The 69,750-nt window shown below is 43.7% G+C and overlaps 3 protein-coding genes and 1 long non-coding RNA gene across 8 annotated transcripts in view; 2 read left to right on the top strand and 2 right to left on the bottom strand.

Moving 5' to 3' along the window:
* The window catches only part of jag2b (jagged canonical Notch ligand 2b), a 34,901-nt gene extending 31,835 nt beyond the window's left edge, over positions 1–3,066 (bottom strand). For both annotated transcript variants that reach the window (XM_062467367.1, XM_062467368.1), the window contains exons 1-2: positions 2,758–3,066; positions 1,868–2,185 (exon numbers count right to left, since the gene is read on the bottom strand). In XM_062467367.1, the coding sequence (XP_062323351.1) occupies positions 1,868–2,185; positions 2,758–2,826 (387 nt within the window). In that variant the 5' untranslated portion in view covers positions 2,827–3,066. The remainder of the gene's footprint in view (positions 1–1,867; positions 2,186–2,757) is intronic.
* Positions 3,067–10,548: 7,482 nt separating this feature from the next.
* Positions 10,549–35,672, bottom strand: nudt14 (nudix (nucleoside diphosphate linked moiety X)-type motif 14). The gene is made up of 5 exons (XM_062467544.1): positions 35,524–35,672; positions 24,053–24,096; positions 20,069–20,133; positions 18,528–18,819; positions 10,549–15,477 (listed from the first exon to the last, which is right to left on the bottom strand). The coding sequence occupies exons 1-5, from the start codon at positions 35,602–35,604 to the stop codon at positions 15,228–15,230; spliced, it is 732 nt and encodes a 243-aa protein (XP_062323528.1). The 5' UTR covers positions 35,605–35,672; the 3' UTR covers positions 10,549–15,227.
* An 11,170-nt stretch (positions 35,673–46,842) lies between these two features.
* On the top strand, positions 46,843–48,954 carry LOC134024957 (uncharacterized). Its single transcript, XR_009930953.1, has 3 exons — positions 46,843–47,633; positions 47,725–47,888; positions 47,928–48,954. It is a non-coding gene; the product is annotated as an uncharacterized LOC134024957 (long non-coding RNA).
* Positions 48,955–56,604: 7,650 nt separating this feature from the next.
* esr2a (estrogen receptor 2a) overlaps positions 56,605–69,750 on the top strand; it is a 14,041-nt gene continuing 895 nt past the window's right edge. The window contains exons 1-11 of one of the 4 annotated variants that reach the window (XM_062467352.1): positions 56,605–56,839; positions 60,398–60,550; positions 61,275–61,689; positions 61,985–62,151; positions 62,959–63,075; positions 64,244–64,546; positions 66,135–66,273; positions 66,505–66,638; positions 66,962–67,145; positions 67,458–67,718; positions 68,409–69,750. The exon at positions 68,409–69,750 is cut by the window's right edge and continues 895 nt beyond it. In XM_062467352.1, coding sequence (XP_062323336.1) covers positions 61,280–61,689; positions 61,985–62,151; positions 62,959–63,075; positions 64,244–64,546; positions 66,135–66,273; positions 66,505–66,638; positions 66,962–67,145; positions 67,458–67,718; positions 68,409–68,448 — 1,755 coding nt within the window. In that variant the 5' untranslated portion in view covers positions 56,605–56,839; positions 60,398–60,550; positions 61,275–61,279 and the 3' untranslated portion in view covers positions 68,449–69,750. Of the gene's footprint in view, positions 56,840–58,242; positions 60,551–61,067; positions 61,690–61,984; positions 62,152–62,958; positions 63,076–64,243; positions 64,547–66,134; positions 66,274–66,504; positions 66,639–66,961; positions 67,146–67,457; positions 67,719–68,408 lie in introns of those variants that run through there. The other 3 variants (XM_062467351.1, XM_062467354.1, XM_062467353.1) reach the window with 3 other exon arrangements.

The following is a 69,750-nucleotide window of genomic DNA, read 5'->3' as shown; positions in this document are numbered from 1 at the left end:
TGGCACCGCGATATTCTTTGATGACTTTTGAACTTGTCTAACCATTGGTCTGTAGCACTGCTCGTTCTGTACCGTCCTCACAAGGACACAAACTCAAATATACAGACAAAAGCACACACACACACGCAGACACACAAAACGATCTAGGGAAGAAGGTGCTAGATATCCATTTCAAATACATTACAGATGCGGTTACAACCAGGGCTCACTTCCAACTGTTGTCCGGAAGAAGCAGCCCGGGGGTGAAGAAAGGCAGAGAGAGACACTTGCAATTTCATTAGTGTCCTAAGGAAGGGGAGACTTCTCTCTTCCGGAACTGTAGCAGGGGCCAGTGAGCAAGTGAACCAGGGAGCCTTCCGTAAGACAGAGTGATGCGTGTGGGTGTACGAGTGGATTTGAATATTTTTTTGGGGGGTTCCTTTAACAACATAGTATGGTCCTTCCCTCTGTTTGCTACTCATTCTGGGGTCCTGGTGTGGTTGTGAATGTGTTCCAAAATGTTAAAAAAATAAAAAGGGTTTGAGTCAGCCAAGACACATTTCTGTCAGAGCACTTCGGCAGATTAGAACAAACAAGGTGGAATTTGTTATCTTGCTTGTATGTGTACGTGTATATATAAAGACCGACCTGGCTGTGTACTGAAAGAGGAGCAGGGTTTGGGTGATATGAACCAGCTGCAGTCTGACAAGAAACGACAGACAAGTGGAATTCAGCCCTCGCCAGCCTAGAAGGGATTGGATTAGGAATCTGGCCAGAGCTGACAGTCAATACTACACTGAATCATTGTTGCTAGCAGGCAACCTACAACACCAGTTAGCTTGCCATGCCATCTGGCACTGGTGCAGCACAGTGCTATCAGCTAAGGCACTTAGAAGAATGACAGCGTGCATGGCCACAAAGACAAGGTTGTCTCACCTCTGTCGCGAGGTGCGAAAGACCATACATGTTGAATAAGGAACTGGTAACATATCACTTTCTGTTGCCTATGGGCTTACTTGAGCTTTTGAGACAAGTTGCCTTTGATGACATGGTCTTCCGCAACATAGTCAAAAATGGACATCACAATATCTTAAAAGGCTTAAGGGGACTAGATTTCCAGAAAGCTCTGCACTCAAGTAACTATTCTGTGCCATATCAAGTAAGAACTTTTGCCTACTCACTCATTTTAAAATGTGATTTTAATAGAAGATCATGCATTGTTTGAGCATCCAATTGCAACTACTGCTGATTTCACAGCATATTGTCTGTAGCTCATGTTTCATCAAATATTCAAATGTTAATTGAGCAACCCTTGAATAAAAACGTAATGTGTCCCTGCAATGAAAGATGTGCTGATAGTTTTCACTTGACTTGACTTACACACCCCACGCTAGCGGCAATGCACGCGCAATTGCGCTGGAGGGCCACCTGGCACCCACGCAGCAGGGGAAGCTGTTCGAGCGCTAAGCAGAGAGGGGAGGGGGGGTGTAGTCACCTAATATGCACTATCTTACTAGCCCAAAGGCAGCAATTATTTATCATCATTTGAAGATAAGCTTACCGACTGCTTTAAACCTCCCAAATAACAAATGATACAAAACCGTGAGCAATAAATCGATGAACATTAAAGAAATATAATTAGCAATCTTCTAGTAGACATTGTAAGGTCTCTTCAGTATCATACAGAACTGCACACAAACATCTACCTGTGGCGCACGTGCAATGTGTCGTTTGAGGGGAATATAACTTATTTCAATTGCAACTACAGATATACTTACTTACTGATGGCACCCGAATCACTATCCCACTATCACATAGGCTACCTGCCAGGGTTAAACACTGATAAACATGTACATTAATTCATGGTTATGGGAAGTAAGACACTCACCGGCCAAGCGAACTGGAAAGGGATAAGAATCTTGCCAGCATCGTTGATTTTGTTCTTATTTTTGGGATTCTTAAAAGAAAATATATTTCCACCAAGAACGCCAGTAGACCGATCTCCGTAGATGCATGGGCCAGAAGTGGTGACCTCGGTTTGGTACTCCTTCAGGCAGATTTTAAAATAAGTGTCGCACTCGTCCCGATTACAGCGCAGATCCTGCGAGTTCCTTGTGCCATCACAGCATTCCCCGTCCGATAACTCACCGTTTACATTCTGAACGGTTATCAACTGCAGCTCGAAATAGCCAGTGGACTGGGCCACCTAAAAATAACATTAAAATGCAAAGAAATATTTCACAAAACAAAACAATTGTTTGGACAACATACATGCCTAAACCGAAAGGTGTGGTTCTATGATGGGGAATTATTTATAAGAAATTAAATAGGTGTGGCTAATTTACCCAAAATAGCAACCCCATTGGCATGCTTTTGTTTCATCGTGTATAGCCTACCTTTGGCATAGTCATGTCTCATATCGGTAAGTGGATTTATCTTAACCAGGCATTTCCTACTGTGTACCCAGTGTGTATAAGCTCAAGACCACATATAGGCTAAATGAAGACAATGAAACTTAACTTATGTATATCGCAAAACGTGTCGCATTGGACAGCAAAATGGTGTAAAAATGTAGCACTCTTCACTCTTGTCATGGTAAAATTGCATGGTCACATGCTTCAACTGACGGCTGCGTAATTTAATAATCGATTAATATGATCTGAATACGCAATATCGAAGGGCAAATTAATCAGCCCACGCCCACCAACTTTTGAAAATGATTTGTCGACATTCAATCAATTCATTTGGCAAAATATTGGAAAACCAGAGCCCTCTTACCTCCGACCATACCGTCAACAGCAGGCACACTATTGAGAGGCAATTCGTAATCCTAGTACAATTCCACATGCCTCCGATTAATTAAAATGTCATCAGAAAAAAGCGATGAAAAACGGAAAACAGCCGTTGACCGGCGACTCGATCCTCCGCTGCTGACATGCAAAATTCACTTGCGTCTTTTTTTCCCCTCCGTATATTTCCAAAATTCACCGAAACATCACATGCGTGTAGCAGGCAGCCTAAACAGCGCGGTGATGGTCCATCCACAAGAGTCTCCCTCCGTCAAATCACTCTACAGCAACTGATTTCCAGCTACAGCACGCCTGAGGATGTCTTTTTGATTGGCAGTTCTACAAACCACTCACAAATCCGGGTACTTGCGTTTAGCAAGAGCTGTTTCTGAGCCAACCGAAAGGGTCCGGGGGCGGAGTATTCCCCCCAAAACTTACAGTGCATGGCACAGAGTTCTCGTCGCATAGAACGATGCAGGTATTATTATATTAGTCGTCGTATCTATTTGCCAGTGTTATCCCTTTAAATTCTTTGAATGCCCAACACTTTGACAGAAAAAGGACATTCGTTATTACAACCAATTGTAATAGGTATCCTATGCTACCTAATTCATCAGAACAAAAATCATATAGCCTAAGCATAGGCCTACATTTAAAGCAATCACAAAATGTTTGATACCACAAACGTTTGATATGCGTCTGCATTTTTAAAACGCGTTGAAATGCCAAGGTAGTCATTCACAAGGTTGTATCCTATTAAGGGAACATCTATAAACACAAATATCAAAATTAATGGCACACTTTAGCATAGATGCGTTTAATCGAGAATCAGAGGAAAGCGATAGGCCGAGCCTATTGTCGAAATAATTCCACGTATTGTATTCAGTTTGTGTAACTGGAAGGAAAATGTGGCTAATACTATGTTGAAAGAGTAAAATAAAAAGTTTTCCTCAATGCGCTGTTAGTACAACCATAGCCTATCAATGCTCCAAATTAGTATGGTCGAGCGCCCTCTTCCGTGTAAACGCGCACTTGGGCGAAGGATAAATATGTCGGCCTACCATGTCTGCCTGTTTCATGGTGAAAACAAGTTGCTTAGGTAAATATGGTTGTTCTTGTAGCACCTCACAGCTTATACAAGTCTGACCTGCTTTTGTGTTCAGTTTGCAAGCACTGCACATATTTAACCATTAAGTCTTTGTTCATCTTCCGTATGTCTCAACACACATACACAGGCAGGCAGGCAGGCGCGCGCACGCACACGCACATGAAAAAAAAAGAAAATCAAGCATACAGACACTTTCTCTTTTCTCTCTCATCAGTCAACTGCCATGTCATCAGATAGCAGATTGCCCAAGCCTAGTGTGTTTTAAGTTGGGTTGCATCAACCAAAGAGCCGGGCCTGATGAAGGCGTCTCTCTCTCTCTCTCTCTCTCTCTCTCTCTCTCTCTCTCTCTCTCTCTCTCTCTCTCTCTCTCTCTCTCTCTCTCTCTCTTTCTTTCTTTCTCTCTGTCTTCCTCCGTCTCTCTCTGTGTCTGTGTGTGTGTTGTTAGAAAGGGGGGATTACGTGGGGGGAGGATTGTTGGGCACTGTGGGGGGTTGCAAGGCCCCAGGGGAGGAAGGTGAAGTAGATTTCTCCCCTCATCCATTTTTCATGGGGTTTCTCCTTTGAGAGCTCCTGCCTCTGTGTCAAATCCCTTTTATCTTGAAGCATCACTGGGGGTCTGCAAAATGTTGGTGGGGTTGTATCTCCAGAACATGACGGCCATCACACACCACCTGACCCTTAGGTGAACATAAGCCTAATAAAACACATTGCACTCGGGATATTGAATTCTACATCTAGAAGAAGATCAAAAGCATATTTGGACAAATCACAGTCAAAAAGGCCAGAGAGATCTCTTAAACACATGAAAATGAAGGTGACCTGCAAAGAGTACCTGCACATTAAGTATAGTTGTCTGCCATTAAACAGACACACAACGCACTAGATAATTATAGTTTAATAGCTGGTTAATAGTGTTAGAAAAGGAGCAAGCTTAAATCATTTAAAACATTTAATAAAAAATAAAAAATTAAGTTAGAAGGTATCTCAATACTTTAAAAAAGGTATTTAAACATTTCAAGTGAGGTGAGTCTTCGAATTAATTTACAAATCATCGTCATCCCAGTGTTTGAGCTTGTCTACACTCTCCAGGCCTCGGTGAATGGGCTCGCCGTGGTTGATAATGTGAGCACAGACCGGTATGAGGAAAAGCAACTATGAGTTATCCCTCATGACTTTTGAAATGTACAGTAGAATACGTGCTTGCGCGTGCCTTTGAGGAAACACTCAAGGAACAAGAAAAGGCAGTCGGTGTGTGATTCTATAAGCAGGGTTCGAGTTTTTTCAAGACACACTCACAGGCAAAGCATGTAAAGCCGGTTTGGATGATCGTTTCTGTGTGACTTCATCTCAAACGGTTGAAGCCGTTCAAGTACAACTGGGCCTGCAAGTCACGCCGGACAGAAACGTGACATGTCGACATGCCCTTTAATACAGGCTTTCAGTTACTAAACGGACGGCATTTTCATGTACAACCGTTTCAATGTTTTTGATGACTGGCATGTCATCGAAATGCACTAATCATATCTACATTTTAGTAACTCTGTAAAGCCTGTGCTTGAAGTCCTGTTGCCTGAACATGTAAAGTAAGATTGGCAATTACACAGAAAGGATGATTTGTGAGTGGCCCTTAACCCAGCAGTGGCTGGGATTACCATACAATGTCAACCATCCCCTAAATGAAAATGGAGGCTCCCTTTTGGGGTCACACAGGTCAATTGACTCCACATCTGCCATATGGTATAATCCTACCCTACTATTATACGGTGTCGTGTTTCAATGCAAATGTTTGCATAGTGGCATGACAGACATTACATTTACCAAGTTACAATATACGTAGATAGTGATAACGTGCTTTCACCTTCTTGAATTTAGACTGAAATTGGGGGTGGTAAATGCAGTCGCACACTGAATTGCTGGAAGGAAGAAACCATCGGATGGCAACCCGCAGTTGAATCTTTGAGAAAGAATGGGCAAACATGCAGGCGGAGGATTCTGACTCTTCATGTTCAAGCTATGTGCTGCATGGCTAGGCCGGTAGCCTAGCAAGGGATTCCAGGACTTGCAGGAAGCTTCAGGGGGTTATAATCTCCTTCGTCACATATAGCTATGGCTGGTGTATCTCTGTCAGGACTCTGCTAGATTGGTATGACAATCTCAGTGAAAGTCAATACAAGGCAATGAAGACCGTGAAATACAATACCACTCCAGTCAATGCTAAAATCTTTCTTTAAATGAACATTTTTCTTTTTCTCAAAACTGATATAGTGGGTGACTAGGATACCAAAGTGTATTTTCTGTTGGCAAAATAACAAAGAAAAGCTCACAAGCCAATTTTTTTTTTTTTTTACTTGGACAAGATATAACCCGCATGGGTAACCAGGTGGGAGGTGGAAGAAGTTCCGGAGAAATACGGGCGTGTCAGGTCATCCCTGTCAGGTGTCAGGTGATGTTCTGCTCCGCTGCAAGTATGCATCGCTGTTTCCCCATGCAAACAGCTCTGATGATTACAAGCCAATGTGCTTGAGGACTTGGTAACCAGGGGTCCCACGTTCACGAATAGAGGGCATGGTAGGTGTCTCCTTGAAAACGATGGAAGGATGGAGGGCATGAGAGTGAAAGAGTAGCATGAGAGTGGCATGGCCCACATCACTTTTGTTGGTCCCCCCAAATCCGACCAGACATTTGCTCATCCAGGATTTCCTCTTGCTGGAGCTGCCCAAATCAAAGAGTGCTCTGTGGTTTGAAGTTGGTTTTCGAATCCATTGCCAAGATTTACTTCCCAGAGATTCAAAACAAGTTCATGGATTAAGGGGGAGAGGTGAGACATTGGAAAGGCTTTATGATGCTTCTCTCTGGTGCTCCCACCAATCACTGGATATGAAAGAAAATAGACTAATAAACAATGCAGAACAAAATATTGACCTTGCTGAATGTGCACATTCACTCACTCACTCACTCACTCACTCACTCTCTCTCCATCACAGAACATAAGTGAGAGAAGAATATCCCCCCTCCCCACACACACAGCTATCCTAGCCAGCTGAACTACCTTACAATAGCCACATGCTAAGACTCTTAACCAAAACCAAATACCCCAAGGTACCAGAGAGCGATCACAAGGCCACTAAGCTTCGTCTAATTATAAATCAAGAGGCTCCGTTGAGGTCGGAGAGAATGTGGCAGAAACAGGATGCTGTGTGGAAGCACGGTGCAGTGGTAAGCCCTGTCTCTGTGGGAGCTCCTATCTATCACCAGCTACCTTCCTCAGCCCCCTTACATGCATACTCCTCTTTCTTCATGTACTATTTGGGGGGGGGGGGGGAGTAATCACGGGTAGTACAGAGAATGGGTCTGTAGCATTCAGACAGTTTTAATCCGTGTAATCTGTCCTTATCTGTGTTTATCTTTTGCTAGTTTAGGACAACAATGTCCACAAAATAAAAAAAACAACAACAATGTCATAGATCATGTGACGGAAACAAATTCAAAATTCGGTCGCAGAAATCATTTGGATGGAGTCAGAACTGAGGTGGACATCAGTCGTCACTGAAGATGTTTCATCATTCAAATCATTGAATTTCAAGGACTTAAACGTATCATCCGACGGCACCTACCAAGAAGAGATCAATATAAGAGCAGCCCATTGGCCCAATGTAACTTCATTCCTTGATGTTTGTGGAAGGCTATCTGATTAAAAGGTAAAAGCAATTGACGGCATCAATTCCAACAAGCAATTAGGAGGGAAGATTTGAATCCACATGGCCTGTGCCTCATCAAAGTCACACTGATTTCCACAGACAGTAGGGGTTAATTTAGGACACTCCTCTCAGCCTAGGCCCTTGCTCAGACTAGGTTAGTTGGCCCCGTGAGCTTTACCAGGCTTCTCTGGTTTCCTTCCCCCCTTTTTTCCTTCCCCCCCTTTTTCCTCCCCCTTCATTTGCATACAGGTGGACAGTGTGCAAGAATCATACTGGATGTCAACATCACCCTAGCTCTTTTGTGTCCGCGCTGCGGTCCTCAAAAGTTCCAGAGGTGGCCCCACAATGCAGTTCTCTTGCTTCAAAGGGTGGCTGGCCGCTCGCACCTGGGTGTTCACCCACAAAGGGGGACACCCCCCACCCGCTCTGATACCACAGATGGCTTCTGGGAACACAAACACAGAAAGGGAGAGGAGCGATTACGGCCACCACGTGTTCAATTACAACATGAAAGCTCTCGGGCCACAATGTATTTATCTGTCTGCGACGGCATACAGGCATACAAAAGGATTCATTATTATTTAATTCGCATCATTTGGAGGGCAAAAAAAAAACAAGGCCACATTTCGACACTCTCCCTCCGTACGCACTCGAGCGGAGCGTGCCGTGTAAGTTGATATCTTTCAGCATAACAATGCAACACTGACCTTTGCAGGTTGCCGTTAGTGTTTCCCTAGTAGGTCAGGCTTACTCTGAGTTTATGGTGACATGGTGTCTAAAGTAATGGATAGTCAGGTAATCGTTCATAATTTTTTTTTTTAAACATGTCTGAAGGGTAAAATATGAACAGTGTGCATTATTGTCAGATGAAACAGGCTCAAGGGAAATGGTTCATTGCTTGCTGGCCATTTAAAGTTAATTTACTGGCTACTGCTCAGAATAATCCTTGTTCCTATGTATTAAAGAAATTGATGAATGAATATGTCCAGTACTTTAACTGTATAGGTAGGAAGTACTCTATAGTGTCCATATTTATCCATTATAGATACAGTTGATAAAACTGCCCAGCTATGCAAGACTCAGAGTTTTGAAGGCACACTGTATTGATAAAAGAACATTCTACTACCTTTCTCCAAAGTAAAACCAAACACACACAGAATGCGTGTTGGATATAGATAGGTGGCTGGACTTTGTTCCCCATTTTTCAGTCACTCAAAGTCTATCTGCATCACAGTCATGCGGACAAAGACACGGAATCTCTCATGTGATTCTTTGCATGAAGATGAGGTGCTGCCCTATCTCTAAACACTCATCCGGTTTGGTCTTATCCTGGATCACTGTTATGCCCTATGGGTAAAGACTAGTGACAGACACGCATTTCTTGGAAATGTTCAGACTTTTGTTTGTGGAATGAAAGGGAAATGATGCGTCTCATTATTAGTAAACTAAGCTTCAGCCTGTCGGGCTGGTGCACTTTCAGCTTCCAATACAGAAAGTGAGATCAGCCATACAGCCTTGGGAACCAGGGGTGAAATGTGCTAAATCATGCTAGAATGAGGTTGACTGTTGAATATAAATTAAATGACCTTGATTGACCTTGCAATGCCCATAAGTAACTACAGATCATCAGTTCTGATGTGCAACAGCGTTGCAGATGATGATTGTTTATATGTTACTGTTTAGTGTCTATGGACAATAGGGTAACTCAAAATAAAGCGTGACCAATAAATCTTGATAACAAGGGTCCACTTGAAAGGGCCAGGGAGGATGATACCAACATATAACTATCCCCTAAGCGAATACACCTTTTTCTCAAAACATCCCATTAGTAGTTAGGCATTGTGGTGTGCGGTTGCCATGGAGAGGTCAGAGTGGTTGCACTTGGTTAGCTAATACTTATAATTGTACCTCCTACTCCCATTCCTCAAATTCACACTAACGTCTCCCTTCACAACTTTGTCTAATGATTACTAATCCACCTTTTAAAGAAGACTAACACAAATATTTCCATAGCAACCCCACTTGTCTCAAAGCCTTTTGCTTGGACATATGAGCGACCAGAGGGGAAAAAAAGGAGACAGTGGGCGAGGAGGAGCAATTGACAAATTAACCCTTTGCTTAGATGAAGGCAAACCACGCAAAACGTTGCCACCTTTTGTGTGAAGGGAAGAGGAGATGGCTGGTTGATAGAGGGGAGAATGGAAAAATGCTAGAATAATGTAAGTGGGAAGGGAGATCAAATAAACATGCCTGTACATCCTCAACAGTAAACTGGCTATTAGATATCTTTTCTTGTGCCAAGTTGTATGATGAATACACTCATAACATGAGTCAATCTGATGTATGTACCAAATTCATCATTTTAGTAGTAGTGTGTTTAATGTATGTGTCTGTTTGAATAGTTTTGAATGACAGAAGATGCTAATCAAACCCAGTTAAAGCTCAAAACTACTTGATAAGTGTTTGGTTGGACAATCAATTAATAGATCAGCCATACATTTATTTGGCCACTAACGGAGGCATAGAACTACTACACACAAATGCACATGGCTCTATACAGTATTGCTTAATTAGTTATGTCAGTGCAAATTCTGTTTAAAAGAAACTGTTTAAAATCTATAGTTTCTATGTGATTCTACTCAACAATAAATTCAAGATTCAGTATAAGATTACAAGATGATATGCAATATTAAACTGTTAATGTTTCCTTCCAATTGTGCCTATATTGTAGTGGAAATATTTAATAAACCCGATGTGCAATTGCAATTCCCGGTCAATGTATAGACAAAATGGGCAAAAGACAAGAATCGCATTTGTTCACAAAGCAGCCTACCAAAGCCTTTGAGTCCACCTCCAAAGATGATTATAGTTCTTTATATGTTTTTTTATTATAAAAAAAAATTATATTACGGCAGGCCACTTTAATACTCAAGTCCCATTAGTAAGAGCAATCAGAGGACTTTCAGACAAAGGGGTGATTTCAGGCATCAAACCTCATTTATTTACACATAATGCAATTCAATGAAACAGTTAGTGCACATGCAAAATGTCCTATTTAAATATATATATTTGCACCAAGTGCCATAATGTTTACAAATTGTGAAATATTGAAAAGAATATATGAAACAAGTTAAAAAATATAAAACTTAAGTATTACTTAACAACACTGACCACAATGAATATTCACTTCAAACTAAGCAGAAACAATTCTGACACCTCAATGCTTATTTCTCAGATAACTCTTTCAAAGTAACACGTATTCAGTGTAAGACACATAAAAAATCACAAGTGAAAAAGTTGCTTCGCAATAAGACTTGAACAGAAACAAAAATCTATCAGGTTTCATACAATGTAAAACCCTTTCTTAAAAACATAGAAGCAACTGCTATTTTCATGACAGACTTCATTATCATCATTGAAAATACACATTTTTCAAAACTGTGCAAGCAGCATTTTAAACTGTTTATGTACTGTTAAAAACAAATTGAGGGTTTCTGTCTGGATCTCAGTTTTCATTGACCTACAATCCATACTCAGAAACCTACCCTTGTAAAAAAAAAAAATCCCACACATAGTTGTAGTGGCAACTATTTAAATACAGAGAGTACACATAGTACAAAAAGTGGTATGCATCACATATAGACAGGGAGAAGTATAGTGTATTTTATCGACAAGAGAACTCCACCAAAAACGGACATGTCTACTATTTCCGATATTTAGTTGGAAATTTGATATGTTTGTCCTCAAAAGGTTGAGCCAAAGCACGCAAATGTTGGTGTTGTACCAAGTACTACCTGCTGTACTGTATGCTCCAAGGTGAGGTGACTAATCTCTGTCGACTCGCCCAAGTAATGGAGGTAGAAATGTCGCATGGTGTTACGGTAGTATCCAGCATAGGCAAGAATGACACAGCAAGCCTGCCTCAGCATTTTGCAGTCTTCGCAAAAAGACAGGATGGCTTACAGATTTGATTTAATGGCACAATACTGGACTTTCAATCGGCTTGCTTTTGACCGATGAAAGTTTGAGATTGTGGCTTTTTACAGCATGGCTTATTTGCTGGGTCTATGGAAAGATTTTACACCTTGTGACATCATTGCGTACCAATGTACTGCCATGTAAACTTGGGCTATTGGTCTGTAGAAACATTGATATCACTATTAATACCAACCTTGTCATAGGTAAAACAGGTGAGCACCAACAGAACAGCACTCGGTGGAGTTCTCAATTGAACAATTGTCGCAGCAGGGATATGGACTGTCAGTAAACCTACCCTCCAAAATTTTTCTGGATTAAATTTTGGCAGACATACATCAAATAAAAGATTGTCGCAGGAACAAAGGCAGAGGACACATCTGGTTAAGATTGGGGTTTTCAGGGTTTAGTTTTATGGGGAAACGAAGGTTAAGATGCTAATAGTTCCCTGATACGTGTTTTTACCTTTAAAAACTACACCCCATCTTAATGCTTCATGATCAATGTGTTGATGAATTTAAATAAAAGAAATGTTGGACTGAATCCCTAACAAAGGCAGCTTGCTGCCTTAATATGGGTCGATGGATGTTTTGGCATCAAAACTAGTTTGCATCAAGCTTATTTTCATCGAAAGACTACAAGGTGACTTAACACTCAATTAGCATGATAGCATGGGTCCTCTGTTTTTTTAAGGGTATGAGTTTAAAAACTTTAAGCCATCAGGTTGAAACCATGCAATCCTATTTGATTAAGGAATGATTTGAAAAGGAGGGAGAGAGACTCCAAGGAGAACTCTGTGCTCATAGGATAACATTTACAGATGCAACAGTCCAAAAAGAATGCTGAGATTTGGTCTCCTCTACAGTTTGAGTAGGAAAACTTCAGTTTAATACTTTCTCTCTGGACCACGGCATCGTCATAGTTTTAATATCTATAGCCAAAATGAGAAAAGAGAATTAAAAACAGTATTATGAAATGTTGACACCATGGTGTATGCCTGGCATGAGATGTTTCAGGCTCCAAATACACCGAAAATAAAATCAAACTTTGCTCAAGTAGTAAATCCCCATCTGCGTCATGTGATGTATTATTTATAGATCTCTGAGGAATAAAGGTGACCAACTATAACAGATCTTTGTCTGGCGGGCTATTTATCAATACAGATTAATCGATCCAATGGTTATTAAAGGTTTGCATATTAGCTAATAAATTGACTTACGATAGTTTGCATCACACTTGTTTGTGGTTAAAAAAACAGTCCAGTTAATACATTTTCTAGTAGAAATTAGAAAGCAATTAGCTAAAAATCGGAGTGTTCAGTGATGCATTCCGTTTGTTGCAACCTGCCTTTTTCATCATGTTTTGGTCATTAACAAATTATGTTGTCATGAAATACAGTCCACATAAAAGAGATGAACTCGCATAAATGGTCAGCCAGTAATGTAGTATTGTGAATTTTAAGATATGTGGGATTAATTCCTGAATTACACCTAATCAAGGAGGAAAAAACATTTGGACCTGAGATGTTAGCAAGTGCTTTTGTGAACTTCCTCTGCCCCAAACTATCGAACACTTATTCCAATACCTATTATAGATGGGTTATTTTGTAAGTTTAAGCCATTATACAGTGTACAGATCATTTAACAAAAAATCTCTATATATTTATATATGTATCGCAATTATTTATTTTATTACATTGATTTCAAATGTAATACTTAATTTAAAAAAGGACCTTTAGGCCTTGTATAGGCCTACTTCTGAATGCAGCATACTCAAAAAAAATAGATATATGCATACATAGATAGATTATGGCTCTTCTATCCAGGCTCAATGAAAAGTTTTGGGAGGACTTCATTGAGCCTGACATCATGGAGCATAAGCAAGAATTTATCTCCATTTACTCTTAATATCGCATAAATAGCCAAAGGAAAGGCTTTACTTGATGGGGGGAAAAGAAATCTCAACATGTCGCAGTTTAAGAGCTATGCCCATCCTAACCAGGGAGACGGTGCTGGTATCAACAAAAACTCTACACCTTTATCCGGCTCAAGTGAAGAAAAAAGAAAGAGAAGGGAATTCTCAACCAGCACTAGGGGCTCTGGGTGCCGTTTCAGGAAGCTAGGCCAAGTGGATTCAGAAATTCCCCAGATATTACACAAGCAAGGTTTTTAGTTTCCCAAAACAATTTTGTTCTGTTTTATGGCAACCTATAGGGGCTTGCCTTTTTCATAAGGAGGGAAGGAGACTTTTTAAGACATGATATGAAGCAGGGATTGTGACCTTGTCACAGTGCCTTCTCTCACTTTTAATGGTTCAGTTACAACAAACAGCTCCAGCACTTCCAAAATCTGGTAAGCAGTAATATCAGTAATACTAGCCATGTCACAATCAATGCCCTTTGGCATGTTGACTCACAGTAAATACCCCGCCAAAAACAAAATATTACACATATCTGTTGGGTAGTTCTCAAGCTAACAGCCATTCAAATATTCAGCATTCTGCAGAATTCTGTTTGGCACTTACAAGTGCCGACACTTTCGGTTGTAAATCGAAAGTGTTGTCAATCTACATTTCACCTTAATCATCTGAATAATTGTCGCGATTGATATTAGGGTTAGGGTTAGAGGGTTGCAGTTATTAGAAATCGGGACATTCCAGGAGCCTTGAGATGCAGATTCAAACTGCAGTGTCTGGATTGACTTCATATGAAGATCAGAAACAACTTGAGGATGCAGTGAAATATCTGTTTTGGAAATCTTCCAAAGTAGCATCGGCAAAAGTTCCTGACACATTGTGATCCCCATTGTGAATACTCCTGGGTCATGAACAGATATATTGCACTGAAAGGGACGAGGTAGGTGATATTCCTGCAGAAGGGTGTAACGTCTGGTTCTACGAACAACTGTCCTAGGGGCATTAAAACATGATCAAACCAGCGAGGTGGCTGCCAAGTTCTGCTAGGTATTGCTGCAAGGCTGTGGATCATAGAGGAAGTGGTTGAGGCATGTTTAACTGACCTGAACTCATCATTGGCAATCATTAAGTAGGCCCTGCTTTGACGAAGCAACGTTTTTGCATTCCTGGATCATGGACTATTTCATGGCAGACAAATGGAGCCAAATCAAGCTGTTATTAAGTAGCCATCTTTGTGAGATCGTACCCATTGGGAGTGACTTAATCGTAAGACGGATTTTTTTGTTTGTTTTTTTAATACAATTAAGAATTGTAAAATAAGTTCTGCTGTTCATCAGTATATGGCAAATGTATAGAGGAAAGTAGTTACTATAAGACCACACATAAAAGAAGAGGAATGGGACAAGCCCAAAAAGAACACAGTTGGTAACTCGACAAAATGGCCTTCGTAAAGCCAGCAAAGGCAATGAGGGAACGGAAACTGAGGGAAGATATGGGTCGAAATAGTATTGAATTCATTCATTCAAGTCACTCTGGATTTATCTTGCCTGGCACAATGGCCACAACGGAATGCATGTAATACAGCCCAAAATACCTAACTCTGCCCAGCCAAGGGACATGGGTAGGACAAATCAAGCGCACCTGAAAACAATATTGCACGATAATATACTGCTGAATACTATTTCAACCCAGGTGTGGTGGGAGGCTAAGGGTCAGGGGATGTTGCTTATGGGGGAGGTGAGTGGTGGGACAGTGAAATGTTGGTTAAACGTTGGTGGAGATTTTGTACTTGGGCGACATGTTGTTGTGGAACCAGATGAAGCTAAAGATGACGCCCATGGTCTTGGGGATGCTCTCGTCATATGCAAAAGTCATGGCCTCGTGCAGAGGCACCGTCACCACCTCGATGAGCTCGCCCTCCTGCGGCTCGCCTCCGCCCTCGCCCACGCGGTTGTCGTCCGACACCTCGGCGTAGAACATGGTCTGCTTGGCTCCCATCACGCCGACGCCCGACCTGCGAGTGGGGGGTACACAGGGGGGGTCCACGATCAATGCCATTCTGTCACCAAAAATAGCCGCTACGGCCCATTGCTACGGCCCATTCTGATCGAATTGTACTTCTGCAGTAGTCAGCTGGCATCATCACTAAAATGCTCCAAATATCATAAAAATGTCGAGTCATTTAAATGCTGAAATCACTTGTTTTATGGCATCCAGAAAGTCAAATACCTTTTAAATAGTACAGTCTTATAGTGTGTGTGTGTGTGTGTGGGGGGGGGGTCTAGCTACCTGTGGATGGTGTTTTGACACAGCCGCCACACACTGTGCATGAGGGAGATCTAGGGGGAGTGTAGTGGGGGGTATCTGTCATGGGGGTCCTCATGTGGGCTATCCACCACAACAGGATCACACGTACATTCCCTTTAGGGCGGACTATTATTTGCTGAAGCAATCTTGGTCAAATGAGACCTGTTCAGGTTATTCAGGCTCGGAATAATACAGGGTAGAACTGGATACCTACCCGTTTTCATTGTCAACACAATGAGACGTACCCCATCGGTAAACATTTGTCTCAAGGAGATTCAACATAGTCATGGACAGTGTAGTACCTTCTCCTTGTTTAGGCATAACTGGGTTCTATTCCAATTACACCCATATTCAGCACGTTGCTTGATTCATTCCAAAACTCAAAGACAGACTCTGAATGTGTTCCCAGAAAAACCCCAGACAGCGTCCTGCCACCCCTGAGGGGGCCACACATCCGCTGACAGCACAGAGCCCTAATATCAGGGCCTGAGTAATGTGTGTCCTGGAAACGAACGAGGCCCATAGATGCTTGCATTGTAGCAGAGATAGCAGGCGCTTCATCACTCGCAATGCTTCCACTGGGCTCACCTCTCATAGGGGTCATGTGGGTTAAGAGGATCCTTTAATGGGAGCAGCCCACACACAACAAAATGGATAGACACATCATCGACTTAGCTAGCGGAGATTCCGAGTCAATTCGGAAGCATATTTGGAGGAGAACGTCAGTGTCTTGGCTACTGGATATTGTTGATGATTATTGTTATGTGATATTTGTCCACTTTGTTATTCTTCATAACTAGCATATTCTAGATGCACAGCCATCATTAACCCTCTTTGGAGGATATATATTTCTTGGTTCTTCAGGGAAAAAAAGTCATAATGTGTCGATTATTTCTGTAGTTTGCCAGTTTATTGTAAGAAACTTTGACTGGATCTCTTGAAATGCAATGTTTCTTCCATTTTTGCTACCTTAAAAACAAACGTTTTTCTGTGACCAAAGATCATTTGTTTTGTAATGAATGATGTGTATGGTTATTTATCACATTTCCTTGGTACTCTACAGCTCCTATACATGCATGCACTCCATATGCATTCATCATTTATTACAAACAGACTAAAAACGTATTCTTTCATTAATATCAATTACATGTCAAAGTGAGGAGGAACATCGACACTATTTCACCGTGTGTGCTTCTGCAAACAAAACAATCGTAGCAGCAACAGAAAAACATAAAGCGAAATAAACAAAACATTCGTCACCTGTAGGAATGGATGGAAATGTGTAAAAGAACACCTTTGCCGATGACTTGTTGCTGAGCTACTGCTGTGCCTGCAACACGCCATCAAGGTAGTCCTTGTGGTTACGAGCAAGCAGGAAAATGCAGACAATTCCCCACGCAAACGCGATGGAAACAATCAATTCCTTGTCCTTCATCACCACCGAACTACTATGCACTTCTACTGTGCTTCCCACAGTACACACACAATGTGTGCATTGCTTTAACCCATGTGTTATCTTCGGGTCATTGTGACCCTTCAATCATTGTGACCCACCGTCGTATTGCGACAACTTTACCGCATACAAAAACAAAGTGAAGCATTTTATTTTAACTGTTGGGCTGTCTCAGACCCCCCACATCGCGAAGGTTAAAAGAAAATGCTTTTATTTGTTTTGTATTGGGTAAAGTTGTCGCAACACAACGATGGGTCGTTGTGAACCTTTGGGTCACGTGACCCGAAGGCAGCACAAGGGTTAAATGAAAATGTCTGACAAATGAATAAGATGTAATGTCAATGTCAATCACGGGAGACTTTCAGAGAGCTGTAAAAGTGGGAGCGCATTATATGAGAGGCTGTTTCTCGTTGATGGCACAGATCCTCACCTGAAGGACCCTTGCGCCTGTGCGAACTAAAAAGAAGGCCCTGCCTGCACTAAAAGAAACAGGGCAAAGAGTTTAGACTCGTCTCAATGTGAGTTCAAAAGGAGGGTGTTTCAAAAGGAGGGTGTTTCAAAAGGAGGGTGTTTCAAAAGGAGGGTGTTTCAAAAGGAGGGTGTTCCAGGGTAAAGTAGAGCTGGGGTGAATGGGGTCCTTTTGGGTCAAAGCATTGTCGATCTTGCACAGCTAGTTTTGGGGAGGATTGGACCTGATTTGTAAAGGGTGCACTTAGTCCTGCCGCTATGTTTATCCCAGACATCAAGCAGCGGTTGATAGACAGGTGGCGTGAGGTCGGCAGAATACAGTGGGCATGTGAAGACAGTCAGAGTTGCAGCTGGGTGTGGTTGTGTGTGTGTGTGTGTGCTACCTTTCTATGCTTGAATATTTGATAGTATTTCCACTAGGTTTGGCAGTGTATAAATGTAATTGTGTTAGTGTGGTGTGTGGGTCTGTGTCAGTGGAGGTTTTTACTCAGATCCACACAGCCCGGCAGGTGTCAGAGGGATTTGTGACTTGCAGGCCTCTTTCTCTACAGCTTTAGGGCTGATAAGAGGACAATGAAGCACTATTACTCTAGCCTGGGAACCAGACCAATCTGCCACCTCATGGTTTATTTGCTCTGGCAGATGGGTCTGGCCATTCTCCCATTCAAAACAGATTTCCCTCGAACCAGAATCTGGTCAATCCACTATTTATCGGATATGGGGTGGGTTTCAATACGACGCCTTGTGTGCACCTGCCGTTAGTCCTCTGGGTTTGAATCCCAGTGTTAGTAAACGTGACGTTCCCACCCGTCTCCTTCCCGGCCCTGTTTGCATACCTATAGGAGGTGATCCTCCTCAGTTTGGCGACCGGCACGTCATAGCCGCACTCCTCCAGCACTTCCTGCCGGGCGATCTCCTCCAGGGACAGGTTGGGCTTGTCCACCAGGCCCGCGCACAGCTCGTAGGTCACCCCCGCCGAGGCCGGGGGCTGGCCGGGGGTCTCCCCTTCCTGGGCGTCTCCATCCGGGGCGTCGGCCTGCGGCGCGGGGGTGGCCCCCTCGGCGGCCCCCTCCTCGGCCGGCTCCGGGGGCTGGGGCTTGGTCCGCTCCCACTCGCACATGTACACCGCTGGCCGTCGTTGGAGGGGATGGGGAAGAGGGAGGCAGGGGATGGGGAGAGGGCAAGGGAGGGAGGGGGGGGGGGGTGGAGGTGGCAAGGAAGGAGAAGAGTGTGAGACGTGTGAGGCGATTGAGAGGAGGGAGAAGTTGTGAATGACAGATTGAAATGGGGGGGGGGAGGGGACATACAGCGTGCTCTCAATCCAAGGCGAGAAAAGTTGCGGATCCGTTGGAGGCGTATTAAATCACACAATCTGACACTGGAGATGACTTGGGGTATTAAGAACCCCGTCTCTCTCTCTCACTGTTTTCAAAGGCTTTTTCTGCAGCATTTGATATCTAGAAACAGTAATAAAATAAGGTGACGGGCCTGTTAGAAATGAAGCGGACTTTGATTGTGTGCCAGCGAGTGCTTTGAACAAAGCACAATACCTTAGGGTCAGCGCTAGCCCCTTCTGATGCATTGTTTCTTTAGAAGAGGGAGAAGTGCGGGGGGGGAAGTCACTTTCAATGGATGGCCTTCTAGCAATTTCCGTACAGCGCACTGCAGTGTCGCACTGTCCCTCGCGACATTGCGGCTAACAAAAGAGGTTAGTCAGAGTTGTGTTGAGGGCGCCTGCAGTCTACAACGAGGCAGCATTGTTTCTGAGAGGGAGTCAAACAAACAAGGACCTAATTAACTTTGTATGCCTACTTGTTTCTGCAGATTTGTTTATGCGTACATTGTACAGAAGTATGCTGGTGTGTGTGCATGACATGATTTTGCAACGAAGAATCTCATCAGGCCTCACGATGGGCTGGTTGGATAACTTCCAACTAACTGGATAAGAGGCCTTCCTCGAGACGGCTAATGTCTTCAAAGCCCCTAAGGGCAAGAAACAGGAAGAGAGAGTAATTTCTCCTCCTCAGATATGCTTCAGCAAATGCCGGGCAAATCGTTCGCCGCGTGGCAGGGGGCATATTGTTGCAGCGGGCATGCTCAAGTGAAATTCAATGACATCAAATGCATAGGCGCTGGCAAAGAAGTTAGCAGTTTCTCTTGGACAGACCTTGTATTGAGGATAAAGAGTCCATTATAGAACTGATCTGGAATATGATTCTCACAGAACTACCATTCAAGGGGAATGTACATTTTAAGTGGTAGATTGTAGATTGGTTCAAAAATATTCTTTCTTTTTACAGATCCCACGTATATGGATTGGCCTCACAAAGCGAATGACATGTTACTGAGTGTAGGAAAGGGAGCAAAGAGATATTACCAGGGCGAAACTGCTTGACCAGTACGAAGCAGTGCGAGGTGGTGTTGAAGATCAGCACTGACACACTGGGGAGAAGGAGAAAGAGGGGGAAAGAGAGAGAGGTGTGGGGTTGAGATGAATTCATTAATTATTACTCAAGGAAGAGAGACATAAGGGTCACAGTCAGACAGTGGCAGCCATATGTCATGGTCATCATTTTCTGTAAGGCACAATCATTCACAATAGGGTAAGGATTCCCTTTGCAATAATGTCACAAGCCTCAAAACAGTTGGGTCAATGAGAACAGGGTCACTCAAAAGCCCATTGAGCAGGACTAGCCACCAGACTGTCTATCCTTGATATTTGATTGTACTTCAACTATTGGGTCCGGTATCGTATAGGTAAATGTTTGAGTACATGAGAGTGTGTGCACGCACACGTGTGTGAGAAAGAAAGGGATCGCTATATGTTGACGGTTTGCGACTGTGTGATTTTTTTCGTCGCCGGTGGAGACGTCCGTGTTGGGAAAGCGGATGTGTCTGTAGGCAGGAAGCCCGGCCCAGTCTTTCCCATGGCAAGAGAGAGACCAGCAGGAGATTCTAGTGGAGCCCGGTCCACTCCGAAAGCACACTGGCACCACAGACAACTCGTATGAATCATCGATATCGACATGTGCATGAACATACTGCGGGCACTTGGTGATGACGCCGTCTTGTCTCGCAAGGTAAAACAATGACACACACACAAACACACGCGCACACAACCTCCACGTCTTTTATCTTCAGACATCATTACTCCTTAGTGGCGTTTCAGCCCCTGATTGAAAAGTCCCCGTTCCATTTCAGGCCATTTGTCTGGGAATGGCCATCTATGGAAACCCCCCGCCGGTTCTCAACACTCCATCCCTTCTCCACACCTCCCTTCCTCCCTTCATTATTTGTCAGGAAAAGGAAGTCAGTTATACCCTCATCATGTGGATTTGTAGCGTATTGCAACCATAAAATTACGAATTTAGCAAAGTCATTTGCTACGCTGATGGTTTTCCAGCACATTCAGCAACCTTCTTGCACATCCCCCATTGCTTTTGCTGTTGTGCGGCTGGACTGTTCAAATAAAAGCACGAATGTCTTTGAAACTGTGGCGGGTTCACATGACAATCTGGCCTCAATGTGGTTCAGTGACAATTGAAAGCGATGGAAAACTGTATTGACCATTACACAGTCCATGTCCAATACTGACGTTTGAAACATACACTGTTTGAAATTGTTTTAATCACCAAACATGATTAGGGACTGCACTCTGTCGAACTGATGATGAGAATAATGAGTAATGATGAGTGTAGTCCCTAATCTGTTTGATTTCCAAAACAGATATTTCACCAGCACCAGTTGTACCGTACAACTGAACATTATCTAAGCCCAGGATCTTCCACAAACTCAAACAGTGAACGACATAGTACTGTGAAGAGGAGACTGATTATCTAGTGCCTGCCCAGTTTGACCAGTGCAGGCACAGCCCAGACCAGTGCAGGGTCCAAGTGGGACAAAGCAGCCTGTGGCCTGGAAGCGTCTCAGCTGAGGCAGGCCCGGGCTTGTACCGTTGTTCCATACCAATTCCCTCACTTCCCTCTAAGAAAAAAAAAAAAAAAAAAACATCCCCAAAAACCCAGCGCTAATGGTTAAACCGAAGGGCGGCTAAACGGGCGCTCTGGACGTTTCACGCGCCGTTAAGCTTGAAGACCTCTCTCCGAGGCGCTTCCGGTCAACCGGCAGGGGATGGATGCAGCTCCAGCACCAGTTTTCCACAGTAGGTGCAATGAATGGAGCTTGTTAAGTATGTTTCATACGTTTGCCTGGTAATACAAGGACAGGATAAACGGTATGTTACTCGTTTGTTGAATGAGGAGGAATTGTTTTTTCCTATGTTGAGATGAAAGAAAGCCAGACAGCCAGCCAGATTGATAAGTGATTATATACTTCCTGAGTCAAGGCTATGTCACCAGAAACCCCTCGATATGGGCGGCAGAGGACAAAGCACACTTTACGTGGACGTATGCAAATTGATATCTAACTCAATCAATACAGCCTGCTGTATACACTGTATGTGCGGAAGGAAAGCGCTTGTGAACACAACGAGATGCTGACTGTTTGTCTATAGCAGCGGGACCAAAGTACATTCTCCACAATGCTGCACTACCTCTGCTCCCCCAGTTACCCTCCCAAACGACACCTACCATTCTCGGTGGCCCTCTTATCCTCTCCTTCCCAGGGACCCATGGTGAGAGAGAGGACAGAGCGTCACAAAGGGGGGCCGCAGCAGGACTACCCTGGTACAACTAATGACCTTAACAGATGCTGCTTTTAATGGCTTTACCTTTCAACCCCTCCCCCCCCCCAAACCCATTTAAAACACACACACACACACAAACACTCACAGCAATAAACACATGCTCTTTCGCCAGCACTCCATTAAACACATGCGCTAACATAACACTGCCACTGTAGAGCCTGTAAATGCAGGGTCACGCGCATTTCAGTTGGCACATTTGTGCAATGCAAACTTGCTCGACTCGATACTTACAAGGCCTCAAGTTTATGATAAGAGGTATGCATGCACCAATAAAAAAGTCTACAGCTGTAGACTATACAATTAAACAATTGTGATAGTTTAGGCCTAAAATGTTTGTCATGATTAAGTCCATTGTAAAGCCAATTGAAGGGCTGCATGCCAGAAAAATCGTTTTTAGAACCAGAATGTGTCTCTATGGCTGGCAGATACAAACCATGTGATTAAATTGTGCTTATCCTGTCCATTCATTCCAGACAAAGGCAAGTTGCTGGGTGTACTGTACACACACACACACACACACACACCATAAGGGATGGGGAGGCCGTCACATTATTAACATTAGACCACTTCAAGCAAATGCTCGTTGAGGCATATTCGAATAGTTTATGAGTGCAGTGATCTATCCCTATTACATGTACCGGTATATTCTAGTACATAATACCAAGGGAGGCAATATTATACAAGACTACATGTATGAAACAAATGATGTGCACCTCCATTTGACCATCCGACGATTCTCCATTCACTAGACAACAGCTCAAACTCTCATTTTCAAACAAAGAGGAGCTTTGAAAGCTGCACCCGAGATCTTCAAACTTGATATCACATCCCTACTTGCAAGGCACTTTGAGTAAGAATCCCATACACTGTTCCCCATAAAAATGTTCCGCTGAGGGCTACATGTTGACACACACCCTTTAACAAAAGCATCATTATGGGAACCAAGTCCTTAAGATGAAGCTAAACCTTGAATTCTAATTAAGACGCAAAGTTCCTCGTATCATCTGTAGTACAAAACGTCTAGAGAGTCACTTGGAGGAAACTTGGGAGTTCGAATGGTCTCAAATGGACGATTTTGGAGGCTCCCTTGTGAGTTTATTTGGGCAGGGAAGCACAGTTAAAAAAAAAATGTGTTCTTTACTCTGTCACACCATACTTTCCCAGTCAAATAAATTACTTATATTATCGGTTGAGGAAGGAGGAAGAGAGGTTTCAAATGACCCAAAACATACCCAAGGGCACAATGTTACCACTCCCTTAACGACAGGTAGGAAGTAAACGATGAGCTTTCACACAAAGGTGTAATATTTCTCTTACACCGTCCCCATGTGCTGCCAATATCCACTCATTCAACCTATAAATACATACATACATACATACCTTTAGTCATAGGACACAACAAAGTCGGCTGCATACGATAAATAAAGCAGTAACAACAAACGTAACATTTTCCTGAGTTCAAACTTTCTTCTGACCATTTTTGGTGGATATCTTCAAAAAGGGAGAGTATTTGATGGCAGTCAGGCAGAAAAAACTGACATCATTTCGCTGAACTCTATATTCCTTCTGGGTGATGTCAGTTGTGACCATTTCACACATAAGATAGGATGGTTCAAGTTGATATTAACAGACTTTAAATGTTTTTGTAGTTCTTACCTGTCATGGGTCCGCATGAAGTCCCATGATTTCTTTGTCCCATTCTGTCAAAGAAAATGAAACACAAACAAATCTTAGATGAGTAAAATTTATTTTGATCCACATGGGTCATTTCATTTTTGGGGGCTGGCCACAAGTTAGTAAGAACCGGATTTTGGTGTGGTCCGTTAAGTACAAAGACATTTTACTTCAGGAAAGGTAATGTAATAAAGAAAATCGACTACAAAACATTCCAAGATTGCAAAGTACTTGAGTCCCAGACGGATCATAATTGAGCAGATCTTTTCCTCAAGTCAATACTGACTTGGGTCAGGTTTGTATTCCTCTACAATTCCTGGTATACTGCTAGAAGGCTAAATGCTAAGTCATCTCCATCTCGACATTCAAAGTTAAGTTGAAACTTTCTCTGTCACAGAGTTTTTACAAGACGTAAAAGAACAGGCACTTTACCCCAGGGCTACTGTGCACCATTTTGGCTAACTCTTCGGAGCTCGGCACTCACACATGATGAACTGATAGTGAGAGGAGATGCTTAAGTAAGAAATGATGCCTCTTGTGACAATTTCGATAAGGATGACACTGTGGTACAGAGGGGGCCTAAAACATTACTGTAGATTTCTGATATCACTTCACCTGCCATTAGTAAAACAGTCAGAATTATTATTTGTAATCTGGTACAATTTACAGAAGATTTGACTATTTGTTTAAATCCAAGTATAGGCACATTGCCAATGGATGGCGTACGCATAAGCTGACAAGCTTAGTAAATCACATTTTGCATGAGTTCGCAGTCAAGCAGGTTTGAATCGAAATAATCCACAAGAATTAATCCAGATTCACTAACAATTGTTCCAACTATACTAAATCCCTGTGATTTTGCTTTACAGTTTTCAATGATTGGAATCATAAATGCCGTAGTTCATGTTATCAACTTTTTACCTAACATCTATTTCACATTGCTTAGTACTATGGGTCAGATGCAAATGAAGTACCTTTTACACCATAAATACAAATATTTTTTCATTAAAATGTTACTATAAGTAAAGGTGTAGACACAGGTGCCCTAATTTACCATCATTTTACGTAACTAACATCTATTTTAGATTGTTGTGTAGTAAGCTCATCCTCAAGCCACCATATAGGTAAAAACATTTAAGGACCATTAACATTGACTGGCCAACACCATTCCTTCAGAAAACGATCAAGCAAATGGCTTCACTATTCCCCTACATGCATGACAGCTAACTAACAGTGAGGCTAGTTGATTGGAATGGTTTAGTCATTAGGTAATCACAGCGCAATGTGCATCAAACTCCCGACAGAGACAAGAGACAGGGATCACCAAGCTGCTCATTGAGCCAAACGAGGAAGCCTTCAAATGTCCGAAATGCATCTCCGACCTTAGAGCAAAACAACATTATCATGACCAGACAGGTCCTGGTCATCCGCATAAAAGGGTTTGATTGGTTAATAAGAAGTGAAGCTAGCATAATGGCCTCTATGCGTCATTAACCCCAAGCTTAGGTGTAAAATTAGAGCACGGAGAGTGAGCTTGCATATAGCCAGAGCAACCAAGGCACGGCCGGCGAGGCCACACGGGTCATGTTTGCTTTCAGGTCATTTGGTCTGCGTCTTTTGACTCCAAAGTGTGGCGGGAGTTGTGCTCAGTGCCGCCAAGAGGCATGTCAAAGGGTCATCGTAGAGAGCAAACAAATGGCTGAAGACAAACAAAACCGACTGACCGTCAAATAATACACAAACTGGGGGGAAAAAACGTTAAGGTACACTGAAACTGGGCAACCTCAGTGACCATGTCGGCATCCCCCCTTCACCCACCTGAAGACATTAGCCAAGCCCAGATGATTAAATCATGAATTAAAGCAATTTAAAAGTAAAAGAGCAAAACCAGTGTCTGACAAGTGTGCAGACTGTGCACTTTGAGAAATGTCTACCAATTTGTGAGTAGTATTCTACTTCCTATAGTAGTTTTCGAAATGTGATTTTGTGAGTGTTTGTGTGTGTGTGTGTGTGTGTGTGTGTGTGTGTGTCAGAACGAGTCCAATAATAAAAAAATAAAAATAGGGGTCGGGGGAAAACATCTATTCGCATTTGAATCGCGATTCAGTCTTCTAAGGATTCATATTGATTCACAAATCGTTTAATAACAATGACCCCAATCGTGACCCCAAGAATCAATTTGAATCGAGTCGTGAGGTATCAAAAGATTCCCACCCCTAATCAGGTATCTGGGGTATGAGTGGTGGATACGGAACAGAGAAAAGTGACTATTGAAACCCTCCGGTAGTCAATGACGACCACTAGCTGTACAGGCACATTTGTTTTGGAGAACCAGGGTCACAGATGACACCCTGCCCTTTAGTCTGTGAAAAATGCAATAAAAAAAGTGATGAAAGTAACACACTCCCCCCGGGGATGGGGCATGTTGGAAGAGTCTGGCGGCGCGTGGTGTAGACTTGAGGTCTAGAACTTTGGGTTCTAATTACTGAAACAATATCTTGCCGTGCCAACAATCAGAAAGAGTACCTGACATGACGCTCGCGTTCATTCTTGTCTGGTCAAGTCACCCACACACCCTCTCTCACTTTTCCATGGAAGCAAGCTCAACGAAACACAACTCGAGCGCTGAAGGTTTGATTCACTTCGCGTGCAAACGCGGGGCTTGGTGGCGATTTACTACCACAAGCAGGTTTTTACAGGTACAATGAGACAAGTAGGCTAGGCCAGTGGGACTTTTATTTGCATTACATTTTTCATTTGGGTTTGGACACAATGTTGCTTATAGTCTCTGGGATTCCTGGAAGAAAAAGCAAGTTTTACGGTTTAACCCCTATACCTGATCTATTCAACTCAAAAAGCTAACAATGTAGTCCTTTTTGGAATCTATCCCCAATTGTTATGAAAAAGTGAACTTTTTACAGTAAGGAAGCATTAAAGCAGAACAAAGGAGGTTAGCAAAGGTTGGAATCAGGAACTGCCCACCAACCCAACGATGAGACTATCAACCAAGCCAAGACAGCACACTTTCCAGACAGTACACAAGTACACTTTCCAGACAGTACACAAGTACACATTCCAGACAGTACACAAGTACACTTTCCAGACAGTACACAAGTACACATTCCAGACAGTACACAAGTACACATTTCAGACAGTACACAAGTACACATTTCAGACAGTACACAAGTACACATTCCAGACAGTACACAAGTACACACTTCAGACAGTATACAAGCACACACTTCGGAGTCCTTTGGAACTGGCCACGTGCCACTCCACTTCCTTCGGACTCTTTTGTCTGTTCTGTCAGCGCTTCTCTGTTGGGGGGGGGGGGGGGGGCAGCTGGCGATCTTCCAGAGGGGAGTGGGCTGTGGTGCTATAGAAGGGCTCCTCTGCTGCCGGGCCTAGCTGTCCCCCAGGAGGTGGTGTTAGGTGCTTGGGGCATTGGTGGGAGGAAGGGGGGCGGGAAGGGGGGGGGGGGGATCAAAGAGCAAGGCATCGGTGACACAATGAGGCTCTTTGAAAGGCCGAATGGAGTCGGATCGAACGTGAAAAAGACTTGTGCTGGCTCCAAGACCAACAGGCCTGGTCCATGGGGTCGCTTGCTCATGCTTATGTCTGGAGCACACAGGGAGGGAGCGGGTTTTAGCCATCCAAAGCAAAGCCCTCTTAACAAAAGTGGTGTACTCACCAGGCTAAAAGGCAGACGGCGAACAAAGACCATCCATGCCAATAACGTTCTGGGGAAATGGGCTATGGCTTCCTGCGCCGGATGTTTGTATGTACTGCAAATGTGAAAATGTCATCGAATCCGATTCATCCGATTCCTCCTGGTTCATCTTAAACTTTCCCGGCATATTTGCAAAACGTTATGCCCGGCAAGCCTGCATCACCAACATTCTACATTCCCTACTTTCACATACAGAATTCTTAAAACTGGCCTAGTGTAAATCAAGACCTCATATTCTGTGGAAACATTCCGTCTCAAATGGGACTCCAATAAGTCCCATTTGGACATACTCACTGTGACTCCTCCTCCTCTGGTACCATGTTCTCACAAATCGTTGGAGAGCCCCCCCCCCCAACCAAATCTGTCATTAGTGGAGGCTACTTGGTGTGGGCAGAGTGGATATCCCCCAGAAGACCCCCTTGTGAATCACTCGCGACATGGATTAAGATCGAGATTACAGGGGAGAGAAAAGAGGAAGCTTGCCGGACCTTTGAAATGAACGCGGTCCCTCCGGCTTTGGGCGCAATGAAGAGAGCCTCTCGTGAAGTAGGCTACTGAAGGATGTGTGTATTGGTGGTGTGCTGAATGGGGGGGGGGGCTTCTTGTTCATTTTAGGTGCTTAAAGTCTAATTAGCATCCTCCCCCCCCCCCCCCACCCACCCCTTCTTCTAACACAGCAACCCCGGCAGCTGCTGAAAAATTAAATTGGCCGTCATGCTGCTGTTGTACAATGGCGGCCTTTTAATTCCCGCCATGTGCTGTTCAATTTCCCAGAGATTAAAGTCTCCCTTCTCACCGGCATCCTTGCGAGCAAAAGAGGGTGCATCACGTGCCGAACGCCCCTCACACCATTCATGTGTTGGCTAAGCTATTCATATTAGCGAGTGTGTGTGTGTGTGTGTGGGGGGGGGGGGGGGGGGGGGGGAGAGGTTGTCTTGTTTTGTCATTATGTGAAAGTGTGTCCAGGACAAAGTTGGACAACTAATGAAAAACACCAGACAGGATGTGCGGTACACCTCTAAAAGACCCGTCTTCCTGTTGTGCGCCAGTTCTATTACAATACTTTGTTTTCTGAAAAGGGTCCAAAGATTTACAGGTAAGTAGTAGCGTCACACTTTTTTTGGCAATCTAGGAAGGGAGACATGACTGTACGGACAAAAGGCATAATGCCTGCAGGCATAATTGTGGGGGTTTTTAAGGACCTGATAAGACCGTCTCAAACCCAAGGGGCTCGGGGTCACCACAGCGATCCTGACGCAAGAACCGAGGCCCCGAGATTACCGCCGACCAACAATGAGCTCAGTCCACTGTGTGATTTGCCGTCCCGAGACTGATGAGTCGGCCTTCCAGCGGTCGTCGCTGAGCTGTGTGGCGCGTGCTGTGAGTCTTACACACACAGACAAGCCCTGAGCCGGGGCTTCATTCACTTCCCCATTCAAGCTCTTTCATTGCTGCTCTCCACCGCCGTAACGACACCCCTCACCATTGGTCGGCGTGGTGATGACGAAGCTATACCACCAGAGGTAGCCTAATGGTTGAATCCTGATCCTAATCTTGCCACCAGTCCTTTCAAGAGGCACGGACAAAGAATCCATGTCACCGCGGTAATTGGGCGAGCAATTCACCTCGGCATAGTATTACCTTGCTGGGTCGCTGAATGCAAACAATTAAACTGTTTGTTTTCTATGGCTGGTGCAAGCTCCCAAGTATGCATGGCGGCGGTCTGAAAGAGGTCACCTGCTCTGTGACGGGAAGAGCCACGAACCGTCATCGAGGCGAGAGTTGTGACCGGTCCTTAACGGTGCGTTGAGGGATGGCGGGAGAGAACGTTTCTACGTCACGCGGGAGACACATAGACGTTACACCGATCGAGTTCTGCCCCCAACAAAATGGATTCTGTGTTTCTTTGAATTTACATTTACATTTAGTCATTTAGCAGACGCTCTTATCCAGACCGACTTACAGTAAGTACAGGGACATTCCCCCCGAAGCAAGTAGGGTGAAGTGCCTTGCCCAAGGACACAACATCATTTGGTTGGCATAGCCGGGAATCGAACTAGCAACCTTCTGATTACTAGCCCGATTCCCTAACCACCCTTTTTCCTCCCACTTGAATGAGTGCAATGGTTAGGGTCAGGGACGCTGGGGCTAAGACACAGCTTGGAAAGTCTTTGTGGCGTTTCTGTCCCCCCCCCCCCTCCCCTTCCTTCCCCACCTCAACACACACTGCAGAAGACCGAGAGAGGATGAAAGGGATGAGAAACAAGAGGGGAGTCTTCGGTGGTCTCCTCTTTGTCTTCCATCTGTCTTTTCCCCCTCCCCCCCTCGCTCCCCCTGACCCAACACACACACACACACCACCCATCTTGCCCCCCCCTTCAAGCCGACCCCCGCGGCACCTCTCTTCTCAGGTGTAGCGGTCCAAACAGCCCCACCATATCCCCTATAGTGTGGTAGCCTCAGGGATGAGCTGCCCCGTGAGGCCGCCTCTGATCTCCTCCAGGGACCGCAGTCTCGGCATCCCAGCTCTTCACCGCCAACTAGCCTACAGCCCCTCCAGGGTCACGTTGAATTACCCACTCCGCAGGGGGGGGGGCTCAATGCTGCTTGATGGATACTTTGGGATGAGAGGAAAACCTTTTTTATTTTTTTTAAGTCTCACGTTTACTGGACTTTAGAACAAAGCGATACGTTCAAGCGTTTTTAACGCTGGATTCGGCTCGAAGCACGGGGAAGCGAGCTAACGCACATTATCAGGGGAAAAAGGATGTGGGCTAGTACTAGGATGTGGGCTAGGACTAGGATGTGGGCTAGGATGTGGACTAGGACTAGGATGTGGACTAGGACTAGGATGTGGACTAGGACTAGGATGTGGGCTAGGACTAGGATGTGGGCTAGGACTAGGATGTGGGCTAGGACTAGGATGTGTGCTTCAGAAACGTTGACACAGGACAGCAGAAGTGGAAAGCAAAATGAGGGGGAACTGTACTTTTTGTGTTTGAGGCCATGTACATGATTTATTACGTATTTTCTATGGCTTTGGCGCCATTGTCCAGTACAACAATCACGACTCGCAGGAAAGTGATCCACAGGACGCGAAACAATGTTCCCAAACGGTGGTTCTAGAAAAAAAAGAAGCGTCCTTTGACAGAACTACGGCTCCACAGGGCTGTTGCAGTAGGAGGCGGGATCCGCCTAGAGAGGATGTGTGTTTACAATGTGTTCAAGGTAGTAAATGTATGCGTTTCTGTAGGCAAGCCTTCATGAAACAGGCTTCTGAGAGTGCATAAGTCTGTTCCCCCCCCCCCCCCCACTGACTGACAGAGCTGGGAAACAAACGATGTGTTCCTGCACTGCCTCTCCCGTCCTGCGTGCATACAGAGGAGGACGCGGTCGCATGCACGCGTGTCACATCGGGGTGTGAGTGACAAGTCATCTAGGCAACGTCTCACGCTGGGAAAGTGTGAGAGGTGTATTTTTGGCGCACTTGTGTGAAATGGGGCTGCTCCTTGGCTGGTTGAACCTGCCTGAGGTCAAAGTGCACATTTTACAGAACAGACTGGTGGGATACCAGTAATGAAAAGAAAAAAGAAAGTGTGAAATAGATAACTGCCTGGAGATTTGTACCTTCTGATGAACGACAAAAGACACGTCATGAATGGACTTTCATTTCTCAGCACCTTTGTGCCACATAAAGCACTAACATGGTATAACAACCACCTAAATAACAGGCAATACAACAGCATTCAACACTTCTAAAAGCCTTCAGCTGATAAGGCCCCCAAGGAGCGTCGCGTAAGTGGCAAGCGCGAGCACATCAGGGTCAGAGGTCACTGCCATCCCCGCTGACCACCTGTCCGTAAGAGGACCTCCTTGGACTAACTTAACAAGGCTCACTTTCTGTGGCACGCTACTGAGAGCTTTGGTCAATAGGCCGGACAACAGGACTAGAGATGAAGCTCTCCACCACACCACAACCCCCCTTCCTCCTCACCCCCTACCCTCATTGTTTTAACTGCAAGGGGAGAGAAAGAATAGGAGGGCGGGGGGGGGGGAGGGGTCAGTGTTCATGGGAAGCGCTCACAGGCAGGCTGCTCGCACCTTTATGTTGCTCATCAGAGCCTTGGACCATTCACCGTTGCCTCCTGGCCCCCTCCGCCCGCCACATCTGCCTCCCTACGGCCAAAGAAATCCCATTTCCTTGGGAGTCCTTTACAGCTTGCTCGGTGGGGCCTGGTTGCAGGAGGGTGGGAGTGGGCCGGGGGGTGGGTGGGAGGGGGGGGGGGTGGCTTTTTCCCATGGCCTCCTAACCCCGGCGCATACCTTGTCTGCCCCCTCCGAAATCTGTCTTCATCTGCTCTTCCTTTACACCCCCTGCAACGTGTACTGCCTTTGTCCACAAGCCCTATACACACACGGTCTTGTCAATGTGCGACACACACATACTCACCCACCCTAATAATCTGAGCTTGTGGCCCATTTCTTTATACCAGGTTTGCCTAATTCATTCAGACGTCCAAAAAGACACACCTGTGCTTGGTGCCATGGACCTGCCTCCAAATGTGTGTGTGAAGCAGAGCACGTGTCTCGTCTCAGAATGACAGTCTGTGTCTCTATTTCAGTCAACTCTGCAACTGGCCTTACGTTCAGGAAGAATATAGCCTCCATTTAGCCAAGGAAGACTTCAAGACTTCTACTGTCAAGCTGTTGAGGCGTTTTCTCTTTGTCAAGCTTCATACTTGCTTAACATTCACTATTAATATCCCAAAGAGAAACTCCTTGACAGTGGAAATTATAGGTCTCGTTCAAATAATCAGGCGTCATTTTATAATATGCTTTTCACTTCAACACTTTGTTCAACAACAAAAGCAGAGAAGAAATAATGGGGCTGACAAAAGCATAGATTCTAGACTATTCTATCCTCAAACATGGTGAATTTATAAGACATGGGGATAAGGATACTTCTTTATTGAGTAACATAACCAACCATAATGCTGAGAGAAACAAAAGTGGAGGGCCTGATATCACTCATCAGAATTTAATGTTCAAATATTCAGAACATTGAACTTAACAGGTTTCATGACACGTCAATCAATGTCTTGATACATTTAACCATTTAAAGGCCTACAATAGAGTTTGTGTCAGAGCTTTCTGACAAAATTAGGCTACATTTTCAAGGACTTTTGGCACAATAGCAGACACATCAGCCGAGGGAAATGGCAAACTTGAAGCAAATTAGGCTGCATGTGTCCTGACCCCCCAACAACCAGAAATAGCCAAGCAGTCACCGGATGTGGGCCCATGACGAGGAAATGCAAGTCATCTTACATCCCAGCATCTGCTCAACTTTGCCATGTTTCCTCACTGCGACACATTTGGGAAATCCTGACACGCTACATCTTTTCACACAAGTTCATCTCTATGGGGAACGGGGGTGGGTTGCAAAAAAAAAAAAAAAGAAGAAAGTCATCCCAAACCTCGTTCCGCATTTGGGCATGAGGAAAAGAAGTTTCTGGCTCCCTAACAAATAGATGGAAATGGAGAACATGAGAATAGGTATATGGTGGGCTACAGGTGTCAGTGTCAATTTGTGTGTGTGTGCGTGCGTGCAGCGGGGGCTTCTCACATGCAGTGCCAATAGGGACAAGAGTGGGTGGTAGTGCGTTGTGACTCAGTTCTGCGGAGCTGCGTCTGCTACCGAAAAGACTTCTCAAGCGGGGATAAAAATTAAAAAAAAGACAACAAAAAAAATCACTGGGGACCCAGAAGCCTCCATGCCATCACAAGGGGCATGACCGTTTACGCTGTGCCGCACTACAGCGCTGCTCCGCGAGTGGCCGTGTGCCTACGCGGGTTGGATCACACAAGCCCCGCGTGGGATTTGGGAGAAAGTTTGGTTCGGCTCAAAAGACTAGAACTCGACCGTCCACTCGTTAAGTCTGTCGTGGGGCAGATATGTGAAGCTGCTTGCCTGGATGGGATGGGTGCCTCCTGCCCCTCATGGCAGCAGCAGAATGTGTGCATGGCACAGACAACACTGCAGTGCTCACGCAGCAAGGACAGGGGGGGGGGGGGGGGGAATGAGCCCCATTGCCAATTGTGATGCTTTTTCACTGGTTGGATGAATAATTCAGACCACCAAATGTGTCTCTCTCCTCTCTTTAGTCCTTGTAGTCCCGTACAAACAGTGAACTGTCCCTGCGCTATTCTTGACAATGACTATGAGTTAATAAAGCACAAATAAATAATTTGTATGCAACACAAACCATTTCACCTTCAAAGGAATAGCCTGACTAGACATTAATGTATAAAGACTGAGTGATAATTCTATGATGGATGATAAATCCTATTAAGTTTTAGAGCCAAACAGTGGACATACAAGTGAAACACAATGACCCTGACATCTAGAGACAAACAACATGCTGAAAAAACAACAAGATAAAGCAACATGCTGGAGTGGTCACTCTCGTTAGACAGTAGTTGCTGGCCCATGACCGAGCAAGCGCACAAACCAACTAAGCTCAAATGTTGGTTCCTCTGGTGTTTTAGGTGTGAGAGCCAATAGGCACTGATCAAGTAGCCTACGTCAGAACTTCATGAGGAAGAACTATTGTCACAGCAAGCATTAAACTACACATGCTCTCTATCCATAGCACAGAGTAGCTTGCCCTTGGCCATGTTCACAGGAGGAAAAAAGGAAACTATTGCATAGAAACCTAAAAACAAAATTCAAGAGGAAAGATGGTGAGAGGCGTTGTTCATGGTTGACCTTGGCATTGCTCTCAATAGTTCACAGTACATTTTTTGTCTTATAACAACCAGTTTCCCTTTGAAACAACAATAGTCTGATAACCTTGTATAAGGTACCTTGCCGAACTGGTGAAAAGTCATACGGCTGAGGAATTATTCTCCAAGACTATGGAGCCAATTTATATAGCACGTTTGATGAAATCAACCAGTATTTTAAGAGGAGAAAACACCGGAGGCCCACACTGTGTGTTAGTCTATCATTAGCAGAGGTTCTTTACTTAAAATTCGACAACTGAGTCATCTGATTAGCATGCGAGCAGAGAACACAGGTCCAGCATGCGTACCAATAAAACGCATCGGCTGTACACTGGTAGCGTCGGGAAACTCCTATGCTTGTTTAGCCAGCCTGTCTGTTTTACACACCCCTTGGCCTGACATCACATGGCCTTAGAGCTGACAGTGACAGGAAGTCGACCACCATCCAACTTAGGATATTATTAACGTCAGGCTGTCAATTTAGATCTCGCCACAACATGACCAGCTAAGGGGTGCCTTGTACCTTTCTAGCATAATGCAAAGCATGTGGTCCTTGAGTTAAGGCAACCTAGCTTCACAGTTCAGTAAGATAGCTAGCTTGCTTGCTTGCCAGCTTGGTAGCTATTCTTATATGCTCTCGACACAAGATTGAAAGGAAGAGAGATAGCTAGCAACATAATTTGTTAAGTAATGAAGGAAATAGCTACCATCGACTGTACCTACTATGCAAGGTGCACAGACTAAGTCGAACTAACGCCACTTCAGTACATACAGTGTCGTTTTGTGAAGATTAAGGCTTTAAGGTCGCATAATAATGGCTAGCTAGCTATGGTAAATTAATGGGGGGGTTGGGCTAGCATTGGGTAGCCAGCTAGCTGTACAGGAATGAATGGTGATGTGTCCGCAGTCCAGAACGTTAAAGCGAGTAAGCACTCACCTGATTATAATGCACCCTGAATGGTTTCAGATAATTGGAGTTGGTGCATGGCCCAACCTCAATATTGTTTATCTGCTCCATCTTTCGGACTGCAAAGAAAGTGCCCACCGGTGTCACCGTACAGTACAGATCGCACAACCGCAGGTCGTTGTGGGGAATGAAACAAATGTCTACGGGTGCCTGGGAAGGACACATTAAACAAGCGTTTTAGCTGCGATTCACTTAATAATTGGCTACTCTATGCTTCTTGTTTATTATCATATCGTTTTAGGGATAACATGGATTTCCTTTTACATGTTTTAAGTCATGTGGTGGGTGACCTTCAATGCAAGAGAATGGACATTACATTAGGAGTGTTTAAAAAGTGTAGGATGGTTTAACACTGAAACCAATTACATTGTCTGTCAGGGTGTAACAATACACCCCTGCAAGGATTGCAATAGCATACCTTTTAAACGCATCATTCCACATGTTGCTTCACACCTTCCTTCTGTCCTTACCGTTGTCAGGTGAAAAGTGAAATCGATGCAATGGCAAGATTACTTTTACTAATCCAATGACGTTAGATCATACGTAGATTATAGTAGTGTATTATTATTATAGTATTATAGTATATTATAATGTACCTCTACGACTGATGCATTTTTAAAGTAGATATTCTTGAGTTTTTTTAGGGGCAGATAGAGTGTATGAACCTGAACGGGTGGTATATACAGAATAGTACATATACATATTTATCTTGATCTGTTTAATAGCAGTGAATGGCCTGTCTACCTTGCCAACTCTAAAACACAATATGCATGAATCCAATTATGTAATGCCTTACATCAGACTGGCACACTTGTTTCCTGCAGTTGTTTTGAATGGCACAATCCAAAAAGTCCATAGAGATTTCCACAGAAAAATACATGGGACTTGCGAGCAGTTGCTCAGACAACCGACATCAAAAGAAATACGACAGCTTTCTGAAGAGATTAATTTTGCGTGAAAGATTTGCCTGACCCGATCTAGATTTTATCATAAATGCTGTTAATTGAAATTGTGGGAATATCTATTTTTTATCTCCACATTGGTTCTCTGCCCACTTCAAGCCCCCCTGGCATCAACTGTGTGCTCTCGTTCTCTAGCTCCCCTTTTTTTCTCTCTCTCTGTCTCTCTCTCTCCCCAGCAACATATCTGAATGTACTTATCTGATGGTCTCGCTACCATTCAAATAACGTATTGCTGTGATGTTCAGGTCAAAGCCAAAACATCTGGTTTAAATGGAGGAAGGAAGCCATGAAGTTGTGTATATTATCAGACGTGAGGGGTAAGCTGGGTGTTTGAATATGTGACCTTGTGCCTCTTGCTTCTTATCTGGCCGTACGCCTCAGCTTAATATACATTCAAACCAGATGGACTGGCTTCCAACCCTCCCTTTTCTCTCTCTGCAAAAGAACTCTCCAGAATGTGGAATGACATTCATTGGAACATTGAATAAGCTTGAATTTGGTTGTTAAACCTGCTTTTGTTCTTCCTTGGCATCTCCCACTTTTCAATGCAGCACTGCTTTTAATGGGAATTTATTTAACTTTCACTATTACGCACCAATCCTCCATGGAATGTCTCTCTGAGGGAGAGATAGAAATAGGCCAAAAATGTCCTAATTTATCTCTTAAAACTAAGGTATAAGTAAGAATATAACCAATGTGGGTAAAATAAGTTTCACTGCACAAACTTGTTATCATATTGTTTTTTTATTTGAGCAAAACTGTATTTCATCCTTTGGGATGATACATTCAAATGAATATCCGGTTTAAAAATTGAGTTACCTTAGCAGCTGATAAATGTTGGTGTGAAATCAAACTGTATAATGACATTGTGTGAGTCACTCAGTCCATCTCCCAAGGGACTGAATCAGACAGGGCATCACTTCAGGAGAAGCGAAAGTAGAGCAATGCTAAATTGCAGGATGAGGATATGAGGCTGATGCCGAGAGAGCGTTTGGCTCCTGGGTCAAGGTCACACAGAGAGAGCGTTTGGCTCCTGGGTCAAGGTCACACAGAGAGAGCGTCTAATTGGCCTCTGGTCCCCGGAGGGAAAAAGAAAGTGATGTCCCCGTCTTTTGCTGTCGGGAGGTTCAATTCAGAGAGACCCCCATCTCGTGCACTTCTTCACCTTGTTCTGCTGTCATTGTGTTGCACTGGGCTTCAGGTCTGTCCGCCGTCAGACATGTTTAGGAACATCCACCATGGGGAATGCTGATACTGAATTATAAGATAAATAATAACTCAACATGAGAACTTGATTCTCTAATTGTAAGTGGACGCATGGATGTCAAATGTTAAGTGGTCTACAGGTTTACCAAGCTTTTTTTTTTTCTTTTTTTTTTCTCAAACATTCTTGTTTTCCCCTGTAAAACATTGATAGTGCTATATGGTTAAGTGGGCCAGTTTTTATGTTGCACATAGAAGTTTGCTGAACTTTGCATTGGTATATTTAATAATAATTGTATGTAATAGTAACACAGCCTGGATAGTTATTGATACAGTATCTTCTGCTAGACAAGGTGTAACAGTTTTCATTAGTTGGCTGCACACATACTATAAGCTTTGCAAGTGTATATACAATCATTTCTAAGGCTCCTTGCCCTTTAACATTTATTTATTTTCGACAAGCTATGTCAAATATCACACCATCAAGACTATTAATGAAGAGGCTCATTGGGTGTGCTTTGCCTTCGGCAAGGGCACAACCTTTGTTCTCTCACATATATATTATTATTGGGTGTGCTCAAGCCTTCAGCGAGAGCACACCCATACACACATTATTATTATTATTTATTTTTGCCCCCCTAAAACTCAGTCAATATTTGGCCTACATAGACAACGTAGGTGTCAAAAGTTTCGTCTTGGTAGCGATTGAGTTGCTTGTATTGGGATTTACGTTCCGTTGCACGGTTTAAGTAGAAATTACGTTTTTGTGTCGAAAAGTGAAGCTAACGGTGGCTAACTTGCTAACCACAGTCAATGACGCTACTTACGTCACTAACGTCACGAAAACTCGCGTGACTACCTCTAGCAGAATATTAGTTTAGCAGCTGTTAACTTCTGGGAGATAGCTAGGCTAACTATAGCTTTACTGCAAGGCAGCTGCAGAAACGCCACAAGCAAAGAGGCCAGGTGATAACTATTTAATAATTTTACTTTGTGATATGACACACAATTGTGATGTGTAATGTACAATATAAGCTGATATTATTAAGGAAGTACATCTACTTTCGGAAACAGTAGTCTACTATTTCACTGAAGTATTAGCATCATGACATTAGCCTGTGTTGCCCGGGCAACACATACTACAGTGGTCTATGATGTAGCGTTATCTGTTTTCAATCGTTAAAATAAACATTCCTCACATATACATTTTCGTTGTAGGGTTTATTCTGACATTAGTAAACGATTTGTTGGTGAAATTACCATTACCTGTGGTTTCAAACCAGTGTAGCTCACTGCAACGCTGTAGCTTACGTGAGACACACTACAAAAACATCTAGCTTACACAACTGTAGGAAGTCAAACGGCGACAGAACATGTTCGGCACTCCCCTTACTTAAATCAAAAGTCTATCTAACTACTAACCTGAACTTCATTGCCACAGCCTAAACGTTGTCAATCTGTTCATGAAAATAATTAATTTCATCTTAAACCGTACAACGGAACGTTAAATCCAATTCAACCAACGCAATCGCTACCAAGACGAACACAGCAGTAGTCTAGTACTGTGCCGTAGTAGTACAATTTATCGGGGCAGCTTCTCCACACAGGGCTATATCGCATTTTGCGTTGTTACTGACAATGATCGCTACCAGTGAGCTTTTTATGAATGAGCGATTTTCCACTAAATAAATGTCAAGCTTATTTACGTTTTGGGGGGCATATTTTCCATTAGCAGATGGTACTGTTTGAATCGCGATTCCATCTTCTACTGCCGGGCAACGTCGTAGAATAATCTTCAAAGGGGGTTCTTTATTAATGAATGAATGCAATGAGTAGGTTAAATGCCTGAAAATATCATGAGAAGGGAAAAACTTAAAATGACGTTTAAGTCATAGAGATTAGGTCAATTTTTACACCGGTCTGCCCAATTTATTGGGTGTGCTCAAGCCTTCGGCGAGAGCACAACCTTTGTTCTCTCACATATATATTTATTTATTATTATTTATTTTCGCCCCCCTAAAACTCAGTCAATATTTGGCCTACATACACAACGGCGGTGTCAAAAGGTTCGTCTTGGTAGCGATTGCGTTGCTTCTATTGGAATTTACGTTCCGTGGCATGGTTTGGGCTTAAGTTAAGTTTTTGTGGTGAAAAGTGAAGCTAACGGTGGCTAATTTGCTAGCCACAGTCACTGACGTTACTAACGTCACTACGTCACTAACGTCACAAAAACACGTGTGACTACCTGTAGCAGAACATTCGTTTCGCATCTGTTAACTTGGGGGATAGCTAGGTTAACTATAGCTTTACTGCAAGGCAGCTGCAGGAACGCCACAAGCAAAGAGGCCAGGGTGATAACTATTTACTCATTTTACATTGTGATATGACACACAATTGTGATGTGTAATGTACAATATTAGCTGATATTATTAAGGAAGTAAGCCCACATCTACTTTCGGAAACGGTAGTCTACTATTTCACTGAAATATTAGCATCATGACATTAGCCTCTGTTGCCCGGGCAACACATACTACAGTGGTCTATGATGTATCTGTTTTCAATCGTTAAAATAAACATTCCTCACATATACATTTTCGTTGTAGGATTTATTATGACATTAGATTACAAGTAAACGATTTGTGGGTGAAATTATCATTACCTGTGGTTTCAATCCAGTGTATCACTGCAACGCTGTAGCCTACGCGAGACACACGACAAAAACATCTAACATACACAGCTGTTTAGGAAGTCAAACGGCGACAGAACATGTTCGGCACTCCCCTTACTTAAATCAAAAGTCTATCTAACTACTAACCTGAACTTCATTGCCACAGCCTAAACTTTGTCAATCTGTTCATGAAAATAATTAATTTCAGCCTAAACCGTACAACGGAACGTTTAATCGAATTCAACCAACGCAATCGCTACCGAGACGAACACAGCAGTAGTCTATTACTGTACCGTAGTAGTAGAATTTACCGGGGCAGCTTCTCCACACAGGGCTATATCGCATTTTGCGTTGTTACCTTACAATGATCGCTACCAGTGAGCTTTTTATGAATGAGCGATTTTCCACTAAATAAATGTCAAGCTTATTTACGTTTTGGGGGGCATATTTTCAGTTAGCAGATGGTACTGTTTGAATCGCGATTCCATCTTCTAGTGCCGGTAACGTCGTAGAATAATCTTCAAAGGGGGTTCTTTATTAATGAATGAATGCAATATGAGTAGGCTAAATGCCTGAAAATATCACGAGAAGGGAAAACTTAAAAGGACGTTTAACCCTTGTGTTATCTTCGGGTCGTTCTGACCCATCAGTCATTGTGACCCACCGTCGTATTGCAACAACTTTACCGCATACAAAAACAAAGTGAAGCATTTTCTTTTAACCGTTGGGCTGTCTCAGACCCCCCACATTGCGAAGGTTAAAAGAAAATTATTTTTATTTGTTTTTGTATTGGGTAAAATTGGGTAAACACAACGATGGTTCGTTATGAACCTTTGGGTCATGTGACCCGAAGGCAGCACGAGGGTTAAGTCATAGAGATTAGGTCAATTTTTACACCGCTCTGCCAAATTTATTCGTTTTGATTCAGCTATGAGGCTGCCTCTTGCAGGGGAAATGAGAAGACATCTATTTCATTCTACACTTCACTCGTATTTTGAGTTGTAAATGAGCAGCAACAAATATATGCTTTTAAATCTATGTAATCTTTATAAATAATAAGTATGCATTTTTATATAAAATATACAGAAATATCAGTTGTAAAAATGACATTCAAAAACGGACCCCTGTGCAACCGATGCAAGCAAGCACACCCTACAATTTCCCCAGAAATTGTACCCTCTCTAGTTATATTGTATTTTAAATACTGTACACTAAAAAATCTTAATCGTTATTATCAATCTCTGTTAAGCATAGCCTTGACCAACCCAAATCCTCAAACCTTGCACAGCCATCACCTTTTTACAACACCCTTCTTATCTCTACCACCTTTCCTGCCTCAATCGTTATGAAAACACACCCACACACACTCAGAATATCGGGTGAATGAGAAAAAGGTCGGTTTTACATCCAGAAACCTATTGCGGTGTCCGTTGCCAGGTTGCTTCGGTGCTAACAATAATCTCAATCAGTGAAACCCCATCAGTGCTAAAAGGGGCTTGTTCTGAATGTGTTGAGTTACAAGATGTGAAAGTCCTCTCAGACCAACCTGGCCTTGGGGCAAGGATGGATGATGTCACTGGCGTGCACAGGGACAAGCACCCACCCTGAAAAACATTCCGAAGCACCACAATCTCGCCAAGGCCGGCTTCCTCCCTCAGTTGAGTCCTCAACTCCCGCCCTCCATACAGGCACAGGATGTAACACTTTTGCTGGCTGATTTACATCTAAATAAACACCGGTCAGACCAAACAATGCGAGGACTGAAGGGGAACCCGCTCCTTTCTTCTGGGCTGGACCGATTGATATACCCCCACTGAGCCAGACTGCAGTGGCTGATAAGCTGGACAGGGCAGGGACTAACTGGGCCTGGCTGCCAGCATTGTCTTGGTGCTGCGTTGCCCCAACATGGTGGTCACCACTGACAAGGCCCAAACTGGCCCTCGTGTTCTCCTGAGAATGAACGGGGAAAAGAGAAAGAAGTAATTAGTGAGATCCTGAGATACAGAATATGTGGAGAGTATTGTACTGTGTTTCTAAAGTTTCCACATCGGTGCCGAGACGGCTTTAAGAAGCAATTTGTTGGCTGCAGTTTTGAATCATTGACATACATGAGACCTTGAATGGTTTTCTGGTACAGTAAGCCTTATAAGGCAAGGGGAGTGTAGGGTAGTAGTAGAATATCATTATTACAAAGGCCCAAAGGTAACTTTGAAACTAATAAAAAAAGAGAAATCTTGATTCAAAATATGTTTTGGAAACTAGGTACACTTCAAGACCAACCCCTGGTCATTGACCAACACACTCTTATTTAAAGGGCCCCATTTGTATCCCCCACAAGAGCCCAATACCTTATCTATTACCCAGTTCAGGTCTGGGGCACCCCCGACGTGCTAATCCCACCCCACCGTGTGCATGCTGGTCCATGACTATGTCCAGGAACCCCTCCGTCACCCCAAATTAGAGTCTCCAGTCACCTGACGCGAGCCAGACGTCCTCCGGCTTAGCAGCCTGCCAGACCTGGAGCCTGTGTCGTCCTGCTTCCTGTTTCTCTCTCTCTTCTTCTCTTCTCCCTTGTCCCTCTTCTCAAGGTTAGGGTTAGGCAGGTCACAACAGAACTTTCGTCCGGACTACGTTTCCCCTTTCCCCCTAGCTTTGGCTTTACAACACATTGCACGGGTCGTGGAATCATCTCCAACTTGGTTGGACCGTGCTTGAGGACCGGAAACATCGGGCAAACGTTTGGTACGACTTATCCGCTGAAAATGGTCTATCCATAGAATGGTTTATCAGTAGGGGTCAAGCAGGGATTTGGGCAGGGCACCTGGATGAGTGGGCTAGGGCCCCTGGGAATGCACTTAGCCGAGGTGCCTGCTGCGCCTCTGTTAGCGGGCCCAGGGTGTGCGGCGGGACAGCCCGCATCCACCGAGCGACGGTCTGGAGCCTTTGTCGCCACTCGCCTTGTTCAGGAGACGGTCTTAAATCCTCTGACAACAGCCCCGATTTCAAAATAGCTCCATGTGTCGCCTGCCTCACGATAACGCATCACTGGAGTCTACCACTGATCTGTCTGTTGTTTGGGGTGTTTGTGGAGTACATGGATTCAGGGCCGCACATCGGTATTCAGTGTGCGATGGGGTCTGATCATGAACACAGACATGTATCAGCAGTGAGGCATTTAGGTCTTTCAAGTCTGTCTCTTTTGTGTCCCTGGGCTGGTTAGAAGGACTGACTGATGGAGACATTTTTGGGAGGTTTTGATAGTCACAACAATCAAGTCCACCAAAGCCAGCCTTCTTCAACCCTTAATGTCACCCTGTCCCTGTGAGGACTTGCAGTTAAATGAGCAGTCAGATTTGCCCTTTCCACAGCTCTCTCGGGACTCGCATAGCTCGATGGTAGACCACTTGACAAGGTGCTCCCCCTCTGTAAGTCGCCTTGGATAACCACATCTGCCGAACACATTATCATGACATTGTTTCATCGCTTCGATTATGTCAGAAAGGACGATTCCCGTGCCACGCCGAGTTACATAGTGAGGTCATGGCAAAGACAGCTGCGAGGCGAGGTGGAGCCACGTGACACAGAGCAGGTAGGTGTGCCGCACCAATGGCTGCCGTCTCTCACTGCCAAGACGCCTCTCCACCTGTTTCCAGGTAGGGCCAAAATAAAGGGAACCTGATCTGAGAGGAACTCTTGTGTCCTGAATAGAGGCCCCAGAGAGTTGACCCCCCCTCTCCACATAACCACCCAAGGCCTTTGTCATGGAAAGGCTCCACTGTTATTCCCCCCCCCCCCCTCATATTTTTAGGCAAGGCTATTATTGTTCTGGGTCGCATGCACCAGGATGTGTTACCCTGGCAAGGTCAGAATTCCTGTTTTGTCTTCTTTTTTTCTTTGCCAGACAAATGCCGAAGAAATTTCACAAATCTTTTCAGCTGCAGGGTTTGCAATGCTCGTTAGTCTGTTTCATGAACGCTAATAGGCAAATGATGCCACACCACTGGCTTATTCATTGACTCTCAATCTGTTGACCCGCATGGAGCTTGGTTCCAATGAAGTGTCGGGGGGCAGAGACCTGTGAGGTTGTTGAGAGGGGGCTAGTATTGAAAAAATGTGTGTGTATGTGCGTAAGTGTGTGTGTGTGTGGGGGGTGGGGGGTGTAGATTTGGCCCTGAGACTGACAAGACCATTGAACCTTGATCTCTCTCAATTTACCATAAGACAGCTGCCCTCTTCAGTAGCCTCCCTGTTCCACCATGCTGAGATGGAGGCTATTTTAACTGCCTACCCCCAAGCACTCCAGGAGCTATTGTCTTTGCCCTGAGATAGAATGAATGCTGGCCACAGCACATTATTACCACTCTATGGGTTCACATGCCATGTGTGTGTGCTTGAGTATGTGTGGGGGCGTGTGTGCTTGCGTGTGTGTCAAAGCATGTGAACAGTTGGAGGCGGCACTCCAATATGGTTAAGCTACTTGTGTCACCATGGGAACGTATGTTTCTACCACTAATTACCTGCATGGGAGAGCTAATTGAGACCCCCTTTAGTGTCACGTAACTAGATCCGGAAGTTTGGCTGGGCTGACAGTAGTGGGCGTGGCACGATGCCACTGCCGGGACAAGACATGGAGGGGACGGAAAAAGTGACGGACGGGAAACGGCGTGAAGTGTGACACTCCAAAGCAACTGTGCAAACACCGCCGGAGGAATGTCCCCCACATCTCTAATTCAAGAAGCCATTACTCCTCCGCCCCCCCTCCCCGCTCCAACACCACCTCTCACACACGTACACATATATCCTACACACATCTTGAGATCCCCTAAATAGAGGGGAAGGGTGTGTGTGTGTGTGTGTGAGAGAGAGAGAGTGTGTGTGCTTGTACTAGGTGTGTGTGTGGGGGGTGTTAGTGTCGCGGAGCCCTACAGTTACAGCAGGGTTCTAAAACTACAACCTCGGAATAATAAAATAAAGTACTTTTGTCATGGCGGCATTTGAATCACAGGCTTGGCTCTGTGCGGTTGATGGGTCAGCTGGGCATGTACAGTAAATGTGTGTGTTCGTGTGCGTACATGCGCGTCTGTGTGCGTAGAGAAAGTGTGCGCGGCTAGATGACTAGGTATTTGTTATGCAATCAGGACAGAAGAATCACGGTATAGATGGCCCTGTCAGAGACAACCCCTAATTCCTTCTTGGCCCTAGTTACTTATATGGAATTAACATCCTAAGTGTAAAAACCCTGGCACCCTCACACCAATAACAGAAGAAGAAAATGTCAAAAGGATTGCACACTTCTTGCCAATCAAGAGAGCCAGGGACTGGCAGGTTTCCAAGTGAGGCTAACAGAACATGCAAAAGGAAGTATGTGCTACTCTGAACGTTGCCTTCAACCAGCTCTGGTCTATTTCACTATTTATCTCAGCAACTGTCTAACCAGTAACCTGCAGTAGATAACATGCTTAGGCAGATAGGAGTCCGCTGACCTCTTCTGGACAGTAAAAGAAACTGTATGAACGTATCGGTCGACTCGGTGGCAGGTCTGTTGTTTCTGGCTAATTCCGCTACCACAAGATCTGATTTACTTGGTACACACATTAGAATGGACCAGGGCAGTCCTACAGCAAGCTGTATTTAGTCACACCCTAACAGCCAAGAATCTATATTAACGCCATGGCCTTCCAGAAGAAACTGCATCAGCAAATCTTGTCTAATTCTGTCTCCTGTGCCATCTCTATTTGTTGTAAGCGTGTAGCTATACTGGAAATTATTATTGGCATGATCTGAAACATTCCGTTTGTGGCCCTAGTTGTTGGACATTGAACATTGAAACAGGTGCAACACTCAATTAAAGGAAAACCAGGGTCCCATGTGGGCAGTTCCATGAAGACAGACATTAAGATGAACCAATGGCCGTGCCGAGTGAATGTCAATAACCTCAGTCTCAGGGTTTCCCGTTTGAAAGCATGGAACCCTGGGAAAGAACTTATGTAAAGCAGGTTCTGGGAGGAGGTACATCCGGTGCAGTGTTTCTGAAAGAGCCGCCTAATCTGATCAATGCAAGGGTAATGGAGTGATGGTCGTCTAACGTTAGTGTTCCATGCTGTTAGCTTGTGTTTCTTGTTCTTTCCTCATGGGTGCAGACACCAAATGACGGTTTCGAAACAAAGTTGGGGCACTCGAGAGAATGGTGTATGCCTGTTGCATCCATGTGTAGGTAAAGTGTGTGTGTGTGTGTGAGGGTTTCCTTTAGGCTCCTTTTCCTGTGCCACCCGCCTCAGTGGAGTAGTGTTATTCTGCCTACTGGCCTGAAGAATGACTCCATTGTATTTGGACTACAATATGGGCCTTTCCTCCGGGGCCATGTTGGAGCAGCCAACGCTTTATTTAAACAGCGCCAGCTTTATCTCACTCCAACTGTACATTTGGAGCTGTCACAGCCCCACCAAAGCCGTTAGATAGTTATGATAAGAGAGGGTGGCGGGGGTGATTATTTGTGCAAACATGGCCATCTAAGGACTGGGAGGTCGAGGGGAAGGGACAACAATTGAGAGAAGAATTTGTGTCGTCGTCTTGGAGGCACGCACAGAAGCCAGCATACTTCAGGTTTCTTGTTGAAAATCCCATTCCCTTTTCCCATAGGGAATACAAATGTAAAAGACAGAAAAAATGGTGATTAACAAGAGCTTAGAAGAAGTTACACTTTCATGCTTTTTACGACGTATTGTCCAATTGACAAGAAGGTTAGATGGGATAAGAACATGTATGGAACATCTTCTGGAAGATGAAGATGGGCTGTGGCCTCTGACGGGATGTCCTGCATCACTCTAGATAAATGGAACCCCACTAAATGCCAGGAATGAGAACCAGGTTTCATTCTACTAAACATGTAGGGGAGACCACTGTTGAAGAAGAGGGGGAACTAGAAAACCAAGGATAACAACAGCACTTGCCAAAGACAACTCATTTGATTGAGTGACAACTTCCAAAGAGTTTCGATCATAAAATTGAGAAGAGGTAATGAGATGAAGAGGCCGTCGGTCACTGAGTAGTTACGGAGCGTTGACACGTTCATGGTGGCGAGGGACAGAAAGGAACAGCAGATGAAGACGGACGCATTTGGGCAGCAGATGAAGGAGCACTGGCTGGATTAGGAAGAACCAAAGAGCCATGAAGAGGCCGTCAAAAGCTTAGAAGTTAAGAAGACTTAACGCCAAAAACAAGGTAGAAGAGAATCACAGTAAATCAAGGTACAGTTTAGCAGTTACTATAAGTTGAGTTCTAGATTCTGTCATGTTGGATGGTAACATTCTGAAGTTAATTGTTCCAATTGTTCATCAGGTTTGGTTCCTGGTGCTTTTTCATGTGCCAGAACTTCAGACCAGGCTCTCTCATGAAACAACTGTAATCCTTCCTGTTCCTATTATCCTTTCTCATGCCATAAGAAACAAATAGTGACATTCATTGTCAGATTGTTTTCAGTGTTAACATTGTCACTGATAAATGTTTTCTCGGTTAATAATATCACTGTGGTAAGCACAGAGATATCAGAAATGTTTAACAGCATCATTAAAATGAATGAAAGAAACAACCTCTTTGATAAATATCTAACAACAACAAAACACTTTTGGGAGCACAGCAATCCCTGCAACAATAAATATTCAGTACATGGTTCACATGCAACATCAAATATAAAAAAGACATCAACAACAACAGCAAGAGCAAGAGCCTGCCAGAGCAACATCCAGAACCGGGAGCGAAGACAGGAGGGAACACCTGCCAGTGATGGAACACCTGCCAGTGATGGAACAGCTCTGTCACACTGGCCCACTCAGAGGAAGCGCTGATGTCATTACACCTGTGAAATGTCACACTTCCATCCCAAGCTAAAGAGATTTGGGCGGAATTATATTGCCCGACGTCTTTCTTTACCACGTTACACATTTAGCTCTGCGGTGAGGTAATGTCCCTTGATGGAATTAGGGGACATGGCCGAGTCTCGATGCATCTTTCATTTTATCCCTTTCTCCTGTCCTGCAAAGATGGGTGTGATATTAATATATGTCTTCATACATCAAAATCTGACAGAAAACTGTCAGTAAAACTGCGAGTTGTTTTTGGGTCACTAATGACCAGTTGTAAAATATTGTTGAATGTGTGAAATGTATTAAGTGAACGTGTGTGGACTACTGAATTTGGCAGAATATGTACCAGCATTACAATGTAGTTATGATATCTTCCTCCTCCTGCTTAGAGGCATGTGTTTGTGTATATTAAGATATTCAAAACAGAGACAAAGGGTTTAGCATTGCTGTTTTTCCACCATAACTTAATAAATGTATGTTATAAATGTGTCTGTGTGGGAACCATTCCGTGACGCCATTGAGATTGTTTACTGCAACTCTCACATTTATGTGGAAAAACCCCACAATTCTTCACCATATTTGTCTCAAGCAAGCAGGCAGTAAGCAAGCAGGAGTGTCAGGAAAGGGTGGGATGATGATTTTGTACATTGTTTTAGGGTGGGTTTTGTTTTTATGTTGCAAACCCATTATCTTGAATCACATTAAAAGTGCTTTCATAACTAAATGAGGGGTGCCTCTTTTCTCCACTTCAGCAGTAAAAGGATTTCATTGCCTCTACAGTCTGTAGTCATGCGCCTCATTTTTTGTGTGTGTGTGTGTGTCTGTGTCTGTGGCTGTGTGTGCGTCTATGATGAGTGATTTCTATCGGTCATTTTCAGCCGCAATATTAAATTATTTTAATGGGGGAGGAACAGAGGGTACCCACCCGTGAATACCAAAAGTACTTCTTTGGGGCAGACACTTTCAAATCATCAGACACAAAAAAATATAATTGCATACATAATTGCATAATTGTATAATTTCATATGATAATAAAAGGCTTCAGAAAATGGTTGCTATTCAGTTTCTATGAAAAAAAGGGATGAATAAATCTTTTGGCAGACAAGAGTATCAGACAATAAATATTGTATTATGTGAACAAACAGAATTATCATCAGCACACCCATGAAAAATGACTCAACCAACCACCAGGCCAGGGCGTCCTTGGCCACAATGATCTGGAATTTTCCTTGACTGAGAAAGAGGGTGTAGGCTAAGTCATGGAACTGTGAAAAAGCTGCCCTTTAGCTATAAATTAATATAAATGTAATTCCAAAACATATTCTTCAATTGTAGAAGGGCCTTGTCATTAGTCAAACCAACAGTAAGACACACGTAAACCTAGAACTACACACAAATATACACAGAGAGACAAGAATCAAATAAAAATCAAATCAAATGTATTTGTATAGCCCTTTTTACACGCAAGCATGTCACAGAGGGCTTCACATACGCCCATAGAACTGCCCCTCAACCAACCTAAACCCTCAAGGAAGACAAGGAAAAACTCCCAGAAAAACTCTCAACAGGAGAAAAAATGGAAGAAACCTTGGGAGGAGCAATTCAGAGAGGGATCCCCTCCTCCAGAGACGGTTGGTGAGAGAGAGGAGCAGAACACAGGCTAAACATAGTCATACAGTGTCGATGGGTTTTGAAACACCAAAATCCAGTGTTCAACTTTATAGATGTAGGACAGGACCGGGAGACTCGCGACCAGGTCCAGCGTTGGCCGACCGACGACCAGGCAGGTGCTGACAACTCAAACCCCCCACACCACAAGGGATGTGTGTGGGGGGGGACAGAGAGAGGAGAGCAGGGATTAGAGAATGCCAGGAGCAGCTAACAGTTACAGTCATAATAGAATGAGATCCCCACCGGTCAAGTGTGGACTGGTGCAGCAATTTAACAGAGCAAAAAAAAGAACACTGGATACAATTTGAATTTCTGAGTTACATGTGTGTTGAACTGTGTTCACCTGCCACAGAAGATTACAGACTTTAAATTTCCCCTTCAAACAGAGAGTATTCACCATTCAAAAATTAAGGAGGCTGACATAACAAGGGAGTCTTTAGATTTTTTTGGGAGAATCACAGCAACCATGTGGATAAGATCTGACATGTTGCCATGGTCTTTCTACAACACACTGAGGGCTTGCTCAAGGTTGACAGTGCGGAAAGTTCAAGCTTGACCTTTAACCTCAGAGTCTCTCATCTGAAAAATCTTCCATTGACCCCCCCTTTCTTCCGCCCTTGTCTGCAAACGTTCAACCCCGAGCTGACCCCCGGCTCTGTCCATGTTCATCATGAGCAGATGACTGATGGAAAAACTGTGCTAGAACTTCAAGAAAACGTTTCGGAAAGGCTCAGCTTTTGTTTATAGCACGAGCACGTTCATGATTTTAAGGTACCACTTGTATAAACAACCTGTCTGTAATTAAACTGCCCTGAAAGAAAGATTACATTTTATAATAAGCACACTGTTTATTGCGCTGCATGTTTTTGTGGTCAACTAGGACCTCTGTTGGTTGAAAAGAGAACGACACCACTCGTTATAAAAGTTGTTCCTCACTTATTATCTTGCGATTGCAAGAACTGAGCTCTAAAGAAAACGATACAGTCTGGGCCAGGTATAAATGATCCTAACGGAGCACTAAGTGATATTTTGTTCACTTACATTTCACATGAATAATGAATGGTAATTTGTGCACGTTAAGTGCCGGTTTCAGATATGCTGTCTACTTGACCTGTTTGGAAAACCTTTTTTGTGCGCTACTACCACAATAGAACCAACAGAGGGCACTCTTAGTCTTCAAACACATTCTCACTGTTAAACAAGTCTTTACAAAAGGGACAGAATGTGATTTGCTGGGCTGGCTCGAGTCTAGACCGTGTGTGACCCTAAGTGAGGTGAATGGGACACAGGAAGGGAGTTGTGCACATATATATCTACAAGCACAGAGACACACACACACACACACACATCTCTTCCATTAACCGTAATTGGAGAGTCCTGGGAGTTAAGACAATCTGCAGTAAATAGAGACATTTTTAGAGTCGTTTTTATGCATTACCAGATAATAGAAAATGTCAAACAAGTGTCAAAGCCACATTGGAGAAAACCCCACGCAATCAAACTATTATATTAATGGACATTGTAAAGATTACACTGGATGAGACAGCGCGACATGAAAGGAAGGATGTTCAAGCCAAGCTCTTTCATCTGGAAGACGTTGGATAAACTCTTAATATGTCCAGCAGCCATAAAACACAAACAAAATATCACTCATTCTTCAATACCCCCACATCCTCACATATTTGGAGTCCTCTCAAATGTAAATAAAAGTATATAAAAAAGAAGACACATTTCCCCATGAAAAGGGAATGTACCTTTTCATCTCTATTGAACTGTCAGAGTCCTATGTTTTTTTGTAAACTTGAAGTGCACACGCATACATGCACGCTCTGATGCACTTGCATCTGAGATCATGGGAAACCAGCTGAAAAACGTTAACACTAAACTCACCATGCCTCTACTGTAAGTAAGGTTTTTGTGCATAAAGGTCATCAAAACCCATTAGTAGATACCAACTTCCATGACATACTGTTAATTAGGAAAGTGAAAGTCCCAAATAATCTGCGGTAAAAATATATGTTTCTCCTAGAGAGCAAGGGCCAGATGGCCACAGGAGCTCATTTTTAACAGGCTTTTCAAGATAGCTGATGTGTTGATGCACATTTCTAAATGACCCTTTGCTTAAGTCAATCTCACCTCACGAATAAAAGACTTAGCAACACTTGAGACCCAGGTCATAAGCATAGGTTTGTAGGTTATGAGGCCCTTATAAGATGCTTATTAGCATTAGTATGTGTATACTTATAGGAGAATATAAGTGTTAATAATATTGGTAAGGGTGAGGGTTAGGGCTTGGTGCTTGTAATCAGTGCTCATTAACATTACTTGTGTTTATAAGTCTTACTAACAGACTACACAAAAGCCTGATGACCTCTGTCAATTAACACCAATTACAAGCACCTAGACTTAAAAGTGTTGCTGAACCCTTTTCCCTCGTAGTCTAAATGTCTTTTTGGCCATCCCGATTCTGCTGACCTTCATGGGGTTAAGGTTCAGGCTTTAGCAGTGAAAATACACGTTGACCTTGGGAGAGATGAAATCGTCTGCCTTTTCAAATTTGTGATGTTTTTCTCTCCTCGATGGAATGTTCTGGAGCAGCTACCGAGACTCCAACGCTCATGCTGATTGATAACAGCACTTCATCACATCTTAATGAAAGAAGCACAGACACATAACCAAGGGATTAAGCCTCTTTAGATAGAGTTGAGTTATTGGAATAATTTAAGTACACCATTCCCATAAAGGTGTGTATTTTAGAAGCACTGTACCAAACCCTGTTCACGGCTGAACCAACTACTGAGACAACATTAGTTGGTGGAAAGACGGAAAACATATTTTACAATTTCAAAATGGAATGATGAATGCCAACTGGAGGTCTGTGGGGTCGTTGGCTTGTTTTTTTCGTGGATGGTTTTAATTGCATTTAGGAAGGAGAGCACTACTCCCACATCATGACGTGTACCGGGAGAGAATGTGAGGCACGGTGTGCTCTTGCCGATAAATAACCTGTTTGGTCGAACAGGAAACCAGCGCTGAAACTCCTCTGGAACATCCACAGGCCACGGCTTATTTTCCCCCTGCCTCTGCCTCTACCTCTGCCTCTACCTCTGCCTCTACCTCTGCCTCTACCTCTGTATTTCCTTTTCTCACTCACTTACTCATTCACTCACTCACTCAGTCACACACACACACACACACACACCTACACACACACACACACACGCCTGAACCCCATCAGTTCCATCTTGCCATCTTTCTCTTATACCATCTCCCAAATAATGCTTTTGTGTAGTATGTGGAAAGAAGTTATAGGAGATGTGCTGCAAAGAGCAGAAAAGAAAAACTGACTTGAACCCGTAATCCCACTTATAAATCATGGGATCTTGTTTTCTGGCCTTGTCTCTCATTCCTCTTCTCTCTCTCTCTCTCTCTCTCTCTCTCTCTCTCTCTCTCTCTCTCTCTTGCTCGCTCTCTCTCTCTCTCTCTCTCTCTGTCTTTTATTTTTTCATCCCTGTCTGGACACTGCATCACTCAGTTTTATCTGAACTGTCCATGTTTGATGATGTGTACCTCTGATCTTTGAACCGGAGGGCTCCATGTAACCTGCATTGCTTTGTTTGCACGTCTGAGTCTCATCGCAAATCGAGACCTTGTCCTTATGCAAGCCTTACCTAGATACGCTGGATATATAAACAGCTTGGCCCCTGTGCATCGAAATCAAATAATGTGTTCTCAAACTTGTTTTAATCCAATTTACATGCCAAACTCAGACCCATTTGGAAGGCACATGCCAGGTCGACAAAGTAACAAAAACAACTTCCTTCTCTCACTTCTACAAAGTTGTCCGCACGTGACTCATGCCCTCTTTCGTGCCCCTGAAGGTCGGCTCGAACTGCTGACCCCGGCATGATCGTGCCAGCCTGGGGTCGAGCTGTTTTAATTCCTGGTTTAATGGGCTCTCTACCACACCAGGGTATGGGGCACAGCCGCGTGGCTGGCTTCACTGGGAAGGGATGTGATGGGGGCATAAACTCTTCTGTTCCTCTTAATGATGGGTCACTCTGTCGTGGGATAGCAGGGACTTCTTCTTTCTCTTCACCAGCTGTTTCCGCCCTGAGGGCATACATGCATACACTTTTTTCAGTTCAAATCCTGCATTTGAGACAAGCCAATAAAGTATAATGGATTTGGGGCGTGTCTAAGGCCACTCGGATACATATTCTACGTGGGAGCCCCACATATTAGTGTCCCACATGGAGTACATGTTTACATATATATAAAGAGAGAGAGAGAGAGGGAGAGGGGAGAGAGAGAGAGAGAGAGAGAGGGGAGAGAGAGAGAGAGAGAGAGAGAGAGAGAGAGAGAGAGAGAGAGAGAGAGAGAGAGAGAGAGAGAGAGAGAGAGAGAGAGAGAGAGAGAGAGAGAGAGAGAGAGAGAGAGAGAGAGAGAGAGAGAAGAGAGAGAGAGAGAGGGGATATCTGTCTTGATCTGATAAACACATGAGAAACATAATCCCCCAAAAAATTAAACTGAAATGTGTAGATAACTGTGTAACATTTTCCAGAAGTGCCCTAATCATAAAAAGGATGCTGCTCTTTATTTTCTTATCTTCACGATGTCACATTAATTTAACAGACGTTTCTCTTACCTGTCCCAAAAGGCTGACTTACCCAGGAGCTGAAATGTGGTCATGATTATACAACAAAAGCTATAATCAGTCTTAGACAGATATAGAATAGAAGATAAGACCAAGTAAAAGTTGCATCAAGCCATTTTCTTTAGATCATAGATCAGCTCACGTGTAGTGCTATCTGTGTGAATTTACCCAGATTTGAAAGGCTAATGCATCTATTACCAAGTAACAGGAGAGACGCTCACTGAGATCACATGCCTCGCTACCTTGGTCGCCATTACCAAAATGGGCCTTGAAGAGACGAAGAGCAAGGACGCAATTCTGAAATAATGATCCCAGTAGGGGCATACAACCAGGACATGGTGAAGTGCTTTCTGTCCCCCTCCTCCTCCTTCGGTTACAACACAGAGTGCCTGGAAGAGAGGCCTGTTTTCTCACTGGGGTGCTTTCAAGGAAGGAACCGGGGATTCAAGGAGCAGGGAGAAGGAAGCATGTGCTGCCCTGTTCCATAATGACCACTGGGATGGCCAGGCACGTACCGGATCTACAGGGGGGCACAGCCAGGGGCGGATAGAATGATACAATGGTCACACACACAGGTGCCAGCATACACACACACACACGCTTGTGAGTTGCCGTGATGATGTGATGTGTGTGTGTGTGCGCACGTGTGTTTGTGTGTGTGTGTGGAAAGGGGGCAAATGACACTACTAGCCTTCCACTCCACTCAATGTTCGTCAGAAGTGTTCTGCACCAGTTTTATAGTTGGAAGTCTTTAAAGTCTAAGATAAGATAAGATATACCTTTATTCGTCCCACAATGTGGAAATTCAGGCAAGTGGACAGAAGTATACATACAATTTACAAAGTAAGTATGAGATATTATAAAAAAGATAACACCAGTTGCATATGGAGACCAAATATAAATAAACTGCAAATGTTTACTCCTCGACAGGTCTGCAAACGCCTTTGTAAACCGAGATTTGTTAAGACGTTTGTTAACCGATACCGTAGGTCGAGGTTTACAAACAAATCGTTTTAACAAATCCTATTCTGGACCAATAGGAACAGCGTATTGGTCCATTATTACACTGGTATATAAGAAATATAAATATTGCACAGTAGTTTGCCCTTTAAGTGTGTCCATTAGTTACTTACAGTGGTTGAGTCCTGTGTGTGTTTGTGTGTGTAGAGCAGTGCTGGTTGTACAGTCTCACAGCAGCAGGAAGGACCTGTGGTACCGCTCCTTTACGCACCTAGGGTGAAGGAGCCAGTCGCCGAAGGAGCTGCTCAGTGCAGAGACAGTGTCCTGCATAGGGTGGGATTCATTGTCCATCATTGAGGATAGCTTTGCTACCATCCTCCTCTCTCCCACCACCTGCACTGTGTCCAAGGGGCATCCTAGGACAGAGCTGGCCTTCCTGATCAGTCTGTCTAGTCTCCTCCTGTCAGCTGTTGACATACTGCTGTTCCAGCAGACCACTCCATGGTAAATGGCTGATGCCACCACCGTGTCGAAGAAGGTCTTGAGGAGCGCCCCCTGCACTTCAAACGACTTGAGTCTCCTGAGCAGGTGCAGTCTGCTCTGGCCCTTCTTGTAGGCTACAGTGCCATGGTGTTGTCAGTCCATAACGTATATCTGAAATATTGAGGAAGTCTGGGAATCAATGTGCATATGACAATAAACTTTAACTTGCATCCTGTTGAGTACAGAGAGCAGAAGTCCATTCTGCATTGGGTTCAAGATGGCAGATTTGTCGGGACCATGGAAGGGACATGACTGCGGATGCATTCTAAAATCACATTAACGTATTAATTGCTGTTTCCGACTTTATTGGCTAGGTGGGAATTATCTGCATAATTTCGCCCTCACTGATCAGTTGTTATGAAAAACTTATTTGCAAAACATGAAACATTTCGCCAAGTCCATTTGGTGTAAGAGAGAAAGACCAGAGAGATAAAGAGTGCGGGAAAGCGGGTGTGGTTAGTCAGTGACGTCGTAAACTGTCTACGAGGAGATTTTCCATTCACTTACTGGTGCGCAGAGAAAAAAGGATAGGGAAAAAACTGAACCTGGCCAATACAGGCTATCAGACGGATCAGGCAGCAATCAAACTCTCATACCAGTTCAGGATTCTGTCATTATTACGGCCGGGTCCAAACTGCATTGCTGCATTGGCAAAACAAAGAAACTTCTCATGGCAACATATGAGTAATGATCGTTTTCAAACTGATGGAACTTTCCTCGCTCTGTCTGCAGTCTATTTAGCCTCCATCACCCAGCAGAGGTAAGTTAAAGCCTTCAAAGTAGGAATTATCCTATTTATCAAGTCGTTTTCCTAAGCATACTACATAGCTCATGTGACCTTACATGAACCCAGTATCGAAAGAATTAGAAGAGGAATTTCTCCCGTTTTTTCCTCCCTCTTTCAGTTAGTAAATGAATTAATATCAGGCGCACTTGTTGCTTCTCTTCAAATTGACTTGTAAGATTTACGATGAACGTGCACTGTAAAATATGAATGTGTATTCATACAACTTAATACAACTGTAACCATTGTCCATTTTATAAGGCCTGAAACTATTGTTGCTGTAGGTGCGCTTGTGCTTATTAATTGACGTACTATGTTGTTTGGAGGACATGGTGATGGGGACATGATGATTTCAGAAGTAGGCCTACCCAATAGTAGCACGTATCTTAAAACGATGATAATTTGTTATTCAGGGCGTGTTGCGTAAAGACTCATCATAACTCGTTTGAGATAGCCTCTAGCCTAACCCTTATTGATAATTAATAAAGTTACTTATTAGTCAACTCTTAATACATCATCTCCCGATGATGTAGGTCTAGTTGTGTGTGGCTGGGACAAAAGCCATATCACCTGGAGTTAAGATGGAAACGAGTTGTCCTCTCTCTATTATTGCACAAGCTTCTGGCAAGTACAAATACAATGCATATTTATGTTTCAAGTAAAGGGCAGTTTTTTTCCTAAAGCCCATGAAAGAGGATCCAGAAGGATAAACTCTTCTGGATAAAATTTCACTCCAGCAGTGAAAGCAACATGAAACTGTTAAAGTCATTGTATTTTAAACAGAGATTTGGTAAATTTTGAAATAATTCCTTTGTAATCTCGGACAGGTTTTTATTATTACTGTTCATTCAGTCTTGTTTCAAAATAACAATAATATTTTCTTAACTGATGATTTTGACAATCATGTTATTGTAAAGTGAGGATCATAAGTCATTAGACCCGCGGCTCTATTTCGCTAGGGCTCTTCACCTGTCCTTTAATATTTTTCATCCAACTTCAGGTGGGTTTGCAAGTATGCGTAACGTCCACAAAGTTTGACGCATGGAAGGAGCAGGTTATGGGAATGTTAGTGTCGTGTTTGAGGTTCTATGTGTCAAGAATACAAACCTATACCAATGTTAAGAAGTGAAGATTGAGGAAGGAAGGCATTTTGTGATTAAGTCATTGTAATTATGTTGAACACATTTTCTTTTGGGCACAAGCAAAGACAAGTAGTATCTACATCTTTCCTTTTCAACTAAAATTCGCCTGTCCAGGCCTGTTTATTTAGTGAAATCTCGATTGGCATGAGAATGATGCACGAAGATGGAAAAGAGCCGCGTCCTTGGGCCTTTGTTTGGAAGGTGCCTTCTGGCTAGCAGCCGGTGACTGCTCTCTTATGACTTGGTGAAGGTTTAGTTAGATAGGAATGCAATGGGCCAAGGTTTGGAGATGATGCTGTGGGTATCTGGTGGGACAGCTGTGCGTCTGTGCGTACGTGGTCGATTTACTGAATGTACATGTTGTTGTTTTTCTGGTCTGCTGCTAATGACCCCATACCTCAGGTCCACTTGTAACAAGGCCTGACACCGTAGTGAATGTCCAACAACATCTCCAGAAGTTTTCTAGGTGAAGGTTTAGGGAGTCAGTCGGAACAGGGAATGTATCTTTACCCTGCAGGATGGGAGGGGAGTTCTCTCTCACGGTGATCAGCCAGCTGCTTTCAGAACAGACAGATTTGAAGGGATGCAGATTTTAAAGCAAGGTCAAAGCTTCAAAGGAAACACACAAGACTCCCCCATCATCTGTTTTTAGCTTTAGAAAATAATGAAGGATGTTGAAAGTCCTAAGCATTGTATCTTATGGCTCAGATAGTTTTACGAGAGATGCCAAGGTCAGATCCAATAACTTCAAGTAAGAGTCTAAATGAACCCATAAATACTAAATCAAGTGTTCTTGACAAAAACATGCACTGGAAAAACTATCCTGATTTAAAAGTTGTTTGCAAAACTAGTATCTCTTATCACAGTCACTCAACACAAACCCCATATTGTTAAATGTAAATGTTTATGACACAGAAGTTCTCAATGTTCAAGAAAGATGGCTAGACTACACACTAAGCGATGTAACCAGCTGTTTACCACCTGTGAGACAACACCAGTTTCACTCTGACCAGGGCTGGCTATCCCCACTCCTCAGGTTTGCTGTGAAAGAAGGTGTGCCAAAATGGGTAAGCCAAGACTTGTCAAATTGGGTCCCAACACTCCCCCTCCAACCCTTATCTTTAGATAGTTTTTGGACTTTATTAGTCCCCTCCCCTCCATAATCTTTTAAGGTGGTGACTCATGTCCGTTTTTTTCTCCACTACTGAAGTAAAAAGAATAATCAGGACATTACAGGACATTTACATTCGATCCATTTAGCAGATGTGATTCGCTGTTAGTACTGTGGTGTGTAATAACAATATGTTAGTGTTATGATACTTACTTTTTCCCCAGCTCGTGCATCGCTGATACATCAGAACCTTGTACTGTGTCTAAACACAAGAGGGTAGTAGGTAAATGGTGAACGTGTTGGCTATTTTCAGGCAGACCACTGTCTGGTCCTCACAGTAATAATTAACTTAGCCTCTGTACTGTTTTGCTGTACTATTACGCGGGCTATACAATACCAGACCTTTACAAACCTCCACAGACTCTGAGCATTGCAGATTCAAGATAGGATTTACGGTAGCTTTGAGTTGTACAGCGGCACGCCGAAGCAACGGTGACAGTTTTAGTTGTGCTTTGCTCTCGATGCGTGTCCCATTATGCTTACATGTTAGCTATGTTGCTACGCTGTCATACCATGTAGCTTCTTTAAATATCACTACTGTGTAGTTAACTGCATTGTTTTATAGGGCAAAATAGAACACACTGTTACCACTGCCTCCATAGTTATGACTTGGTAGGCACTTCCACAGAATACTATTGTACATTTCCTCCATATCCATTAAAATATTAAGCATTCCGCCAAGCTTTATTTTTGGCACAGCTGTGACACTAATTTGGGACCGCTACCACATCAGAGGAGGAGCCGTGGATAATATAGTATACCACTGCAGCAGCAAGTTTGGACATCATTAAATGTTTTATGTTTAGATTTATTTTTCCCAAATAAGACCCTCCACAGACGAAAAGCGTTGACGTAATTTGCCAAACCTGCTAGGATCATCGTGATGGATGGGATTTATGAAGCGCAGATGTTTCACAGCTTCTGCTCAGTAGCCTATCAGTACACAACACACATTTTTGAGCGTAGCCATCCTGGGCAGACAGCAAGTAAGCTGTAGTGAGTACACAACATGAAACTTGTGGAGTTTTACGGACGTGTCCCATGAGGTGGGCGTGTTCCAAACGTTTGTGCTCCATACTGATAGGCCATTGTGCAGGAGTGAATCATTTGAGCTCAGATTGGACGCACCCGCACAGTCTGTAAAAAGATGTCAAACGGAGAGTGAAGCACAAGGCTTTACACTTAAACCACAACTTAATAAGATGTGCTTGTGTATTGCAGCAGTGTTGTACAGAAACTACACCTGATTCAGAAGCTGGCTGGCCAACGAAGTCCTCGGTGGGAGAGATTTAGGATGATGCCTGGAACCCATAACTTTGACTGATGCAATCAATTGGATAGCAGCCTTTCAAATACTCTTATATGATATACTAGGTAATAACAAAATATTTATTTTCAGTCAGATTATTACTGTCACCCCCTGTCTATGTCAGACGGAGTAATTTGTGTAAACTAATGGCATAAGTCACCCATTTTATAGTAAGTGTAACAAAACAAAGTTTGGGAAAGGTAATGGTGTTTGAATAGAGAAAAAGTCGCATTCAGTTCTGTCTCTGACAAGTTTGGTATGCGTCTTCATGAGATTATTTACACAATCATTTTCTATCTATATCCCACAGTTGTATTCCTGTGTAACATCAGTGAAGCTGTTGTTGTGTCTGGTGATGATGTCAGAGTCTGGGGTCAAAATTGAGTGCAACTTTGAGTACACACTGGGATTCGTCACTAAAATGCAATACTGGACCAGTTTTACGAATGGCAGTCCTACAAATGGTCCATCTCATTAGTCATTTTCTTGATCCACATCCACTGACGTCATTCCACAAACTGGGCTTGCCTCTAGGACAGAGCCACAATCTATACTGACGACTGTTTTTGTCTGTACCTACAGCTCCCACAGCCAGCAACAAGACTAGACACAGGTCTAAGATCAATGCACCCGCTCACAAAAGCCTGACTTGAACTCTGCTTAATTAGTCGAAAAAGTACAAAACTGACTTCAAACCAGTCGCTAGTTTCTTCAACTCTGGCCATACTCTTGGTCCTTCAGTCATCTGTATAATGTGATTAAGACCTCTTGGCTAATTTTGCCCTGCAGTCGCAATGGCTGTGTGTCCCCCAGACCGAGACACGCCCCTTCTGCAACTACAGGAAGTGAACCCCAGTAGGATGGGCGGTCGAGTCCGCTCCCCCATCTTTAGCTCATCCCCTCCGGCCCTGTCCATCGAAGCTGGCCGTCCCATCTGTATCCCCTCCCCTTATGCCGATATCAGCCACGAGTTCCCCTCCCTGCCTTTCTATAGCTCCACCCTGCTGGGCTACGCCACCCCTGTGCTCCCTGACTGCCCTTCTGTTCGCCAGTCTCTCAGCCCCTCCCTGTTCTGGCCCAGCCACAGTCGTGTAGGGCCGCCGCTGGCTCTGCATCGGCCACAGTCCTGCACCGAGCACACCCAGCCCAGCCACAGCCAGTGGTCAGAGCTGTCGCCTCAGGATCACACCTTGTCTGAGAGCAGGTAGGAAACAGTGCCCCCGTTATCTAAACAGCTCCACCAACACACAAACAAAAAGCGTCACGACGCAATACACAAATGACACGAATAATGTAGACGTCGACAAAGCGTTTTTAACTTTGACGTCCTGATTTACTATATAATTAAAAGTATCCAAAGTCAAAAGTGGAATGATCATGTACAGTTCACATGAGCTGCGTTATGAGATCCTCCTCACTGTCTGTAGTTGTTGTGCTTACTACAATGGTACTATTCCACTCCTGGGGATAACTGTATCCTGTGTGTGTGTGTGAGCCAGTAAGACCGTGAGGAGGCACACACAGGACATGGACGACTCGGTCACTTCCCTGCGAGGTAAATCCAACCTGCACTACTGTGCTGTGTGTCAGGACTACGCTTCAGGCTACCACTACGGGGTGTGGTCCTGTGAGGGCTGCAAAGCCTTCTTCAAGAGGAGCATCCAAGGTAAGGTGCTCACACAAATGCACACAATGTGCACGTACGCAGTCTCGTGCATGCATATACACACTATAGTCTCTATACTTGTCACAGTAAGACTGGTATATTCAGCTGATTGTGCCCTGTTGTGTTAGTAAAAGTCTAAGTATGTCGTTAAGGGCCCCCAATGTTGTCATTGATTTGGCTCTGCCAACATGAAATATAGTTCTGCCCCTGGACTGGGACTGGGCTGTTGCCAAGCAACACAAACACTTTTTTTCTGCCCAGCAACGACTAACGGTCCTTAATGTAAGCGGAGGGATACATGCTTCGTGAAAAGTCCCTGTGCTGTTATTGCTAAATACGGCACTCATGGGATACCTGACTCCAAAAAAATTACGTCGGCAGAACAAACTGTTGTATAATGATTCTTTAATGAATCTATTGAATCTCTAATGAAGACACCTTCCCATTCTAGTCAAGCAATCCATTAACTTCCCTTTTATTGTGTTGGCACACTTCCATGTTGTCTGTAGAACTTGAACTTTGTCTTTGCCACTCCCTTCTAAGAGTAATACTGTAGATGTAAATAGTAGCAGTCCAATATTTTGACAACATGTATTTGATTGCTTAACTGGATTATCTCTCCCAGAGTTAAAAATGCTATCAGTAAGTATGATGTCATATAGTATATCAGACCTAATTCTTTCTTATCTTTCTAATATCTTGAATCTACCACTCCCTCCACTCCCTCTTCACCCACTCCATCAATCTTCTCTCTCTTTTCTGTTTTCACCTTTAACCTCTGTCCGTCTATCCATCCACCCATCTTAGGACACAATGACTACATTTGCCCGGCCACCAACCAATGCACTATCGATAAGAATCGTCGCAAGAGCTGCCAGGCCTGCCGTCTTCGCAAGTGCTATGAAGTCGGCATGACGAAGTGTGGTGAGTTTCCCTTCCTCTCCCTTCCTCTCCCTTCCTCTCCTCTTCCTCCCCTCTCAGATCTTCTCTTCTTTGCTGATACGGCTGGCTAGGTCACAATACCCATTAAGTGGGAATATCTAGATAGAAACTATGGAAATGAATATGATTACATTTTACATTTACATTTAGCAGACACTCTTATCCAGAGCGACTTACAGTAAGTACAGGGACATTCCCCCTCGAGGCAAGTAAGGTGAAGTGCCTTGCCCAAAAAACACAACGTCATTTGGGACGGCCGGGAATCAAACCGGCAACATTCTGATTACTAGCCCGATTCCCTAACAGCTCAGCCACCTGACTCCTCGAATAGCATGCTATACTGATATTCTAATAATCTTTCCCCAGTTGTAATGTTAGTTTGATCATGATCGTTAGGGGGTCATGCATATGTGCAACTGTAGTTCAGCCAGTAGTTTCCTCTTCTCACGTCATGTTCCAGGTGCATGTCTGAGATCTCAATCAAGTAGACCCTCTCATCTTTTTGTGCCTGGCTAAAATTCAAATGGCGTTGCCATGGAGATCTAATTGATAAACTTGTCATTTCATTATTTGCTGACATTCCTTGTCAAGGTTCATTTGGACTGCTTTGCACAAATATTTTTTTTTTTCTAATCTTTGTATAATTACATACACTCATAAGGTTCTTAACAATTATTTAGATGTACAATAGAGAACATTTAATAGGACCAAGCAATTCATTTTAGGAAAACTTCTGACAAAATGTAATAAGCCATGTTTTACATGAACGTAAGCCAAGTGCATATACATGTGGGGGAACTGGTATATGTACCCATAACTATAATACATAATGGACTTTTATAGCATACACATTTATCCAAAGTCACTTGTCAAGGGGCATTTGAACCTGTGACCTCTCAGATTGCAGTCAAACACTCTAACCACAGAGCTAAACCTAGTGAGCTCTTCCCTCGACCAGTGTGACCTCACACCAATTATAGCTGTATAACTGGTAAACGTAGACAAATGAAGAGGTTAGCATGTGATGAGAAGCCACGCTATAAGCCTGGCAAGAACACAATTCTTACTGGAACATCAAATTAGTGTGATTTTAGATTAGATTTTTCATATTGTGTCATTGGAAGTGTGAGTAAAGCAGTCTCATGTTCAGGTATGAGGCGAGACCGTGGCAGCTACAGAGGAGCCCAGCCAAGGAGGGTGGTGCGCTTCTCCTCACGGGGCGGGGCCAACGGATCTAGGATGGGCTTACATGAGATGGGTGAGACCGAGCTCCACCGCTCCACACTCACACCTGAGCAGCTGATTGGGCTGATCATGGAGGCGGAGCCACCCGAGATTTACCTACTGAGAGACATGAATAAGCCCCTGACGGAGGCCAGTGTGATGATGTCACTCACCAACCTAGCCGACAAGGAGCTGGTCCATATGATCAGCTGGGCCAAGAAGATCCCAGGTCAGTGTTGGTCAGGCCAGTGTGTGTGAGTGTGTGTGTGTGTGTGCATATTATTCGCATCAATCGATTTCTTCTTCTAAATATGCATGAAACATTTCCCAGACACAGATGAAGTATTTTCCCTGTCTAGTAAGCATCATTATGACCATGCGTAATCATCTCCGGTGAACCAAATGACCATCACAGCCTGGGTGTTAAAAATGTGCTCATTCCAGCAAGTTTTTTCTATTTTTATGCACAGCTGTGGACCTAGAACAAGCCAATGACCACAAACAAAGTTAAGCCTGCCATGATGCAACAAGGAAAGTATTGGATAAAACTGACATTGCTCAGTTTAAGGGCTTGTTGAAATTACTGTTAGTTTCTTATTTGCAAATGTCTAGTCTCTAGTATGCCACTGCAGGACAAAGTATGATACTAAAAACATAATTCAGTTTAACTACCACCGAGCCCCTGCTAAATGGCTGCGTTAATTACTCCACAACATTTCCAAATGTTTTCACTCTTCAATCCACCAACTGAATCAATTCAACCCAACATCAACTCAATTGATCAAACCAACTCTGATGCCTCGAGGACAGAGCTACCAAACGGTGCTACATGGTCTTTTTATGTCAGGAGACATTAGTGTTCAACTGAACAGTTCTGTATAAACTTGCTGCCAAACTGCAAGACTCAGACACATTGTCTGTGTTTAATTAAGCATATTGGAAGTTTGTGACCCATAGCCAGAGGTTTTCTGGGGGGTAAAGAAGAAAATGTGTCAAAATTATCCACTTTCTCCACACATTTAAGATTTGCTTTTTTACAAAGGGGTTCATAGTCACTTAAGCACTTTAATGATGGTATTACTGTAAGACAAAATAGTTAGTTTTACAGAAAAATACAATTATGCTCTTAGCAAAGGGGTCTTCATTGATATTTACACTTAGTCATTTAGCAGACGCTCTTATCCAGAGCGACTTACATCAAGTACAGGGACATTCTTCCCGAGGCAAGTATGGTGAAGTGCCTTGCCCAAGGACACAACTTCATTTCGCACGGCCGGGAATCGAACCAACATATATATATATATATATTAACAGCACATCAGAATTGTGACAAGCTATGTCACAAATGAGTCTGACTCTCCAACATTAGTCAGCAATTATCCCCATAAACTATTATTCCATTACAGCCCTTCAACACTTTTAAGCTGGGCAAAGCTTAACTCAGTAGCATTGACTTGGTCAATGCATCCATGCTTAGTCCTGGAACTAATTGTTAAGAATGTTTTGAGAAACACAAGGGACAGCTCGAAATTAAACATCATTTTTCTGCCTTTTACAGTAAGCAGTTCGATACATGTTAAACTGTACCTAGTCAGGGAGCCCCTACTTCCTGTTGTTTTCCCTTCATCTGGCGGCTTTAGACGCTAAAGACACAACACAGAGAACCTGACTTTACTCACTACATATGTCAATATTTGTCTTAATCACCATCAACTGTACCCTCTGTGCTCTTGAAGTATACTTTACACTGACAGTGCAAAGGAACTATGAGGAACGGCTAGGTTTAATGGACTGAGCGCCATGTGTCTGTTCTCCAGGGTTTGTGGAGCTGGGTCTGTTTGACCAGGTGCACCTGCTGGAGTGTTGCTGGCTGGAGGTCCTGATGCTGGGCCTCATGTGGAGGTCTGTGGACCACCCTGGGAAGCTCATCTTCTCCCCCGACCTCATACTGAGCAGGTACCTTCTCACACCCACACCAGGGTTGGACAAGACTGTTTCAGTTTAGTTATTTTTGTCATAAATACATCGATCACACGTCTTTATCAATGACCAATCGAATGTATAAGCTTGTTCTATGCATCCTCCAGATCCTTCAGTAATACCTGCATGACAAACTGGGATGTTAAGTGTTGACATGGCCTCGGGTGCTTGTCTGTGTGTGTATGTGTGTGTGTTTTCTCTGGGCAGAGAGGAGGGGAGCTGTGTTCAGGGCTTCGTGGAGATCTTTGACATGCTGCTGGCTGCCACCTCCAGGTTCCGAGAGCTCCAGTTGCAGAAGGAGGAGTATGTCTGCCTCAAGGCCATGATCCTTCTCAACTCCAGTAAGTTCATGTGTGTTCCTTCTGGGTGCCCCAGTGTGTGTGTGTATAATTGTTTGTAGCATTTATTATTCAGACAAAACAAAAAAAACATGAAAAAAAAAAACCTTGCAAATGCACATGTTTAATATCACATTTTAGCGTTTGATATTTGTCTTATCCTTATCTGTTTGGGGCATCCGTCGAAGGTTGGCTTCGGGTTAAGATCCCTTTTTTAAGAAGTTCCAGTGTGTACCGGTTTCGTATTTAGCGGATGGGTAATGTTTGGTTTAAATGGAGACTCAGGTGTGTGTGTGTGTGTTGTGTACTTGTGTGTGTGCTGGCAGACATGTGCCTCAGCTCTTCTGACGGGGGGGACGAGCTCAACAGCCGTGCCAAGCTCTTGTGCTTGCTGGACTCTGTGACAGACTCTCTGGTGTGGGCCATCGCCAGAAGGGGGATCAATTTCCAGCAGCAGTCCACCCGCCTGGCCCACCTGCTCATGCTGCTGTCACACATCCGCCATGTCAGGTACGACACGGGCCACCAGTGTCGAGACCCAGCGTGCACTGCACTCCCGCGATTCAATATCACTCTTTGAACACCGTGAAAAGGACCCCACGACTAAACCACTAAAAGTGAAACCACACGATCCTATTCCACTGATGGCTATGTTTTGGTTGGTCGGTTTTTTCATTCTGCTGCGGGCAATGCTATGCTATGGCGGCATGGCTATTGTTTTGAACGTATCCGATGAAACGGGCAAACTTGTTTTCACGACTCCCTCCGTGTTCCCATTCTCCCTTTTCGACTCAACGTTTCTACTGAACTCTGTCCCCGCAGTAACAAAGGCATGGACCACCTCCACAGCATGAAGATGAAGAACGTGGTGCCACTGTACGACCTGCTCCTGGAGATGCTGGATGCCCACATCATGCACAGCTCCCGGCTGCCCCACTACGTCCCCCAGCCGGGCCCCTGTCCCCGAGCGGGCTTACCCCCACAGCTTCACAACCCCGGCAGCTGTGCTACCCAGACTCTGACCTCCAGCAGCAGCAGTGATGACCCCCAGGAACCACAGGATTCAGAGCGAAAGATAGACAGGTTTCGTTTACATGGTTTTTTTTTTTATTATCGGCAAATGTCTATAAAGACTGGGGAAACTTTTATCCGACCCACATTTTTTTATCACACATACTATCTTTAGAGGATAGAAAGAGCATGCCATTTAAGAGGATTGCGGATTGACATGTTGCTTTTGTGTCTTGACATATTTTCCCTTAAAAAGTTCAAAATCCACTTAATCCTCACTGGATAATGTGTGTTTACATAGCAAACCAATGTCATAAACAGTGTTACCAAGTTGTAAACAGTGTTGCCAGTTTGGCTTTAGGCTAAACGCCTGCTGGTGTTTTGTTTCCCATGAAAGAGTAACTTCATAAATCTGGCAGTTTTACAGGATACCAGAGACAGAATGACAAGGCATTTAGTCATTGTTTAGTGCCATGAAAGAGTTGAGATGAAATAAGAAAACAGATGAGAAAGCAAAGGGAATAGAGTGCTGCCTATCTGAGTGTTGACACAACTTGACTCGGAGGAGATAATGGGAGAGAGAACTTGAGTTCTAGAAGAATTTTGAGAGTGGGTGGATGTGGGCACAAAGCTAGATTTTCTTTCGCAATAAATTCAAGTGTATCTGCAACCACAGGGTAGAACGTTATAGTGTTTGGATGACATGATTGCATATTGGTGATAAGCGGTCACACTAAACTTGCTTGTCTTTCCTTGTTTTAGCTGGTTCAAGGGGGATCCCTACCACACGGAAGCTGACTGAGGAGCAGAGGAGTTGTACGACGGTGGATTATGTAAAGTCATGCTTGTCAATGACTATTTACTTCTGGATACTTTTAGAATGTGAATTTGAGTTTGGGAACTTTCCAGACAACCAAGTCAAGACGCAGAAACAATGAGCAAACATGGACTACTTTCAGGCTCTATAAGGGGTTCGAGGTTGCATCCCAATGGCTTCATCTCATCATCTACGCTTGGACCTTGTCCTCACAATTAAATACAACAAAGAATCACTCCTTGTTTCTAAGTCTGTCGTTTGTTATTCGCAAGACAACAAAAGTGTCCTGTGAGAAAAAAGCCCTCACAAGCCATCTCCTTTTTTTGTCTGTGTTGATTGTAAGCAGAGAAAAAGAGTTTACCCTATTTTCTATATTGTTTGTGCTTGTAAGTGAATATGTAGCTTTGACTGACAATCAACAACAAAAAAATTGCACTCCTATTGTATTATAAAAATTGGTAAGGTCTTTCATGTGAATGTATTCCAAGGGCAAGATCAAATTAAAGAAAAAAGGTCTGCATTAAAATTTAAAAAATGTATATATATTCCTTTGCCTGTACTATCCTTTTCTTGTCTTTGCCTTTTTTAGACAACTACATTTTGCACTAGTAGTTACAGTACCATTTTCTAGCTAAATCTGTTTCTAGGTCTCTGTATTGGTGTAAGAAGGAATATTATCTTCCTCCATAGAAGGTTTTCCTCTGAAACTCACAAGACAAAACACCATCCATGCAAAGCCAGCATTCACATTCTCTCACGTGGTGCAAGTTGTATATTGATCTTGGAAAGTCCTATCTCAAGCAAATATTCAACCCTGGATGAGAAAGAATACCAACACATATTCTTGGTTTTTATGCATTGGCACACTCACATTCTGTAAATGTTGGTTCTGACCGACCTCACAAGATTTGTATTTTTAAATCATTTTCAAACACATCCCCCTCCTCCTCCCTAAGGTAAAGTGCAAAGGGGAACCCATGAAGAGATGGATGTTTGTTGAATAGTTTTATACTATTCCAAGAGTGCAATGTATGACTGCTATGTCCTTTCACAATACTACTTCTATTCAAAGAAGGCATTTTTAGCCCAAATAAACTATAGGTGTATAATTTCCATATCGTCGGGTTCCTTTTTGCAGTGACATACTGTATGACATTATGTGATTTGCTCCCATGTCATGCATATTGCTGCCGGCAGAATAGAGACCCAATTTAAAATCCTTTTCCTTTTGTGGTTATGGATTATCTGGAAGCTGAAGTATACATGCACTTCCAATCTCCTGTTCGG

Source organism: Osmerus eperlanus, chromosome 8 (genome assembly GCF_963692335.1).
Source record: "Osmerus eperlanus chromosome 8, fOsmEpe2.1, whole genome shotgun sequence".
Taxonomy (NCBI): domain Eukaryota; kingdom Metazoa; phylum Chordata; class Actinopteri; order Osmeriformes; family Osmeridae; genus Osmerus; species Osmerus eperlanus.
The sequence above is the reverse complement of the archived record's forward strand: the minus strand, read 5'-3'. Positions and strand labels throughout refer to the sequence as shown.

Excerpts from the sequence above, each read along its gene's own strand:
- nudt14 (XM_062467544.1), bottom strand. The coding sequence starts at position 35,604 with ATGGAGCAGATAAACAATATTGAGGTTGGGCCATGCACCAACTCCAAT. Across the intron at positions 24,097-35,523 it reads TCAGGGTGCATTATAATCAG|AATGGGACAAAGAAATCATG; the intron begins GTGAGTGCTTAC and ends TTTCTTTGACAG. Across the intron at positions 18,820-20,068 it reads GGTCAAGCAGTTTCGCCCTG|CGGTGTACATGTGCGAGTGG; the intron begins GTAATATCTCTT and ends AACGACGGCCAG.